The following is a 72,089-nucleotide window of genomic DNA, read 5'->3' as shown; positions in this document are numbered from 1 at the left end:
GCTACCTGGCGGCTAAGGTCCCTGCAAAACACATCACTATCGGCAAGACGGGTTAAGATATCCTTTAACAAGGACGTTACTGACTGGCCATGCACGTTGTCGGGAGGTGGAGTGTTCCGACTACCGGGCATGGTTTGTGATTGCCCTAGCCCATTTTCCCGATATTCTTGATGAAAGTCGGGTGGGGGCCTCAATACATTTTTATTATTGTCGTACGACAAGTTAGGGTGTTGGTACCGAGGCCTCCATCCGCTGTCATTATTATTGTGGTGGTGTGAGTAGGAGTTCGGTTAGGGTTGTACCTTTGATTGCCTCCTATGTAACTCACATTTTCGGTGTCACCGGCGAAAGGGCTACCGGTTTGGCAATTAAGTCCGTCATGATCTCCACCGCAATGATTGCACATCAGGACCTGTGCAACTTTGTTGAGGCTCAACCGGGCTATCAAAGCGTAAAGTTTTTTATTCATTTCCGCCATGGAACTTTTTGGAGCCTCTTTCTCCACGGCGAACGTTTGATGTCGCGAGGGTCCGGCAAGCCGATCTTCTTGCCACTGTACGCTTTTCCTTGCGAGCTCGTGAATGAGCTCATATGATTCACTGGCCGACTTCCTAAACAGGTCCCCACCTACTGCGGAATCCACGGTAGCACGGTTAGTAGGCGTCAATCCGTGATAAAAGGTACTTACCAAATCGTGCTTGGGGATATCATGGTGCGGGCAGCTTCGAAGCAACTTTCGGAATCTCGCCCAAGCCGCATGAAGGGCTTCGTACTCGAGCTGCCAAAAGGTAGTGATGTCGTTCCTCAACTTAACCGTTTTGGAAGGCGAGAAGTAGTAAGAAAGGAACTCCTTCTCAAGCTCCTCCCATGATGTAATCGAACCCGCCTCCAACGAGTGCAACCACTCCAACGCTTGTCCTGTCAAAGAGAAAGGAAACAACTTTAGTCGGACGGCCTCAATCGGAACACCGTTTTGCCGAGAGGTCTCAGCACACATAAGAAATTTATCGAGATGTTCGTTAGGGTTTCATGGGGTTCTCCTCCGAACTGGCCAAGTTGTTGGATGAGTTGGATCATGCTAGTCTTGATTTCATATGTGTTGGCCGGAATGGTGGGGGCAACGATTCCGTTGCGGTTTTGAGGGCGATGCGGATCAAGAATCTCCATCATCGAGTGCATGTTATTGATTCCACCATTACGGTTGTTATTCACGGGTTGTACCGGCGGCCTTTGGTTGGCCTCGGGTTGGTTAGCTTCATTGTTGAGGTTTGCCATTTTCTCCCTCCGAATCCTACAAAGAGTACGTTCAATTTCAAGATCAATAGGAACGAGAGTATCACTCCGAGATCGGGTGTGCATAATGTAAATAAATGGAAAGAATTATAAACAAGAAAGAATATTGTTAGTAACAAGTATATATAAACAATTTATACAAAGATAATGCTTAGACTAACAATAAAATGTTTTTGTCTAATATTGCAAGAAATTATAAATCCCCGGCAATGGCGCTAAAAACTTGATGCGTGTGGCGCCTAGGTAGAGTTTATGAAATATATATTATGATAAGTTCGTTATGACTATGGATGTGATCTTCCTAAATGCTCTATCTCTACTAGACGCTACTACTTAGGGGCAAGTGTACCCCGTCGTATCAAGTAATAATTCGGTTAAGACCGGGTATCGAATCCACGGGATTTATAACTACAAGTATTAAACGACTCGGTTTTATACGTTATCTAAGCGGTGAATACTTTGAGTTGATTCGGGGAACAACTACAAACTACTCCTAACTACGGGTGAGACAAATTTACATAACAAAAACTCTACGAAGTGGTATGGATGGTGATAAGTTATAAATACGATAAACAATGACTCCCAATATATACGGTTAATGATTTACTCTTATAATGACGACTACGTGTAGTGTGACCGACCCGTGAAGTACTTAGACTACGTGGTTCCTAGTCAAGGCGTGTCTAATGCTTGGGATTAGAAATTAGGGCCCGTAAGTTCCGTGGCTTATCAATTCCTACGGTTTCCGAAGCGTCACTTCCGGTAAGGTAACACCTATATGAATCCCTAAAGATAGCCCGAATGGCGTCGGAAATCGCGTTCCCCTACACAATAATCAATTACGAATATCAAAACAAGCAATAAACATCAAAACATATATAGAAAAAGAGATTATGAATCATAAATTATAAATATGGAAAATGTAAATATGGAATACAACCAAGCCTAGTACATAGGAAGAGTACAAGCTAATTAGCAAGTGAAAAGGGAAGAATCCCACCTCGGAACTAGCTAACCGGACTCAAGGCCGTCTCTTAGGACTTGGAGGTGGAACTCTCGAGCTTGGTGAACGGAGATGGAATGGAACTTTGACAGAATGCCGGAATCAACGAACAAGCTCTCAAGGTGAGGGAGTTTTGCTATGAAAAATAAAATCTAAAACTATGTAGCAAGAGCTCAATACATAAAATTCTATATTCTTGCCTCTTTATTCCCCTCTTAAAATGAGTGCTAGTCACTCTTATTTATACACATCAAGCTAGGGGTAGAACTGTAAATTCACAAGATACAAGCATGGAGATGCATTATTTCTGCAGAATTCCCATGATACGCCCTGCGTATGGTAGAGGACGCCCCGCGTATTGACCCATTCCGTCAGAAATCTCCTGCATGTGGACCAAATTCAGATCTTGTTGTCTCAACCACGCCCTGCGTAGGCTGGGGTAGGCCCCGCGTGGTTGAGCTCTTGAGATTTAATGGCTTGAAATGAGTCTTTTACGTCTCGCGTGGCCTAGCGGACGCCTCGCGTATATGAGTCCCTGGAATTTTAGCTTGAAAAACCTCCCATATACGCCCCGCGTGTAGGTTGGGACGCCCCGTGTGACAGTGGGTAAATCCCACATGGTGCCTGCGGATTGAGCAATCATTTCTGACTTGGTGTTCCACGCCCCGCGTAGAAGGTGATACGCCCCGCGTATGTCGCTGGATTTTTGCTCCTTACTCGTACCTGAAATACAATTCTCGAGAGCCGAGTTAGCTTGACGTTTATTTTCTAAATTAATCAAAAATAAAGATAATTAACCGAAAGTACGGATTTTATTGTTATTTTGTTATTTTATTAAAACATTCTATTTTTGCAATTAAACTTATTTATTTCATCTAAAATTAAACCGTAAATCACGCTAAAAGATAGGGACGAAACGCCCCTATCAGGAGCCACGAATGTTTCTTCCAAGTCCATCAAAACTTTCTTCCCAACATGTTGCACATCATTACGTGAGAAATATAACGGCAAGTCATCTTCGTCAAGTGCATATATATGCACTTCACCACCTCTAGCTTCCATTATTTTGGACATTAATAAGCATATATCTTTATCAGATTCCAGTGGAATTAACCCAACATCCAAAGACTGACCTCTCTCTAAATACATCAACATTTGCACATCTTTATAACCCAATTCTAGTAGGAAATTTTCTCTTATATCTTTGACAGACAAGTAATCAATATCAATTCCTTTATCAATTTTAACATTTCCCCCCACATAATCTCTTCTTGGTACTAATTCCCATTTCCCACCATAATGTAAATTTAATTCACATAGGGTGGTCATGATGTACATGGAAGATCAACAATTAAAAATTAGAACAATGTAAAACAAAGCACCATGTTTTGTATCTTATAAAAATAAGAATAGTGATACAAACAAAAAGGAAAAGAAAAAAATGCACATATAGCAAGTTTGTTGAGAAGTGTTATTACTAATCACAGAGACTTGTAGCAATGAAAACTACAAATTACTAACACCTAAGAAACAAAAAGAGATTTATAATAAGTGTTTTTTACCTTGAAATTTTGAATTCAATTCTCTTTACTCACTAGTTCTTTAGAGGCCAATCGCAAATTAAACAACAAGGAGATTCTAAAATGGAAGGACCAAAGGAACCTTTAAAGTGTTGAAGTCATAGCAGCAATCAAGGGAAAGTGATGAAGGAAAAAACTAGAAGATGGAACTGAATGATTTAGGGAAGAGAGTATAATCGATTTTGCTTCTTTTTTCCTCACTGGTTCTCGATAATTGATTTTGGATTTGGGCAGTGGAAGGGAGATGAAGAGCCTCATAAACATTCAGAAATTAAACGATGCATAATCACAGTAATTAGAGTGTAATTAAGAAAGGATGAGTGTAATTCCAAATTTTCTGACATGGCATACCCATTTAACTGACATGGCATACAATTTTAACAGTGTTAAAGTTTTCCATCCAACAGGCCTAAAATTGCACCTTTATAAAAACCATGGACCTAAAATTTTGCTATTTCATATTTAAGGGGTAAATGTGATCCTCCCTAAAAACGTTAGGGGCAAATTTGCACCTTATCCCTAAAGATAATAACTAGTAAAATGTTGTTGTCTAATCCGATTCTCAAGTTACCGTTTAGTAAATAGTCCTCACGTCTAAAGCAACTTCACCCTTTTAATGTTATATTCAGCAATTGTTATTTTAAAATCTCTTGTTAATTGTTCAATTTCTTTTAAGGTCTCGTATATAAACTTTCATTTGGATTAAATAGATAATATCCGCTAACTTTAGAGGCGCAATTACACATTAAGACTACTTTATAGTTAAATGTCAATTTACTGATAAACTTATCAGTGAAGTAGCAATTTTGAAGGGATGTTTTCACAAGTTTAGTTTGTGTCCATATCGATGAACATACCATTTCTATCCCAATCTCTCCATCTAGAACTTGCTTGATTTCAAATCTTTCTTTAAGCCATACCATTTCTACAGATGTTCTGCAACAAGTATCAACACTTTAATTAAAGGTTCTCTTCTCCCTCATTTGATTTGATTTGATTTCCCTCCTCTTTCTTTCAATTTCAATTTCCTAAACCCTAACCTTATATCCACGATGCTAAGAAGAAGCTGCAGCTGCATACGCCTTCTCTCTGCGTTTTCATCTCATCTTCATCTTCATCAGGTAATGCCTTTTTTTGCTAATTCATTTTCTCTTCATCATACTCCTTATTCTACCTCTCCAACTGCAAACCCAATTAATGAAGGAAAATAGGCTAACGTATAGCAGCGGAAATATAAAAAATTTAACCTATTTCCATTAACCCCAAGATCCGTTAATCGTTATTTCATATAAAGAGGGATAAAAGAAATACCTTTCGGAAGTTCTATCTACCGTTGCAAACGAAGTACCCACAACTCTTACTTCGAGTTCCCGAGCACAAAACAAAACAATGGAAGATCAAGTTAGAATCAACCGTTTATAACAACCAAAGTAGATTGTCTCTAATTAATCAACACAAGATCAAGGATAAAGAGAAAGAGATGAAAATCAATTGAACGGAAGAAAGCGGTGGAAAATCTCATCCTCGAGCTAGGGGTCGAAATTCTCTCTCTTGATTGCTAGGGTTGGATTTCGAAAATCCCTATATGGGGTATTTATAATCTCTTGTATCTAATCCTAAGTTAGATAGAATTAGGTTATTGAAATAAGAATTTAATTCGGAATAGAATTCTTAATTATTATCCATTAATATATCTAAATATAAAGTTAATAATAATAACCTTATTGGATAATAATAGGAGTAATATAATCTAATTAAAACTCCTAATTTATTTATCCTTTAATTAATTTAATTCATAATCCTAATCTAATTAGGTTTGATAAAATCAAACTAATTATTTATGTATTAATATACATAAATCGCCCCCTCTATTACTGGGCCTTATTGGGCTCAGTTGGGCTTCCGTCAATTAATTAACATCTGTCTCTCTTTTGGGTTCCAAGTCTTATGTGTGACCCATTAGGTTCTTATTGCTTCTAGCCATATGCAACTTATTAAAATTAATTTTCAAAGAATTATATTTTAATCTTTGCATAACGGAATGATGTACAGAGTATGTGATTAGCAAGTCCGTAATCATTCCCCTAGAGCTATAAGAAGACAGGTTGATTCTGTCGTTGACCTTTCAGTATTAGTTACGGTATAATTCGATCCTTTATCAACTACGTCCTTGAACTGAATCTTATGACTATGGGTAATGTCAAGTCACATATAGCGAGACGTTCGTTTTACTTGTTCTTGGCCGAGTCAACTCCAATTAGATAGGTTAAGAGAAATCTGTATTTCAATCTTAAGCTATCACCTTACAAGGATTTAGAGTCAAGACTTCCACAAGCGATCCATGGACATATCTCCCATTTATCGGGAGTGATAAATGCTCAATCCAATATATAACGATCCCGCAATCACTTCCTGTGATACCCAACCTCTGCTGTTCACACCCTAGAGTCATCTCTGTTAAGGATCGTGTTACAACAGGATCAAAGCGTCACATTCCGTAATCCAGAATACTAATTAACATTCCTTTGAGTCTGAGGATTATTTATACCTATTAATACCAATGAGATGAACAGGTGACAAGGATGAATCTACCCATCATGTTATCTCAAGTCGGGTCCCCAATCCTAATGAACTACTTTTCATCGGATCCATGTAACTGTCCAGATATCTATATATATGAAGCTTGTGAGATCAGCATTCTGTCGGATAGAAGACATTGTTACATGCAAGTCTCAGCAGTGATATGTCAATCCTAAACATATTACTTGACTTGGGGTGGTTTTAAGTTTATTAGTTTATTATAAAGTTTTGTCTCACTTCATGCTTGTATGAACACTTTATAATCACTTTAAAACAAACTTACGGATTTCCTTTTATTAGACTTTATTTAGTGCTTAAAATGGATTGCCTTTATATAGTTATAAAACATATATCTCATTAAAACAAATGATATAAAGAACACTTCATTTACATTAAGTTTGTATCTTAGAACAATTGTCTATAGGACACTAAACCCCAACATACTCCCACTTGGACTAAAGCCAATTGTTTCTGTAACTTATCCCAGTAGAAGTTAGATGACGATCATGTACTTTCTGGGTTAAGGGCTTTGTCAACGGATCTGCAACGTTGTCCTCTGTAGGTACTCTTTCTATTCTCACATCTCCTCTTGCCACAATTTCTCTTATAATGTGGTATCGCTTAAGGTAATGCTTGGACGCATTATGAGACCGTGGTTCCTTTGCTTGCACAATGGCTCCATTGTTATCACAATACAGTGTAATGGGATTTACAATGTCAGGCACCACACCAAGTTCAGTAATGAACTTCCTAATCCAAACTGCTTCCTTTGCTGCTTCCGCAATAGCGATATACTCTGACTCAGTCATAGAGAAAGCTACGCTTCCTTGCTTGGAACTCTTCCAGCTGACCGTGCCCCCATTCAAGATAAACAGGTATCCTGATTGGGATTTAAAATCGTTCTCATCTGTGAGATGACTTGCGTCTGAAAATCCTTCTATTTTCATATCTCCTTCTCCGTACACTAGAAACATGTCTTTAGTTCTTCTCAAGTACTTAAGAATGTTTTTGACGGCAATCCAGTGCTCGTCTCTCGGATTTCCTTGGTAACGACTCGTTATAGATAACGCGAACGCTACGTCAGGTCTAGTGCATAGCATAGCATACATAATCGAACCGATTGCGCTGGCGTACGGGACTACAGCCATGCGCTTCTTATCATCATCGGTTTTAGGACATTGATGATTGTTTAACTTTACTCCATGTAGCATAGGTAAGTTACCTCATTTCGATTCAAGCATGCTAAACTGCTTTAGCACCTTTTCGATGTATGTAGCCTGTGAAAGACCGAGCAATCTTCTTGATCTATCTCTATAGATCTTTATACCAAGTATATAAGCTGCTTCACCAAGGTCTTTCATTGAGAAGTTACCAGATAACCATACTTTTACCGACTGTAGTAGTGCTATGTCATTTCCCATTAGTAATATATCGTCCACATATAATATTAGAAATGCTACAGAGCTCCCACTTGCTTTCTTGTAAATGCAAGCTTCTTCGCAATTTTGTTCAAAACCAAATTGTTTTATGGTTTCGTCAAAACGCTTGTTCCAGCTTCAAGATGCTTGCTTGAGTCCATAAATGGATCTCTGAAGTTTGCAAACCTTGTTTGCATCCTTTGATATGAAACCTTCAGGTTGCATCATATATACATCCTCAAGCAGGTTTCCGTTTAGGAAAGCTGTTTTCACATCCATTTGCCAAATCTCGTAATCGTAGTGAGCGGCAATAGCAAGCATTATTCTGATTGATTTGGACATAGCCACAGGAGAGAAAGTTTCGTCATAATCAATTCCTTGCTTCTGACGATATCCTTTCGCTACTAACCTAGCTTTGTAGGTGCTAACCTTTCCATCCATGTCTGTCTTCTTTTTGAAGATCCATCTGCACCCAATGGGTTTTATCCCTTCGGGTGGCTCAACCAAAGTCCACACTTGGTTGGTGTACATGGAATCCATTTCAGAATCCATGGCCTCGAGCCACGCTTTAGAATCTGGACTAGTAAGAGCCTCTTCGTAGTTTTCAGGTTCGTCGTCTAACACGGGAACCTCATCATCATCTCCCACTAGAAAACCACATCTAATAGGGAGTTCACGAACTCTTTGTGATCTATGAAGGGGTGGCACTTGAGTATCATCTAATGGGACTACATCGGGTTCCTCAATCGCTTCTGTTGTTTCAGTTGGTGTTTCTTGTTCATGAACTTCATCAAGTTCAATCATGCTTCCCTTTTCTGTGTCTTCGAGAAACTCTTTTTCTAAGAAGGTTGCGTACTTGGATACTATCACTTTCTGATCATCTGGATGATAGAAGTAATATCCCATAGTTTCCTTAGGGTATCCAATGAAGAAACTTTTATCAGATTTAGAATCTAGTTTGTCAGACGCAATGCGTTTGACAAATGCTGAACAACCCTATACTCTCATGAATGAGAATACGGGTTTCCTACCAACGAACAATTCATATGGTGTGGAACTAGCGGATTTAGTTGGTACTCGATTTAGGGTGAAGAGGGCGGTTTCCAGGGCATAGCCCCAGAATGTCTTTGGAAGTAATGCTATGCTCATCATGGATCGTACCATATCTAGTAGGGTACGGTTCCTCCTCTCGGATACACCATTGTGTTGTGGTGTATAGGGAGGTGTCCATTGTGAGCAAATCCCACATTCAGTTAGATAATTCAGAAAATTATCTGAAAGATATTCGCCACCTCGATCGGATCGAAGTGTCTTTATTTTCTTTTCTAGTTGATTTTCCACTTCATTCTTGAAGCATTTGAATTTCTCAAAAGCTTCGGATTTGTGCTTCATCAAGTAGATATAACCATATCGGTAGGGATGCAACTGGGGCGGGGATTCCCCGCCCCGTTTTTTCGCAGGGACGGGGATGGGGACCAATATGGTCCCCGTAGGCGGGTACGGGGCGGGGACGGGAAATGGTATCCCCGCCCCGCGGGGATCCCCGTACCCGCCCCAGTAATACCCCGACGGGGATTCCCCGTTTAAACCCCGTTTAGATATGAAATTCAAAAATATATACTTGTGAATGAGGAGGATCAAACCTCTGACCTTTTGATACACGTCCAAACATCTTAACCATCTGAACCAATTCTATTTCTTATAAACCATTCACTAATTAATTAAAACATATTAAAAAATTTAAATATTATAATTTTTTCAAAATCAATTATTTTATTTTGTAGACCTAAAAACACGATTCCTGTCTTGATTGTCTCATCTCCTTCTTTCTCTCCATTATCTTCTCTGTCCAGCCGCCAACCTCTTTCCAGAAAATATAGGGTTTATCTTCTTCAACCTCCACTCCACCTCGCAGCCGCCAACCTCCACTCCACCTCGCACACCGCACGGCGCCACCACCCCGACCTCGCACCACCACCCCGACCTCGCACACCGCACGGTGCCACCTCGACCATATAAAGCCATTAATTTTTGTATTTCAAAGTCATCTTTAGTTTACTTCAATTCAAGTGCTGTAATTTGATAAATTTTGATTTAGTAGCATTGGTTTGCAGGTTTACGGAGAAATTTGATAAATTTTGATTTAGTATCATTCTTGTAATTTCCACCAAATTTTGGAATAGAACTGCTAATTAAAGTTTCATTTCATACTCTATGGAATATATTTTCAATAAAGGTTCAAAGTGTTCCTTAGAATTTTAATTCAATTGACCTTGTACTAAATGGGTAAACGGGGATTCTCCGTACCCGCGGGGATCCCCGTGGGGCGGGGACGGGGACAGTTTTTGTCCCCATTTAGTTGGCGGGGACGGGGACGGGGAATCCCCGTTTAGGCGGGGACGGGGATGGGAAATCAAATCCCCGCCCCGTTTACATCCCTACATATCGGGTATGGTCGTCTATGAAGCTAATGAACTATCTGAATCCTCCTCTTGCTTGGACTGACATAGGACCGCATACATTTGAATGAATGAGTCCTAGAGTGTCTGATACACGTTCACCTTTATTGCTAAAGGGTGTCTTTGTCATTTTGCCTTTTAAACATGCTTCGCACGTTTCCAATGATTCAGGATCAATTGAATTTATAAGCCCATCTTGATGTAGCTTAAGCATGCGTCTTTTGTTTATATGGCCTAAACGACAATGCCATAAGTAAGTTGAATTATCTAGCTTATGTCTTTTGGTATCAATTGCGAAAACAGAAATTTTGTCATCTAACACATAAATCCCATTTTGTGATATTCCTGAAAAATAGAAAATCGAATCTCTATAAAAATCGCACCGTTTGTCTTTTATTGAAATATGAAAACCGTCGTCAACAAGACGGCTAATAGAAATAATGTTACGAGACATTTGCGGAACGTATAAACAGTTCCTTAATTCTATTACAAGCCCAGAGGGCAAATTTAAAACATAATCTCCAATTGCGATGGCGGCAACTCTTGCTCCATTTCCTACTCGCAAGTTTATGCTTCCTTTCTTCAATTCCTTAGTATGATTTAGTTCCTGCATATTTGTACAAATATGAGATCCGCATCCGGTATCAAGTACCCAAGATGAAGACTGTGAAATTGTATTTATTTCAATATAAAACATACCAGATGTTGAAGCACCGCCTTTTCCCTTCTTGAGGGTGGCTAGATACTCCTTACAGTTCCTTCTCCAATGCCCGTCTTTACCACAGAAGTGGCACTCTCCTTTGGGCTTCTTTACTTCCTTTCCCTTAGCTCCAGTGGGCATGGCCCTCTTACCTTTCTTGGGATATTTAGGATTGGGAAAATTCCCTTTCCTCTTCTTTGATCCCTCTATGACAAGAGCAGGTATTGCCTTGTCTTTCTTCATATTGGGCTCAACTGACTTGAGCATATTTGCAAGCTCTTCAAGAGAGGTTTGCAAGTCATTCATTTGGTAGTTCATGATGAACTGTGAATAACTCTCTGGGAGGGATTGAAGAATTAAGTCTATGCATAGTTCGTTATCCATCGTGAATCCAATACTTGAAAGTTTGGTAATGTAGCCAATCATCTTGACACAATGTGTCATGACAGATGTGCCCTCTTGCATCCTGCAACGATATAGCAACTTGGATATCTCGTAGCGTTCGCACCTAGTCTGTTTCCCAAACAGCTCTTTAAGGTGCATGATGATGGAATAAGCATCCATTTCCTCATGTTGCCTTTGTAATTCCGGTGTCATCGATGCAAGTATGATGCATCCGGCATGATCATCATCAGCCTTGTGCTTCTGGTAAGCATCAATTTCCTCAATGGGAGCATCATCAGCAGGGATAGGGGGTATCTTCGTATCAAGTACATACCCTATCTTATCGAACTTCAAAACAATTTTGAGGTTGCGAAACCAGTCGGTGAAGTTTGAACCATTCAATTTGTTATCGGTAAGAATGTTTTGCAGATTGGTTTTAGTCATGATTTTAAGAATGATTATATAAACCTGAGAGTGAGAAAGAGTAAACGTATGTTATTCATTTGCTTTAAAGTATATCAATCTAAAATTATAGGCCTTTTGTTTATTTTAGATTGCTCCCACTATTTTGCCAAATTAATAGCCCTCCATATTAATTCGAAGAATTTCACAAATCCTTTAGTGAGCTAGGATCCTAACTCTTGAGATTTCGCCTTGAGTTTACCCAAACAAGCTAGTCTCATTCGTTAGGTAGATTCATGTAATCAATCACATCTTAAATGTGGTTCCTAGGTTATTGGGTTACTAACCACATTAGTAACTAATATGCTATTCATATTAATCCCAACCGTATTGCCCATTAGTTTATGAAAACATGAGTTTACCCATCCAATTATCATAATCTAATTTAAGTATTACCCCATATTCATGAAAAGTGATTTTCGATAATTCAGGTGTTACCGTAAGACCCCGAGCTTGAGTTTACCCAACAACCCAAAGCCCTCAGTACTGCCGGCTGAATTATAATATTAGGGAGGGACAACCGATTTTAATAACTTGCTTATTTACTTAACTTTTAATGAGGGATTTTATTTTAGGTCTCATAATCTAACTTAGTCTTGATTTGCTTTAGCATACATCAAACACATACATTGGCGTTATGGACATATCATCTAAATTATTCCGTCGAGCCAGAGACGGAATAAAAGGCCAAACCTAGGGAAATACTAACTATTACATATTTCTCTTTAGGTCCTCCGTCTTCTCCATGGCGCCTTGAAATTACAAATTAATTTCTATACTACTAAAGAAAACTTCAATTAAATTGAAGGGAATTAGATGAGAGGAGAAATTACAATAGATAGTAGAAAGGCAGGACTCGCAGGCCCTATTTCAAAAATACCAAAAGACTAAAGAGGGTCCAAATATGTCCATAACTCCAAACATGCATAGACTCAATTAAATAAATTTAATTGGTTGATTACATAACTATTTTATGTAATATTTGGGTTAATCACATTAACGCATCATTTAACTTTCATCCAATTTTACTTCTAACAGTTTCGTGTCTTTTATGTTATCTTAACTACACAAAACTTTAATTATGCACGTCCCAATTATTTTGATTTTAATTCATTTAAAACTTTGATTTACAAATATGTAAAACAAACTTTTAAATAAATTTTCATTCGATAATCAAAACAGAAAACTATTAATTTCTGAAACATACATATATATATATTTTTTAAAAAATAGTTTAAACAATTTAAAACTAGGTGGAAATCGGGCCGGGCCCGAGGTCGGGCTGCTGCCGTTTGGCAGCAGCCCTAGGCGTCAGACATGTCGCTGCCTTGCGGCAGCGGCAGCTAGACGCCGCGCGCGGTTAATGTCGCGCGGTAGCAACAGTAGTCGGGTCGCGCCATACATATATATATATTAGGAACATGTGCACAATTTATTTTAATTAACATGTACACAGTTTATTTTTTTTTATATTAGGAACATGTACACAGTTTATTTTTTTTTTATATTTATAAAATATACATATATATATCAGTTTTAAAATGGTTTTAAAACGATTTTCAGAAAATAGAAAAAACTATCATAGATTTTCCGTTTTATCTTTTAGAATAAATAAAACTGATTTTATTCATCTAACCATAAAACTAATAGATTTTATTATAATGATTATCAACCAAAATTATTAGGAACATGTGCACAATTTATTTTAATTAACAATTAATTAAAACTTATTTATCTTTTAGAACTAATTAATCAAAACAGTTTTGTTAATTAACATAACTATAAATATTTATTCAATCTGATTGAAAAACTTCTAAATTTTCATATATGAAATAACGGATTTAACGATGGCTCTGATACCAATGTTGGAAAAATAGGCTAACGTATAGCAGCGGAAATATAGAAATTTTAACCTATTTCCATAAACCACAAGATCCATTAATCGTTATTTCATATAAAGAGGGATAAAAGAAATACCTTTCTGAAGTTCTATCTACCGTTGCAAACGAAGTGCCCACAACTCTTACTTCGAGTTTCCGAGCACAGAACAAAACAAATATAAGATCAAGTTAGAATCAACCGTTGAATAGCAACAAAAATAGATTGCCTCTAATTAATCAACACAAGATTAAGGATAAAGAGAGAAAGATGAAAATCAATTGAACGGAAGGAAACGGTGAAATCTCGTCCTCGGCTAAGGGGGGTCGAATTCTCTCTCCTGGAATTCAACAGTGGATTTCGAAAATCCCTAGTAGGGGGTATTTATAATCTCTTGTATCTAAACCCTAGTTAGATAGAATTAGGTTTCTTGAATAAGAATTCAATTCGGAATAGAATTCTTAAATATTATCTATTAATATATCTAAATGTAAAAGATAATAATCAATAACCTTATTAGATAATAATAGGAGTAATATAATCTAATTAAAACTCCTAACTTATTTATCCTTTAATTAATTTAATTCATAATCCTAATCTAATTAGGATTAATAAAATCAAACTAATTATTTATGTATTTACATACATAAATCACCCCCCTCTATTACTGGGCCTTATTGGGCTCAGTTGGGCTTCCGTCAATTAATTAACATATGTCTCTCTTTTGGGTTCCAAGTCTTATGTGTGACCCATTAAGTTCTTATTGCTTCTAGCCGTATGCAACTTATTAAAATTAATTTTCAAAGAATTATATTTTAATCTTTGCATAACGGAATGATGTATAGAGTATGTGATTAGCAAGTCCGTAATCATTCCCCCAGAGCTATAAGAAGACAGGTTGATTCTGTCGTTGACCTTTCAGTATTAGTTACGGTATAATTCGATCCTTTATCAACTACGTCCTTGAACTGAATCTTATGACTATGGGTAATGTCAAGTCACATATAGCGAGACGTTCGTTTTACTTGTTCTTGGCCGAGTCAACTCCAACTAGATAGGTTAAGAGAAATCTGTATTTCAATCTTAAGCTATCACCTTGCAATGATTTAGAGTCAAGACTTCCACAAGCGATCCATGGACATATCACTCATTTATCGTGAGTGATAAATGCTCAATCCAATATATAACGATCCCGCAATCACTTCTGTGATACCCAACCTCTGCTGTTCACACCCTAGAGTCATCTCTGTTAAGGATCGTGTTACAACAGGATCAAAGTGTCACATTCCGTAATCCAGAATACCAATTAACATTCCTTTGAGTCTGAGGATTATTTATACCTATTAATACCAATGAGATGAACAGGTGACAAGGATGAACCTACCCATCCTGTTATCTCAAGTCGGGTCCCCAATCCTAATGAACTACTTTTCATCGGATCCATGTAACTGTCCAGATATCTATATATATGAAGCTTGTGAGATCAGCTTTCTGTCGGACAGACGACATTGTTACATGCAAGTCTCAGCAGTGATATGTCAATCCTAAACATATTACTTGACTTGGGGTGGTTTTAAGTTTATTAGTTTATTATAAAGTTTTGTCTCACTTCATGCTTGTATGAACACTTTATAATCACTTTAAAACAAACTTACGGATTTCCTTTTATTAGACTTTATTTAGTGCTTAAAAGGGATTGCCTTTATATAGTTATAAAACATATATCTTATTAAAACAAATGATATAAAGAACACTTCATTTACATTAAGTTTGTATCCTAGAACAATTGTCTATAGGACACTAAACCCCAACACATACGATCCCACAGGTACAATCCTTAGTTTCTCGGGCAGCCTCCCTTGGCCGTACAAAAGTATGACGTCCTCCCCCAAGCGGCGTCGTAAAAATCAATTGCGGTGCCAGAATCAATATTTGATGGAATAGCTATGTTTCTTCACTTGGCAAAAGTATCTGTAACATGTTATTGCATTTTGCAGGAAGCCCTTGATGGTATGAATCCAGATTATCACAATTCTGCATATCCAACACTCTTTGATCTTCAGTTCAGCAATCGGATGAGCTGTAAGGAGTCGCTTTCCATCTCGAAGAACTCGAATCCTCGGCTCAATGCAAAAACCAAATGTAAATTAACTTTAACCGATAATTTGTCTTGCATAATCAATTTGACTCAAAATCAATTTTATGTGATTAATATAGTTCGCATTTTTTTGTTATGTTTTTTGGTATATGATTACGATGTGTCATTACGGGCTTAAGGGCCAAATTTAATACCTTATTATGGACAAATAAGTTAAAAATCCAAAATTGACTCTTTATTTATCGATTTGTTCATGCGTTTGGTTCGGTCAGGCACAAATAAGTGTTAATCGTATTATATTTGTATCAAGCTAAACCAGAGTAAGGAAAATAATTTCTAATTAGAGTATGTTCAACAAAAAAAAAATTAGCTAATATAAGAATGGATTAGCTAATATAAGAATGAGTTTGAACTATCCAGTCTAAGCTCATGAACATATTTACTTTATACTAACTTTAATTGTATATTTACTTTATGGCATAGTTTTAAAAGGCGATCGCCTCTGTCGCCTCAGGCGAGAGGCGACAGGGGCGGTCACCTTGCCGCCTTCCAAAATGGAAGGCGGCTTACCTTCAAGAGGCGAGTGCCTCTAGCTCTCAGGCGAGAGGCGGCCTGAGGCGAGAGGCGATCGCCTCTTGAAGGGGAGGCGATAAGTTAGACTTTTTTTTTTAAAAAAAAAAGAAAGAAAACCCTAATTTCTATTAAAAGGAAAACGCACGAGCCCATAAAAAAAAGAAACATACAGACACAACACAACCCCCAACTCCAACGGCTCTCTTCTTCTCCTCCTCACCGCCGATAGTTCTCCTCCACACTACCGAGTTTCTGCTTCTCAACTCACCGGCAACCGGTCATCAATCATCACAGGTATGTTTTTTCTCTTCTTTCCTCTTTATTTTATCTTCTTTTTCTGTTTTGCTGTTTAGGGTTAGGGTTTTTCTTATTCTTCTTCACTTTTGATTTCTTTTTATACTTTCTTTCTTCTTATACTTTCTTTCTTTCCATGTAATTGTGCCGTTATGTTGCCGAATTTCTGTGAAAATTTATAGTCTTGAGATATGGTTTGAATTTATGCTTGTAATTGATTGTCTTTTTTCTGTTTTGTGGAATTTATATGGTTTGAATTTATGCTTTTAATTGATTATATGTTTTCTGTTTTGTAGAATTTGATTGTAATAAATTACTTATGTATATCATTTTTGTTATTAAGATGGTTTCAATTGATTGAATTTTATAGGTGTTTGGAAATGAGTGCTAGTGTTACTGATTCTACTGTATCGAAAAAACCGAATGCAAGAGCGGATCCTTGTTGGAAGTATGTGACGATAAATAAGCCACCTTCTACAAATGATCTCAAGTGTAACTTTTGTGACTTTATCTCCAAAGCTGGAATATGCCGAGCTAAGTATCACATTGCTGGAGGAAATACTAGTGTTCAGGTGTGCAAAAAATGTCCACCTCATGTGAAAGAAGAAATTGTTAATTATATTGCATCTAAAAAGGCGGCACGTAAATTGGTGGAAGATGTAGATATCACCAATTTAGATAGTTTTGGGGATGATGAGACGGAGCTGGATGATCTTGGAGAGTCTGGTAGTCGGGGTGGAAAGAAAAGTCTTTCTAAATTTCATATCCCAAAGAAACCAAGGGTGATGGGTCTAATGGATGTATTTTTCAAGCAAGATGCTGAAAAGGTCGTGAAAGATAGAAAGTTGAGACAAACAACAATAAATGAAGCTTGCAAAAAAGAGTTGCGAGAAAAAACTTGTGCGGATATAGCTAGGTGGTTTTTTTATGCGGCAATTCCTTTTAATGTTGTTAATTATCCTAGCTTTGATGTGATGGTAGAGTCCATTGGACAGTATGGTGTTGGGTTGAAGCCGCCTACAATGTATGAAGTATGAGTTCCTCTTTTGGATAAAGAAGTTGTCAAAGTGAAAGATGAAATGAAATCATTTGAAGAAGAATGGGCAAAGTATGGATGTTCAATTATGGCTGATGGTTGGACAGACAAAAAGCAAAGAACTTTGATTAACTTTTTGGTTAATTCTCACAAAGGGACTGTTTTTATCGAATCAGTTGATGCTTCTGATTATTCCAAAACTGAAGAGAAGTTGTTTGAATTGTTTGATAAGATGGTTGAAAGAATTGGAGAGCAAAATGTTGTTCAGTTTATTACTGATAGTGCTGCATCAAATGTACTTGCAGGTAAACAATGCTAATTTATTACATTATTAAATTTTTGACTTTGACTTTTATTATTTTGCAATCTTTAATTGATTTTGGCTATCATACTTTTTTAACATATAGGCAAATTTTTGCAAGCAAAGAGGCCAAACTTGTATTGGATGCCATGTGCAGCTCACTGCATTGATCTGATATTGGAAGATATTGGGAAGTTGCCAATTGTCCAGAGAACTGTAAAGAGGGCAGTGAAGTTGAATTCCTACATTTATACTCGCCCAGGTGTAGTGAATTTGTTGAGAAAATTCACTAATGAAAGAGAGCTTGTGAGGCCTGGTATCACAAGATTTGCCACTGTTTATCTCACACTTTACCGCATGCATTCGGTGAAGAATCTTTTGAGAAGGATGTTTGTCTCCGATGATTGGACCAAAAGCAAATGGGCAAAAGAAATTGGAGGAAAGACAGTGGCTGATTATGTATTGTTAGCGTCATTTTGGGTAGACACTCTTTACATTTTAAAGATCTTTGGTCCTTTAGTCCGCGTGCTTCGATTGGTGGATGGCGAGAAAAGACCTGCTATGGGATATATCCATAAAGCTATGGATATGGCTAAAGCGACGATAGAGAAGACTTTCGATGGTGATAGAGATAAGTATGATAATATTTTTGAAATAATTGACAAGAGATGGAATAAACAACTCCGTCAACCTTTGCATGGAGCTGGTTATTTGTTAAATCCAGCATTTTTCGGTGTAGTGGATGAGAATGATGAGGTTAGAAAAGGATTTTATCAGACATTAGAGAGATTGGTTCCAAATGAGGAAGAGAAAGACCAAATCAATACACAGTTGACTAGATATCATAATAGTACACTGAATGATTTATTTGGAATGAAGATGGCGGTTAGGCAACGGACAACAGTAGATCTAGGTAAATAATAACTTTGGACATTTGAATTTTCCAACTTTAAGTTCATTGTTTGCATTTGCATTTTAATAAGCATTATAATTTTTTGTGTTTAGTTGATTGGTGGAAATCATTTGGAGGAAGTCTTCCACAATTACAAAAATTTGCCATCAAAGTGCTTAGTCTCACTTGTAGTGCATCGGGTTGTGAAAGAAATTCGAGTTTCTTTGAACATGTAAGTTAATAAAAATAATTGTAATAAGATTTTTTATGTTTTAATATTAGTTATGTTAGTCATTAATGTTGTTCTTAATTATTATTTTGTAGGTTCATAGCAAAAAAAGAAATCGACTAGCTCAAACATGTTTGAATGATTTAGTTTATGTGAAGTATAATCGATCTTTGAAGAATCGAAAAGGGGTTAAGGACACCATTAGTTTGAAGGATATTGATGATTGCAATGAGTGGTTGACGGGTAGAATGGAGGGAGAGAATAATAATGACAATGATGATCGTGTATTTGAGGATGATGACGAATTTCCATGGACTATGGTTAGTATAGTTAGTGGAGCGGAAGAAGATGTCTACAATACTAGGGCAAAAGGCAAAAGTGTTACCTCTACCGCAAGTGCTAATGTCACAAAGACATACGTTAGAGGAAACTCTTCCCGGTCAAAAGCCAATCCTCCTCAAGTTGTTAGAGATGAGGTCCATGATGAGGATGAGGATGTTGATGAGTATCGAGTTGAAGATGATGAAGAAGAAGAATATAAGGATGATGAAGTGGAAGAACTTGATGGGGATATAGATTTTGATGAGGAGTTGGATTTGGGGGATGAAGATGCTTGATATTATGCTATTTGGATTTAAGAATTAGAACTTTATTATTAGCTTTAAGTTAATTTGGTTTATAAGCTTAGAAATTAAACTATCCTTAAGTACTACTAGTTTTTATTGAGTTAATTTAATTTTATTTGATTTTCTATTTTTTTGTCGCCTCACGTGCGAAAGGCCGTCGCCTCGCCTCTCGCCTCGCCTCAAGGCGATTTTTTGCCCTTGTCGCCTTGACTCGCCTTTCGACTTTTAAAACTATGCTTTATGGTAACTTTAATTATATTTTCTGGATATTCATTTATTGATGAAAGTCTTTAATAATGTCAAAATCGCATTTTAGCTTGTGTATTCTGCAAATATATTTACAAGAAGATGAAGCATTACTCCTAATTGTTGAATCTGTGAAAAAAAACAAAAATTACATTGTTACCTGAGGGTAGAAAAATTCATTCGAATCAATTTAGATAGAAAAATTCACTAGCATAGTAATAAGACAACACATTGCTACGTATAATATGATATTTATTGAAATATATAAAAAAAATATTAAATAATATTTTAATTATTTAATTTGTAAAATGATTATATATTTTTGAATAGTTAATGATAATTATAACTAAAATGGTGGTGTAATGCTTTGTAGATTTTAAAGGTTTAAAATTCAAATCTTACCTTTACTAATTTTATAGGTAGTAGTTCAAATCTTAACTTAACGGATAAGATATATGTGCATATCCACAACGTTATGTGATTTAAAATGTATACTTGTTATGGTAATGAAACGACACGAGACGAGTAGTTCCAATAATAAATAGAGTACTTACTTGTTATCATTCCTAAATATAGATTGAAGGTCAAATTTTACTCTATATTGCTATTTTTTGGCTTAATATAAAACTTTACATCTTAACATACCATTTTTTTTGTCCGATAGTTCCAATTTATACTTGAACTTATCGCATATATAAATTTATCAAAATTGAATTTTCGATACTCTATATACTCTATTTACTAATTTGACATATTTTAAATTGACATAATATCATCCAGAGCCAAACTTAACTTCATCGAAATATTATATATCATTTCAGTAAATAAATATAATGGTGATCCATGTTCAAATATAAGTTCAGATTGTCAAAACGAAAAAAAATATATATTTATATGTATAATTATGTAACTTAAGGGTTTCTTATAAAAAAAATGTAATTTAAGGGTTAAAATGAACCCAGATATTGGTAGAGATGATAAAGTTTAGATATTAACTCAGAGTCTAAAATTGACAGTAAGTATTCGGATAAACTAGCACAAATTTCACAAATTGTTAAGTATTGAAAATGATTGTATTTGAAATAATTTGTCAAATATTGTCAAACTTTAAAATTGAAGTAAAATGATAATATCTACTAACTTTACAGACTTAATTGTATATTAAGACTAAGATCTGGGTTAAATGTTAATTTACTCTTCAACTTATCATCAAGTAGCAATTTTGAAAGGATGTTTTCGCAATTTTGTGTCCCTATCTATTAACTTACCATTTCTATCCCAAATTCTCTAACTAGGGCTTCCTTGATTTCACATCTTTCTTTCTGTCACTTTCAATTTCCTAAACCCTAACCTTAGATCCACGATGCTAAGAAGAAGCAGCAGCAGCATACGCCTTCTCTCTGCGTTTGCATCTCATCTTCATCTTCATCTTCATGAGGTAATGCCTTTTTCTGCTAATTCATTTTCTCTTCTTCATACTCCTTATTCCACATCTGCAACTAAAACCTTTCATCGTCTCATTTCTTCCTTCAATCATATGCTTCGTATGAATCCAGCCCCTTCGCTTATTCAATTCACCAAATTATTATCTGCATTAGTTAAAATGAAACATTTTCAGACTGTCCTTTCTTTCTCCAACCAGATGGAGTTTATGGGAATTTCAACTGATGCTTATACAACTAATATGTTAATTAATTGCTTCTGCCGTTTACACCATGTCGATTTTGGGTTCTCTGTTTTGGGGAAGATGTTCAAACTTGGTTTAGAGCCTGACATTGTAACCTTTAATACTTTGATTAATGGGCTATGTAAACAGGGAAACCTTGTTGAAGCAGTAAACTGTTTTGATAATATAGTTGCGTTAGGATATCAACCTAATGTACAGACTTACAATGTGATTGTCAATCCTCTATCTAAAATGGGAAAATTCAACGTGGTATTTGGTTTGCTTGACAAAATGGGTGAGAGAGGTTGTGAGGCTGATGTGGTGACATACAATTCTATAATTGATAGTCTTTGCAAGTATGGTCTCCTTAAGGAAGCATTTCACCTATTCTCAAAGATTAGAAGCGAAGGAATTTTACCTAATGTTGTTACCTACAATTCTTTAATTCAGTGTTTATGCTATTCGGATCAGTGGAGTAAAGCTTCTAAGTTGTTCAATGAAATGATGGATCTGAATATAGCACCAAGTATAATTACTTATAGTATCTTGGTTGATGAATTTGGTAAAGAAGGAAGGGTGGATAAGGCTCGATCTGTGGTTGGAACAATGATACAGAGGGGTATAACACCTGATATTATGACTTACAGTTCATTGATAGATGGGTATTGTCTGGATAGGCAAATGCATCAAGCTAGGAATCTTTTTAATGTGATGAACCGAAAGGGCTGTAATCCTGATGTTCAAACTTATAACATATTGATTCATTGGTATGGTAAATGGAGAATGATGGATGAGGCAGAACAACTTTATAATGAAATGCTTCTTAGAGGTTTAGTTCCTAATAATTATACTTATAATGCTCTTATACGTGGCTCGTGCCATACAAGAAGTCCTGGGGAAGCTATGAAGTTTTTTAACAACTTGTGTTTAGGCGGCTATATTCCAGACATAGTTGCTTACTCAAATTTACTACACGGTTTTTGTGGACAGAAGAATTTTGATGTTGCCATAGGCCTACTACATGAAATGAAAAGGTACAAGTTGAAGCGTAACATAGTTATATATGGTATTCTAATGGATGGAATGTGTAAAGCTGGAAGATTGAAAGATGCAAAGAAATTATTTTCCAGGCTTTCTGTTGAAGGGTTGCAACCCAATGTTACAATTTATAATATAATGATTGGTGGACTTTGCAAAGAAGGTCTATTAGATGAAGCATATAAGGTGTTCAGGAAAATGAAAGAAAATGGCTACTCACCGGATAGTGTCTCATATAATGTGATTATTCATGGATTTCTACGGCACAAGAATTTGACCAAGGGGGTAGAGCTCATAGGTGAAATGCGTCAACGAGGCTTTTCTGCAGATAACACCACAGTAGCATTGGTAGTGGATCTGTCATGTAAGAAAGATATCATTCTGGATAATTTGTAAATCCATCCTAAAGGATTGTTATCCTGCTGCTCCTATGGTGATTTAAAGGTGCAATTCGTTTCTTTTATTGCAACTTTTCTGCTGCTATGTTTTGATTGTATTGCTGTTATAATTCTTGTGTTGGTGTTTATTTTATGGATTAATTGGGTTTCTTATAAAATCAATTCATTTGCATTTATGCACATTCTTGCTGCTGTCTGAAATGATTAGTCATACGTATTTATAGTTGTACGAAATCAAAAAATTATTTGCCATGATTTGTGTTGAAGGGTTGCAACCTGATATTCATACATATACTATAATGATTGGTGGACTCTGCAAAGAAGGTCTACAAGATGCTAGAAAATGCTAGAGTATTGAGCCTCTTTGACCAAAGGAGGAACTGTGTTAATGCTAGAAAATGCTTCTATTGTTCAACTAGGAGGATACCCTCGCTTCGCTTCGGGATGAAAATAATTAAAAATATTAGCATATATATATATTACAGAGAAAATAAAATTGCAAGTTATTTAATTAGTAAAAAAGAAACTTGGGAAATATTGTAATAGAAAAATAAATATTTTCAATATATAATATAATAAAAAAGAATTCATTTCATACACTCGCTAAAACAGTTGAACAACTTCCTAACATATTTGTACATGATATTGAAATGATCTATAATTCAGTCAATCATCAATTCTTAATAAATTGAAATAGTCTATAACATCTACTTCATTTTATCTATAAGCCATAATGTTAAAAATCTTATACAATAATCAATAACATCAGAAAACATAAGTTTAGCATCATTCAAAAAATGAAATCACATAATCTAAAATGGAGTTAAAAAAAATCTCAGGGTAATTGGCACTGTTAATCTCTCACATTTGCAAATTAGGATTTGTGGGATCTTGGTCAACTTCTCAAGGCCCTCAGTAATACTAATTAGAAACTCAAATTTTATGAAAGCTATGTAAATTGAAAGCAAAAAGAGAAGAAAGAGGCTGCTCTGTTAAGAGAAATAAAACTACAAAGACAACATATTATAAAACATTCTTATAGTTTAGAAATATAATGTCATTCATCAAACTTAACAACAGACTATAATGCAAAATTTCAATAAAGCAATGTCATCTTAAAAAATGAAAACACATGTAATCAAAATTATCGGGTCAATTACACCCATGGTAATTAAACTGTCAGCACCTTTGAAGAGACATATTTCCAAAGCCTTTTCAATCTCTAGTATCATTGAATCTTGAAAGCAATCGTCTTCACAATCCGATCCCACATCAGTTCCGCAGATTACAGAACCTTTTAGTACTTAAGTCTTAGAAACTATTAATTGAATGCCACTATTCTAGCAACTATCTATATCGAGAATCAATCCAATTGATTTAGCGGAGAAACATTTCACCTGAGAAATTTAGGTATCACTTTCGGGCTTACCCAATCTCACATCCTTCAATGTTTCCTATAATCATCTATCTGGTTCCGTTCCTTTTAAACTCTTCAAAAAATAAAAAATCAATTCAAGCTCTTTTGTTGGGGACCTTCTGCTTTGTGGCTACATCAGCTCAACTCCACGCCCTTCCCTGCCACCACCAGCAGCAATTCAGCCATCTACATCCTCTCCCAGGCATCATCACCGAAAAGTTAGAACCAGGGATATTATCCTTATAGCAGCCGGAATCCTCATTGTAATAGTAGTGCTGCTCTGTGTGGCTCAATTTCGTTGTTCAAAATGAAGCCCCTTCGGATCTGTAAACGAATGGAAATCATGGCAGAAGATACCACACAAGCTGAAGCTCAAATGAAAATTAATTGCATTATATGATTTATTGAAAATAGAAGGAAAAAAGATCAAAAACATTAAATAGACAACACAAAAAAAGGTCAGAATAATCAAATGCTTATTGAAAATATAAGGAAAAAAGGTCAAAAACATTAAATAGACAAAACAAAAAAGGTCAGAATAATCAAATGCTTATAGTTAGCTACATAGAATTTAGGAAGAGAATACTAAAGATGAAAATAAATTATCGAATGAAATTAGAAAAATGGTGCAGTTTTCAATACGTGTTGATGATTAAAAATTTATAGAAATTAATAGTCAAGGGTGGAAGAGCTACTCAATGAGGTTTTGGCTACATCTTCAATAGTATTAGAAAAAAAATACTACTTCAATGACTAATATGATCATTTGTTTAAATATATATACTTGTTCAATTATGAGGTAGGAGAATCTCAGCATGCTATTCATAGCTAGTTATTCAAACAACATACTATTCATAGCCAGTTAGGTGTTAAACATGGGAGGCAGTGTAATAATATTTATCAAGTTATTGCATAATGTTGTTCAACATACCGGAGTGCCACCATGGAGAGAAATTGAAGCAGAGTATAACAGGTACTGAGGTTTGGGACAAAGTATTCCGTTTTTTCTGATCTTGTAAGTAATTGCATCATCATATGGACCTATCAATAGAAACTTGTAAACCAGTTATTGACATGATTTGAACATGAATATGCATCCGTAGAGAAATGAACTTCAAAGTTTAAACTATTCAAGTTTCATATAATAAATATATGAGATTGGCTGTTACCGCTGGATTGGCACCATCTATAAAAAAAATATCATTTCAATTAGCAGACAAACCACCAGGGCTTCAATTCCAACAACAATTGTATGATTATAACCTGACTGTGACTATAAGCACTGGTTGCCCTTCTAGGAATCCGCCAAAACAACTAAAGTACCAAAACAAACAGACCAATAACAAAAATATTTATAATTAAATTAACAATTAAAAATTAGAAAATATTTGGTTGCAACTATTTACGGACCTTGCGAAAATAAGCAAGTTGAGGGATTAGTTGTAACGTTTTGAAGTTCAGAGGTCAGTTGTAGTTTTGGACAACTTGGGGAGGCTGGGGATGTATATATATATTGGGAAGACATAGTTGAACAAATAAGCACAGAAAAACAGATTTCAAGAAGATACATGAGCATGGAATTCAATCGCAATTTTATAAGTTGCATATCTAATTGTGGTTGAAGATCATGAACTAAAATGTGGCACCTTCAATGTAATGAAGGTAAGATAAAAATATCAATAATGAACCAAAAATAAAAACATAAATTAAAACCTATGAGAAACATGATGTTGCAAGAAGCTACAAAAATCTAGAAAGTGCATAATCTCAGCCATGGGAACAAAATGTAGAACAAAATCTAGGTGGATCCTGTTCGAAACTAAAATCCTCACATATGTCGAAAAATTAAAAAGACTGAATATGGGAGGAAGAACAAAATTGCAACCAAAAGCAAATAAGCAAAGAACTGAGCAGAAAATGTACAAATGCAAAGCTAAATTGCCTCTTTAAAAGTCCATAAATCTAAAGAGGGAAATAGAACTGAAAAGCTACATACCTGCAAAAATTGTAAAACAATGAATGCGATTAAAGATCCAAGAACAGATAAAGTTTGGTTGCTGAAACGAAAAAAGGTATTAATTATTGGTTTGCAGGTTGGATAGTCCCAAAATTCTAAGCATATGGAACATCTAATTCAGTTCAAATTGAAAACCCTAGAATCTGGAACTGAAAAAAAAGTCCCAAAATTTAACCCATAAGACCAAAAAGAAATGCTCTTAAGAGTCAACATAAAGAATTTTACCTGTTAAGATCGTGAACTTCTGAACCACATCAACAAATTAGAATGTTTATCTATGCCAAGGCAAAGATGAAAGTATTCGAGATCTCTGCAGTTAAACAGTGTAAAGATAAGAGGATAGATGCATAGAGAGAGAAAAATATTCAAATAGATTTGTCTACTCATACATTGCTCTAGAAATGCTCTTAAAACAATCATGTAGAAGGAAAAAACAACATAAAGGAAAGATAAAAATTCTGAAGTTCTGCAGATTTGGTATAAGATAGAAACACAAACAGATCAGAAGTGATAAGTGTTAAATAAAATCTAAAATTTCAAGTAAATAGCGCAGATTTACCTCCACATCATCCGTCTGAAACCATCTTCCCTTGACTGAGCATCGTCTGGAGAACATTACAAAGAGCAAAAATCGAGAACAAAAGAGGCGGAGCGAAAACGAACAACCACCGTGTCTGAAAACCGTTCGAATCTGATGAATTAAGAACCAAGTAAAAATCAACAACTACAATTAGGGTTAGAAATGCAGAAACCTAGACACAAAGGGATAGAGAGAGGGAGAGCAGCGGATCTGGTGAGAAGAGAAGAAAAGATTGAAATTGATGAGTCTGTAAACCTACTATAATGCTAATGTCAAAGACCATAATGACCCTCTATGAACGACGTCGTTTTTTAGTGAGTGTGCTAAATACAGAAATACCCACAACATGTGTCCTTGAACTTTTGCAATTTGAAGGATAAATTTGGAAAAATTATCAATTTTGTTACTGTATTGAATCAATTGGAATTCACTGTTTCTCAAGTGATTCATCTTTATATAATAGTATAGATGTTGGATAGGCTACAAATTGAACATATTATACTGATTTTTCGGGAGAAATACATTTTCCTCTAGTTGGTCAGAATCAATATTTGATGGAATAGCTATGTTTCTTCTATAATAGGATTAGATTAGTTTTGCATGTTATTGTATTTTGCAGGAAGCCCTTGTTGATTTGAAATATGTTGCTGTCGAAAATAAGGATTGTGGATAACTCAGCAGATTAATTCACAGATTATCACAATTCTGCATATCCAATCCAACACTCTTTGATCTTCAGTTCAGCAATCGGATGAGCTGTAAGGAGTCGCTTTCCATCTCGATGAACTCGAATCCTCGGCTGAAAATATAAATCATAGACCTTAAATTATGAACCTCAAACACTAAAATATATGACGCCTCAATAAATTATTGGTCTGACGCATGAATGATAGTGTGTGTTCGGTGTATTCTAAAATTTTTCCATTTTATATTGTGTTTTTATTTTATTGTACTCATTTTGTTTGGAATTCATACCTTTAATAAGATTTATTTTCTATTTGATTTGTAAGTGTAATTCACATTTTTTTTTTTCGAGTTCACTTTGAAAAAAACTAGGTTATCAAGACAATTTATAGTCTTTCATTCATGCTATATATCTTATTAGATCTACCATCTTAATAGAAGGTAAAGACTTTTTACAATATCACCATTGGTTACCAAATTACAATTAAATCATATCATTAAAATTAATTTTCAACATGTCATTATTTTTCATACATAAATTCTAAACCTTAGTAAATATATCATAAACCTTTATAAATCCTAATCGTTAAAATATATTTAATATATAAATTTTATTAGTTTTAAATAATTTAATATATCACTTCACATAATTGTAAATAAATTCTTGAATTTCCATATAAATTTCCTTAATGGAATCACTCAAATCGGTGTTAATTTACTTTTAATTTATATAAAGCTAACTCTAGTCCACCACAAGAGAGAACTTCAAGGTCATAAAAGGGTCGGAACTCCAAAAACGATAGCGGGAATCGAACTCAAATAGGGTGTCGCAAGAGTTGTTTTCTTACCGTTGAGGGGTAAATTGTATCAATGGTCACCGAAGTTTAAGATCGGTTTCAAAAATGCTATTGAATTTCATTATGTTTCAATAAAATTATTGAACTTTTCTTTTATTTCAATAAAATCAGTATTGAATTACTCTAGCTCTACATCAGCCTTCTGATTTGAAATATGTTGCTGTCGAAAATGAGGATTGTGGATAACTCAGCATATTAATTCCCAGATTGTGAAAGTCTTCAATAATGTCAAAATCGCATTTAGCTTGTGTATTCTTTGATTCCGTTGAACTGCAATCGCCATCGATATATTTACATGAAGATGAAGCATTACTCCTAATTGTTGAATCTATGAAAAAAACAACAAAAATTACATTGTTACCCGAGGATAGAAAAATTCATTCGGAACAATTTAGATAGAAAAATTCACCAGCATAGTAATAAGACAACACATTGAAAAGAACTTTGCTACGTATAATATGAAAACGATATGGTAACTATGTGCGTGCCAGCTAAAAAAATGTATTTTATTTACTGTCACGAGAAAGTTTCAAACAGTTAAATTAAGTAAATAATGAATATTTTTTTGTCATCAGACTTTCATGTCAGACGTAAAACTCAATTATTTTTAGTGTAGTTGTCATATCATTATTCAGGTGATTTTCTATGTCTGAAATGATCGATTACTTTATTGAAACAAAAAAAAAATAACTTTTAAAGCTAATTTTAAATTTCACTGACCACTGACCATGGTGCAATTAACTCTACGGTTGAGTCACCCTCATAAATAGTGTTATACGTAGTTGAAGATAAAAGGTTAAGGGTTAGCGATTCGAACAAAAAATTATGTAAAAATTATATTTTTATTCACATTTAACCTTATACATATATCACAATATTAATAAAAGTTATATTAATGATAATCTTCATGATATTTTGAAATATCAAATTAATAAATTTAATATAACCTTATTAAAATTATAAAAAAAATATACTTTTTAAACTAAATAGTTATTATTTTTATTAATATTACTAATATGTAATATAATACTCACTCCGTTTCATATTACGTGTCTTTCTAGAGATTTTATTTATTTAATAATACATGTCATTTTAATATGATCAATACACATTAAGTCATTTTCTTTCTGCTATGAAACGTGGGTTTATAGAAAGTAATTAGAATAATGGATTTATTATAAGATAAATAAATAGTGGAATCAATAAATAATAGGCATCAAAGTTTTTTTAGGCAACTCTCAAGAAAGACATGTAATATGAAAATATATAATAAAATATGTACTTTATCATTCAATTGAAATTATACAATTTATTGGATTTTTAAGTTTTATTTACATGTATTTAAAGTTTAAATGCTAATTAAAATTTATTAATATTGAAAAAATAAAATAATTTTTTTAAGATATTTATTGAAATATATAAAAAAAACTTAAAACTTAAAACTTAAATAATATTTTAATTATTTAATTTATAAAATTATTATATATTTTTGAATGGTTAATAATAATTATAACTAAAATGGTGATATAGGGCGTTTGTAGATTTTAAAGGTTTAAAGTTCAAATCTTACCTTTCCTTTTATAATAAAAAAAAAAAAAAAAAAATCTTACCTTTACTAATTAGTAGTTCAAATCTTAACTTAACAAGTAAAAATTGATATTATGGATAAATTAGTACTTAACAAATTGTTAGGTATTGAAAACTATTGTATTTGAAATACTTTGTCAAATATTGTGAAACTATAAAATTGAATTGATATATAAATTTTGATTTGGAGTAAAATAATAATAGGTACTAACTTTACAGACTTAATTGTATATTAAGACTACTTTATGGGTTAAATGTTAATTTACTCTTAAACTTATCATCAAATGAGCAATTTTTATGGGGGTTCAGAGATGGGATGTGTAAAGCTGGAAGGTTCAGAGATATTTTCTATGCTTTTTGTTGGAGGGCTGCAGCCTGTTGTTCAAACATATAATATAATATAATGATTGATGGACTTTGCAAAGAAGGGCTACTAGATGAAGCATATAATTTGTTCAGTAAAATGAAAGAAAATCGATGTTCAGCCGATAGTATCTCTTACAACGTGATTATTCATGGATTTCTACGACACAAAGGGAATAAAGTAGCTTTGATAGTGGATCTGTCATGCAAGAATGATATCATTCTGAAAAATTTGTAACTCCATACTAAAGGATCATTTTTCTCCTGCTCCTATAGTGAATCAAAGGTGCAATTCGTTTCTCTTATTTCAAGTTTTCTTCTGCTCCTATGATGAATATGTCTTTGATTGTTTTCTTTTAATTCTTATGTTGTTGTGTCTTATTTTGATGTCATATAATTGTAAATCAATAATTCCCTGAGGAACTGGAACACTATGTCAAGCATAAAAGAGAGAGTAAATCCTTTAATACGTGAACCGGAACCATCTGCTCTGTTTTATGTTTTCCATCTAATGCAACATGTTCTTCCTTGATAGACATTCTTTGACACAGACCTAATGTGCTCGGTTTTACTCAACATCTAGCTTTCTAATAATTGGGTTCCAGTGGGTAAAAATGTAAAGCTTTCTATATCGTCTAGGGATGTTCTGATTATATGGGTAATAATATCTATTTTTTCAGATTGTGAACTTTGATAATTATGCAAAAGAGTTGGAGTTGGTAGAAGTAATTATAATATCTATGCAGATAACTTCTGATGAAGAAGCTTTTGTCTTACTAGGTAATTGAACAGGAGATTCAAGGTAAACATTGGGGGAGGCACATTCGGAATTTGCATTTTGCTTTCTTGATGATGCGGTTCAACTTGTTGGAAATCTCATCAGAAGATTCTCTGCTAGGGTTTTCATATGAGTGATCAGATTTGTTTCTGTAAACTATTTAGTCCGTATACTATAATGTTGGCTTGTTATTCGTTTCTTTGTGGATATCAGGTTATACACTAGTATATAAAAACACTTAGTGAGTTTGGTACATTTTAGAGACATGATGAATTAATTTGCTAATGTTGATTTTTTATTTCTGACACTTGTGTTTGTATCTGATTTTTCACCTAGTTTGAGTTTCGGAATTAAAAAGTGGTATGAATCAAAGTTGGAGTACAATTTTCATGATTTTAAGAAGACTATTCAATGCACCCTCAATAGAAACAGCAGTCCAAGAAGTATTTCACATTGGCTTAAAACGGACAGCACTGGTCCCTGTCTGAACTTGCTGTGAAAAGAAAATGCAATTGGCTTCAGGCTGTCTAAACTGATTAGTTATACCGTATGTACACATTGTTGTTGTGTCTTATTTTGACAATACATTTGAAATTCTGTTCTCTGAATCACAGGTTCAACCGAAATCTCTGATATTGAAGCATAAAAGAGGACAGTGAATCCTCCAATACATGAAGCGTTTTCTCTGTTTTTGGTTTGGCATCCTCTTAATACAACATACTCTTCTTCCTTGAGTATATAAGTTGGTTTAGGTTAGATTGAGTATTATAAATACTTCGTTACGTAAACCTAATTTGTAATCCGATTTTCGCCTTCTAATAAATACTATTCTCCTTCTGTCCGTGGACTAACCAACACAACGTTGGTGAACCACGTAAATCTGTATTTCGATTTGTTTGTTTATTTATCTTTTGTTAATTCCGCACAACATACTCTTTTTCCTTGAGTATATGTAGACTATAAGATTCTTTTATGCAGAGCACACATTTCTTGAGGTTTGATATGATTCATTTATACTTGAACCTGTATTTGTTATGCTTTTATTTATTTAGTTTGATAGCATGTATGTATGTATTGCTAATTTTTTTTATAGTACCAGCTATTTCTCTTAATAGGAGAGTCAGTTAAACAGCAAACATTTGTTCTAATTCTAATGGTTTGGAATCGAAAAGTCCACTTGTTTTAGTTTGGAATGTCACTAGAAAACTCGTAACACTGACTAGTTGTCATAATTGATTGCAGCTTTTTGTCAGTAGAAAACCCGTAAACCGAGTATCCACCTATAACCGAGTATTTCATTTCAAAATGATGAAGATTTGTGTAGAATTAGATTCAGTAATGGTAGCATCACAAACTGTATGAAATGATCTATCCCTTTCAATATTACAAACCAAAATTGGAGTATGATCATTCAATTTAGTGAACCTCAAACAAAATTAAGGATAGATAGGACTCCAAGCATGTCTGTTTTCTTTGAAAAAAAATAATAATAAATAGATAAATTTTATAGTTTAATTAGATCTAATATGTTGCACGGTCTACATAATACTTCTCTAACAATTGATGAGCTCAACCTTTTCTTGTATTGAGTAATCGTGATGGGAATCTCAACTCGAGAAACTTCACTGTTTGAAGTCATGTATTGGAAAAACTTCAAATCTCCTTTTTATTTTTATTTTTTAATTTCCAATGTTTTCTTCTCTTAAACACATGACAAGTAATGTATAATTTAAGAATAGCCAATAAATAAAATCAATTACAAGAAAAAAGAAAAAAGAATATTAGGATGACAATGTCTTGAACAACTCTCTTTGATCATGCTGTTCCTTTCCTGCTTCAAATGAAATCACCATTTCAGTATTCTCAACTTTCTCAACTTTTCCATTTCCATTTCACATTTCAAAACATAGCAATTTCCCTAATCATCACAATTTCTGTTTACTCATAAACCTGCATTTCACTCTCTCTCTTTTTGTCCCCATTTCCATTTCACATTTCAAAACCTTCTATTTCAACCATGCTAAAAAGGAGCAGCAGCTGCAGCACCATACGCCTTCTCTCTTTCTTTTCATCTCATCAGGTAATGCCTTTTTCTCTTCTTCATACTCCTTATTCCACCCCTCCAACTGCAAACCCAATTAAAACCTTTCATGATGCCATGGCTTCCTTCAATCATATGCTTCTTATGAATCCACCTCCTATTATTCAATTTAACAAATTGTTATCTGCATTAGTTAAAATGAAACATTTCCAGACTGTCCTTTCTTTCTCTAACCATATGGAGTTTGTGGGAATTTCTCATGATGCTTATACTGCTTCTATTGTCATTAATTGCTTCTGCCATTTACACCGAGTCGATTTTGGGTTCTCTGTATTGGGGAAAATGTTTAAACTTGGATTGTAGCCTGACATTGTAACCTTTAATACTCTTATTAATGGGCTTTGTAAACAGGGAAACCTTGTTGAAGCAGTAAACTGTTTTGATAATATAGTTGCATTAGGATATCAACCTGATGTACATACTTATAATGTGATTGTCAATCCTCTATCTAAAATGGGAAAATTCAACGTGCTATTTGGTTTGCTTGAGAAAATGGTTGAGAGCTAATGTGGTGACATACAATTCTATAATCGATAGTCTTTGCAAGTATGGTCCCCTTAAGGAAGCATTTCACTTATTTTCAAAGATTAGAAGCGAAGGAATTTTACGTAATGTTGTTACCTACAATTCTTTAATTCAATGTTTATACTATTCGGATCAGTGGGGGAAAGCTTCTATGTTGTTCAATGAAATGTTGGATCAGAACATAACACCAACTATAATTACCTTCAGCATCTTAGTTGATGAATTTGGTAAAGAAAGAATGGTGGATAGGGCTCGATCTGTGGTTGGAATGGCCATTCAAATGGGTATGGAGCCTAATGTTATTACTTACAACTCATTGATAGATGGATGTTGTTTAGATAGGCAAATGCATCAAGTTAGGAAAATTTTGAATGTGATGATGAGAAAGGGTTGCGATCTTAATGTTCGAACTTATAGCATATTGATCCATTGGTATTGTAAATGGAGAATGATGGATGATGCAGAACAACTTTTTGATGAAATGCTTTGTAGAGGTTTAACTCCTAACAACTATACTTATAATGCTCTTATACTTGGCTTATGCCATACAAGAAGGCATGGGGAAGCTATGAAGTTTTTCAAAAACTTATATGCTCGTGGTTATCTTCCCGATATAGTAGGATACTCAACTTTGTTACACAGCTTTTGTGAACTTAAATTTTTTGATGTTGTCGTAGACCTACTACATGAAATGAAAAGGTACAAGTTGAAGCGTAACATAGTTGTATATGGTATTCTAATGGATGGGATGTGCAAAGCTGGGAGGTTGAAAGATGCAAAGAAATTATTTTCCATGCTTTGTATTGAAGGGTTGCAACCTGGTGTTTATACATATACTATAATAATTGATGGACTTTGTAGAGAAGGTCTATTAGATGAAGCATATAATATGTTTAGGAAAATGGAAGAAAATGGATGTTCACAAGATAGTTGTTCTTATAATGTTATTATTCATGGATTTCTACGGCACAAGAATTTCTCCATGGGAATAGAGCTCATAATTGAAATGCATGAACAAGGCTTTTCTGCGAATAACACCACAGTAGCTTTGGTAGTAGATCTGTCATACAAGAAAGTTATCAATATGGAAAATTTGTAAATCTATCCTAAAGATTGTTTCTGTTGCGTCTAGAGTGAATCAAAGGTAAAGTTCATTTCTCTTATTTCAACTTTTCTGGTGCTATCGGTTGATTGCTTTTCTAGTCCACCATGAGAGAAAACTTCAAAGTTATAAAAGGGTCGGAACTCTAAAAATGATAGCGGGAATCAAACTCAAATAGAGTGCTGCAATAGTTGTTTGCTTACCGTTGAGAGGTAAATTATATCAATGGTCACGAAAGTTTAAGATCCGTTTTTTAAAAAGTTATTGTATTTCATTGTGTTTTAATAAAATATATTGAACTTTTCTTTTATTTTAATAAAGTAATTCCACTAAAGTGTACACCAAGTAAAAATGATCGGTCAAGCCAGTCAATATGCCAAATCATCAATTTTTAATTCATATTTTTAATGAAAATGAGACACACTCATCTTCTTCAACCTTATATCTTCATCCTTGTTTTCTCTCTCCTCCATTTTTATCAAATATCATTTTTATCTCTAACTTTCATCTCTGTCATTTTCACTTTCTCCCTCTAACTCTCCTCTCTCTCTCTCTAACACATTCAAATGAACTTGAGTTTCGGACTCAGTGTTTGATTTACCATATAATATCTTCATGTTGTAGATCGTGACGCATACGTGGCTGTCACGTGTCGTTCCGATCACAAATTTAACTTCACTAATGATGATGTGTCAAACACGTTATCAGTCTAATGTGTTATTATCAATAAAATGGTCGCTGTGATCTATTTGAAATAATACTTAAAGTTGGGTGATTTTATTAAAACAAATTGAAGTTTAGTGAACATTTTGAAATAATCATATAAATTAAGTGACCAATGATGCATTTAACCCTGGTTCACTCTTTCTCACTCAGCATCTCCATTTCTCAAATCACACTCTTCAATTTCCTAACCCTAAACTTAAACCCACGATGCTAAGGACCAGCGGCAGCAGCAGCAGACGCCTTCTCTCTGCGTTTTCATCTCATCTGGTAATGACTTTTTCTGCTAATTCATTTTCTCTTCTTCATACTCCTTATTCCACCTCTGCAATAAAAACCTTTCATCATCTCATTTCTTCCTTCAATCACATGCTTCGTTTGAATTCACCTCCTTCTGTTATTCAATTTAACAAATTATTATCTGCACTAGTTAAATTGAACCATTTCCAGACTGTCCTTTCTTTGTCTAAGCAGATGGAATCTGCGGGTATTAGACCTGATGTCTATACTACTTCTATTGTCATTAATTTCTTTTGCCATTTAGACCGAGTCGATTTTGGGTTCTCTGTTTTGGGGAAAATGTTCAAACTTGGTTTAGAGCCTAGCATAGTAACCTTTACTACTCTGATTAATGGGTTATGTAAACAGGGAAACCTTGTTGAAGCAGTAAACTGTTTTGACAAGATGGTTGCCTTAGGATGTCAATCTGATGTACAGACTTATAATGTGATTGTCAATTGTCTATCTAAAATGGGCAAATTCAATGTGGCATTTAGTTTGCTTGACAAAATGGTTGAGAGGGGTTGTCAGCCTAATGTGGTCACATACAGTTGTGTAATTGATAGCCTTTGCAAGTATGGTCTCCTTAAGGAAGCATTTCACCTGTTCTCAAGGATTACAAGTAAAGGAATTTTACCCGACGTTGTTACCTACAGTTCTTTAATTCAATGTTTATGCTATTCGGATCAGTGGGGGAAAGCTTCTATGTTGTTCAATGAAATGTTGGATCAAAACATAGCACCTATAATTACCTTCAACATTTTGGTTGATGAATTTGGTAAAGAAGGAATGGTGGATAAGGCTCTATCTGTGGTTGGAACAATCATTCACAGTGGTATGGAACCCAATGTTATTACTTACAACTCATTGATAGATGGATGTTGTCTGGATATGCAAATGAATCAAGCTAGGAATGTTTTTAATGTGATGATCATAAAGGGTTGTAATCCTAATGTTCAAACATATAACATATTGATTCATTGGTATTGTAAATGGAGAATGATAGATGAGGCAGAACAACTTTTTGATGAAATGCTTTGTAGAGGTTTAACTCCTACCAACTATACTTATAATGCTCTTATACGTGGCTTATGCTATACAAGAAGTCCTGGGGAAGCTATGAAGTTTTTCAAAGACTTGTGTGCTCGTGATTATCTTCCAGATATAGTAGGATACTCAACTTTGTTACACGGCTTTTGTGAACTTCAAAATTTTGATGTTGTCGTAGACCTACTACATGAAATGAAAAGGTACAAGTTGAAGCGTAACATAGTTGTATATGGTATTCTAATGGATGGGATGTGCAAAGCTGGGAGGTTGAAAGATGCAAAGAAATTATTTTCCATGCTTTCTGTTGAAGGGTTGCAACCCGATGTTACAATTTATAATATAATGATTGGTGGACTTTGCAAAGAAGGTCTATTAGATGAAGCATATCAAGTGCTCATGAAAATGAAAGAAAATGGGTACTCACCAAATAGTATCTCTTACAACGTGATTATTCATGGATTTCTATGGCATAAGAATTTGTCGAAGGGGATAGAGCTCATAAGTGAAAGAACAAGGCTTTTCTGCAGATAACACCACAGTAGCTTTGGTAGTGGATCTGTCATGTAAGAAAGATATCATTATGGAAAATTTGTAAGTCTATCCTAAAGATTGTTTTTCTGTTGGTCCTAGAGTGAATCAAAGGTTGAGTTCATTTCTCTTATTTCAACTTTTCTGGTGCTATCGGTTGATTGCTTTTCTGGTGCTCCTATGATGTTGAATATGCCTTTGATTGATTGTTTCCTTTTAACTATTGTGTTCTTGTTTCTTTTAATGGATTATTGATGATTAGTCATACGAATTGATGTTGTGTTATTTTGATGGCATATAGTTGTACAAAATGAAACAAATCTAGAAATCTCTCACAAGCTCTGATATTGAAGCATAAAAGAGGATAGTGAATCCTGTAATACATGAAGCAGAAGCATTTGGTCTGTTTTTGGTTTGGCATGTAATACAACATACTCTTCTTCCTTGAGTATATGTATGTAGACTACAAGATTCTTTTATGCAACCAAAAAAGTAAAGATTTGGTATGCTATGCACAGCTTAAATCTCTTGAGGTTTATTGTACATTAATTGATGTGGTTTGATATGATTCTTTTATGCATTTATTTTGAACATGTACTCATGGTTTTATTTATTGAAATGAACAACAGTTTCAAGTTCCTATTCCTTACTCAAAGTAATTCTAACTTTTAAGGGCTGGAAATCAAAATGCAGACTTGTTTTAGATTGGAATATCACTAGGAAAACTGGTAACTCAATCATAGACTTGGCGCAACGGTAAACGTTGTTGTCGTATGACCAAGAGGTCACGGGTTCGAGTCTTAGGAGCGGCCTCTTGCCAAATAAATTGGCAAGGGAAGGCTTGCCCCCAGTACACCCTTGTGGTGGGATCCTTCCCCGGACCCTCGCTCAGCGGGGACACGTAGTGCACCGGGCCGCCTTTTTTTTTTTTTTGTAGGACTCTTGTTATTATCTATTAATTTACTAATTATTTTGTAATATTCTTTCATGACACTTATTTCTTTTTATTAAACAAAATTAGAAATTAAGATGATTCAAGAATGTGGGGAAGACATAGGAAAGACATAAAAATTAAGATGATTCAATGAATTCTGTTGGCAGTCATAGTTTGCAGACAGTTTGTGTAATGATGGTTTATACAGGAGCAACAGTTTTGAGTTCCTATTAGGTAATTCCAGAGATTAGGGTTCTCTCTTAATGAGCCTCAATTAAACAGTAAATGTAGGTTCTAAGGGCAAGAAATCGAAATGCGGGCTTGTTTTAGATTAGAATGCCACGAGAAAACCCGTAACTCAATCACATACTTTGGATGGTAACACTAATTAGTTATCATAACTGCTGTAACCTATGAGGTTTTATATTAGTTTTTTTCTTTTCTTTTTTGTTTGTCGGGTCCATTGTACCTTATCCACTGAAGTTATGTACAGTGCAGATGGCGAAAGGTCATGTTATCTTCTTTTCAGATCACTTGTTTTTCACAGAAACATGTTATTATGTTTTTGTATGTATGCTGTAAATGAGATGTATACTTTTACATTGCAGATGATGTTGAACATATCCCAGAAAGCTGAATATTTTTTAGGATCCATTATTCCCATATCAACTCAAAACTATGTAGTTTTTATATATTATCTCAAAACTATCCTAGTTTTTAAAATAAATTCAAGGGTAAAGTTTAAATAAAACCTCATGTGGTTTCACTAATTTTCAGATAAAGGACTGGTTTACTTTTTGTCAAAACGGGGATTGAGGTTTTTAACTTTAACAAAATAAGGACTTTTTCAATTCATACTATTAAAATCATCTTTGACGACTTTAAAAATGACATATTTTAAGAACTACTAATATTCTATGCAACTTTAATTCTTCAACTTTTCTTCAACTTTTTTATTTTGAGATTGTTTAGATGATGTTTGGTAAATAGAGAAAAAGTTAATGTTTAGAGAGAGAAAGTTCCAAAAAAGATGATTTTAGAAAATTGAAAATGTAGTTCCATAGAAAATATGACATTGAACAACTTTAATTCTTGAAAATTTTCATTTTTAGGTCGTTATAGATGGTTTTAATAGCATTAATCCAAGTTTGAAACCAAAAGTAAACTAGAGTCCTTTATCTGAAAATTAGTAAAACCACAGGGGTTTTATTTGAACTTTACCCTAAATTCAATGACACTCAAACAAGAAAGCTTGCTCAAATAAATAATAAAATTAAATCTACATGCTATATAAATTATAATTCTTAGGGGAGTTTGGTTTAAATTTCAGAATCGGAATGAGAATGTTACGGAATCAGAATCGAAATCATAATTTTATAATTATGCTTGGTTTAATCCGGAATCGCGAATTTAATAATAATAAAACAATTTAACTTAAAAAAAATGTTAAAGAGAATTGCATAGAAAAAATAACTGCAACTTAAAAAAATTCAATTAAAATAATCAATTATTTGCAACTATTTTCAAAGCATAGTTAAACAATCAGTTATTGGAAATGTATTTCTTATAAAAAAAAATTCAATTATGTGCAAACAGTTTAATAAATAGGAGTGGAATCGTGGGTGACATTTTTTTTAATAATTAATATTTTAATTATTAATAGATCAGGCGCAGAATCAGTTATAATTGATGGGTCAGGAGGTCGGAATCATGATTCCCATTCGTTTGGAATAAAATTTGTATACCATACATTTTTTTATTCAAACAAACACTAGGAATGGAGAAGAACCATTCCCATTCCCGAGTAAAAAAATCAGTTAACCAAACACTTCCTTAGTGATTTTATACCTAAAAGAACTGACAACTTTCTTTGGACCTCAATTTAACAGTTAAAAATTGAATTTAAAAAAAAAAAAAACTGAAATATGCAGCAAAGGAATTAGGGCTTAATTTCTCACATGATAACACAATTTATAGAGAATCCGCTTGCTGTTAAACACAATTACTGCTTTTATTACATTTATATCATATATATTCATCTAAAACATACAGATTACATATCATGAGTATGACTACAATCTTTTCTGAGCTTAAGAAAGAGTTTCAAGACAATTTCTCTGCATTTTCATACTAGTAATTGCACCAGCCGCTGACCTGAGCTTTTAGCGACAAGGATGAAAACTTCTCTCCTTGCGGAGAAGGCAAGATGATAATGTGAATTTAACATTGAAGGCGCTTGAAACATGTTTCTCCATCAAAAGTTGCAAATCCCTTTCAACTATTGCAATTGAATTCATTACGGCAACTGGGAGACGAACCGAAGTAACCTACCTCAACTTGAATGAAAAAGGAGAGGATAGGTACAGCAAAATCCACTGCTCCAACACTGCACAAAAAAAAAGAAATGTTCTGACTAGCAATTATTTTACGGGGCTACAAATACACACAAAGACATGTGCGAATTTACTGTCACAGTCTGTTTCAGTTAAGTTTATAATATCAGAACATCTGAGGCAGTAGGCTAATAGTAAGAAAGCATCACAAAGCATAAATGAGTATCTAGAAACAGAAGCCAAAGATGTACGTAACGGAATTAGAAAGCTTACAACAGACAGCAATGGTCCCTGTCGGAACTTGCTATGAAATGAAAATGCAATTGGCTTTGTGCTGTCTCCTGGTCCTCTAATAAACCCACTGATAAATACCGTAGCAACTCAAAATTATATACTGGCCAAAGATGAAAAAAGAAAAAGAACCAACGTCCCAAAAAACGGGAACTAAAGGAATACAATAGCTGAAGATGAAATTAAAATGATATTTGATGAATTAACTGACATTAGGGATGCAGAAATTAGGGGTGTTCTTCTAGCATCATATACAGCAATGAGACCCTTGTAAGCATCATACCCTCCTTTGTAAGATATAGCTAATCTTTCACCCGAACCATCCCAGGCTACCTTCTCAATCCCTTGACTGCAGAGGAAAACATGTGAAAATAACAGTTTTCGGAGCATCACTTCGTCCGAATCACTTATGACTAGAACATTAAGAGGTAAATTTATCATACTAAATTAGTAAAAAAAAATTAAAAAAAAATTATTTATTTTATACATAGTTCAAGGAACCTTGAGAACCTTTTATTTATATGTGAAAATAATTCTACCAAATCCTATATTCAACTAAGGTGAACCAAATCCTTTTATTTTAGGTAGGTACTCAAAATGTTGTTGTGAAGTCCTGAAGAAAAATTGTGAGGTAAATTGAGAACATTGTAAAAATTCAATACATTTGGTCATGAATGCAAAGTTGAAAGGATTAAGGGTCAAATTTGTCCATAAAGTTGCTGGGAAGATGAATTTTACCCTTGTCGTACAAAATACCCAATTTTGGCTCCATGGTAGAAACTTTAACTCAATTTTACCCTTTTCTAAGTAAATGCCCAAACAAATTAGCGAGATGACTCTTTTAGGTCAAAACTGAGCTAGAATTTCTACCACGGGGAAAAATGAGTTATTTTGCACGTGAAAGGAAAAATTGTGCTTCGCCAATGACCATAGAGTCAAATTTGACCTTATCCCAAGTAGCAAATATAGATTGAAAGAAATCAAAAGTCACTAAAACAATGTTGAGTGGTTGACAATGGACTGTGTCATCATAAACCAAAAGTTTTGGAGAACCACAATTGAAAAAGTAGATAGAAAAGAATTCTAAGTCATGTTTCTATGATTGAGGGTTGAGCCGCAGAGCATAAAAAATCCAAGACAATATGGCAATATCCACCACTTAAGTACCTCAAAGCACAATGTCAGGAACCACCCGATACCTACTTCTTGTGTAAATACCATCAAAACTATTATAATGGAAAAACTAGATAGTGCCATATAAGTAGTCTTATCTATACCTGCCTGTCAATGATATGATCTCGGGCAAATCAACTGGCAATAGGTGGGCGTCTGCAGGAATTAGGAAACTTCAGTCATTTATAAGCATTTAAAAATATAGAATTCATGGACATATAAAAAACCAATCATATCAAGGGTTTCAAATTGAAACCAATAGTGACAACATATAGACATACTAGTGACAAAATTTCCTCTCCTTTCAGATTTCAACTAATCTATTCTCCTGAAGATATTTCAGCAAAAAAAATGAAAACGAAAATCTGCTTTTAGGAAGACCTTGGTTGCATAAGAATTTTCTTTATGAGATTCTCCAAATAAAAAATATAAACCTCACTTTTTCGGGTCTTCAAAGTCAGGATATATCATAAGAACTGCATTTAGATTACTATCTTAATTTATATGCACAGCTTCTCTGCCTGGAAAACTTTTGGCTTTTTAAAAGCTTTAACAGATCAAGAAAGCAATTTAACCATTTGAATGCAATGCCATGATTTGTTGCGTGAATCTTACATGTAGACGGTGCTCCATCGCTTTTACTTTTATCAACATAAATTTTCTTATGGTGAAAGCATAACTTCGGAGTTCTATTATATTTCTCAAACTATTGGATTGACAATGATTATTTGCATACTAACCACTACTAAAATATACTCAACTCCCAACGTTTAAAAAAGAAAAAAAAAACCTGCATATTCTCAACAAAAATGTTAACCATGGATTAACTAAGTAAAATTTCAGAGGATTTTGGATGGTCTTTTATCAATCTTTTAGATGTAAGTTGTAACTTAAAATAAGACATTTTTCTTGTATGGGAAGAACAGACAAATCACATGGAATAACTTGAACATCAAGCTTGCATACCTAAAGATGGAGGCTTTGATGCAAAATGAACAGATGCCAGTGTTGGAGATCCAGAAAAGGCAATTAGTATCATACGTCCATCAGGATCCCATGTTGCTCCCTGATAAGAAAAGATCAATTACTGATGTAACTAAATTTTTTAAACAACATTTAAAACATCAAAGGTAAATTAATTAAACACATTTTGGAGCAAGTCTTGATAAGGGAGAGAATATCTCAAATTTTCATTCACAATAAAGCTCAAACTTTTCATTCCTCCTGAAACACTAGAAGGGAGTAAAAAGAGTTTAATACAACATTCATAACAGTTAAATTGGAAAAAGAATTTATAAGTCCAAGGAAGCTAGATCAAATTCCTTAATTACAACATTCATAAAAGTTAAATAAAATAAGAAACTAGGAAGCAGATTTGTACTAAAGAACTCAATACCTCCATGATCTTTAATCAAAAGAGTTATAACCATAAATTCAGAAAGCATCTATGTTTGTTGCAAGTAACTTAGTATATTTACCGTGATAAAACCATTTGTTGAAGACCATGGTTCAGATGTCCATGTGTTTGTCTCCCAAAGATAAAATGTTCCATCACTTAAAAAAAAGCATGCTTGTCAGTCTGTCTTAACAATTAGGACTAATGCTTTATCTAGAATCAAACAAATAAGTAATGGCCATACAATTTTGCTGAGAAAAAGTAATCTCCTGTAGGTGACCATCTGAGCATTGATATGCCCCCCAAACCCCGACGAATAGGTGTTCCAACTCCTATAAATTATAAAATCAAGATAGATCAGTGCAAGAAATAGAGAACTAGAATTCTATATATAATATACATAAAAAAATCCATTCATTTAGGCAAAGAGAACAAACTAAAAACCTAGTATATACACACATATATATAATTTCTGGTCCAAGCTTGCTTATGCAACTAGTCAGCTCTCGTATATATAACAGAATAAGAAAAATAACAGAATCTAGCTCATCAACCAACAACTCTGAAGCACGGACACGCCATAGACCCAACGTATCGTGTGTCGGATACGTATCCGATACGGAAACGCCTGGGACGCGGTGTCGGGGCCGTTTCCGTAATATCGGAAAGTTGGACACGCGTATCAGTGAAGGATACGCGTGTCCCAGAAAAAAAAAAAAAAAAAAAAAAAAAAAAAACAAGCGACTGGAGATTGGATTATGGATTCTTGCATTCCTCTTCCTACTCAAATTTCTAAGTGTTTTCCAAACTTTTAATCTCTTTCTCTGTTTTGCTTGGAGATTGGATTATGGATTCAGAAAGCAAAGGAAGTTCGAATTCTAGGTTTTTAGTGTTAAGGAGGAAAGCTTTTATTATGTTTAGTTAAGAGTTTTATAATTTCGTTTATATGTATTTATTTAGTTATATTACAAAAAGTCATATATAAAAATATATTTTTAATATTTATAAATGTGCCCCAATATTTTTAATATTTACACGTGTCCCCCACGTATCCGTGTCCTGTGTTTTATAGAAATGACGTTTCCCGTATCCGTGTCGGATACCGTATCCGTATCCGTGTCCGGGCAACATAGACCAACAATAATATTTTATCTTGTATAAATTTCCAGGTATCAAAATCCCATTGCCATGTGGCAAAAAGGTCCAGAATACAAGCTGTTGTACTGAACCAAATGATTTTACAAAGCATATTACAAAATAACAGTGGAACTTCCCATTCAGTGCAGGAACTCTTTGTTCAACAGCAAGATAGTTTTCCATAAAGCTTTCTAATAAAGATTCATACAAGAGCAGGAAAAAGGTTTTATATGGTATCATAGCATTGTAATGGTTATATATTTTTTCTTCTTAAATGTTTGCTCTAAATGATATGGAAAACTCTTCCAGTTTCATAGTAAACAACATTGATATACAAACACTCTCACAATAATTAACTGTAGAATTCAGCCTAAATAACCATTTAATGATATTTAAGAATGTTCAAGACATGGACCATGCAATAACAAACAAAAAACTGTCTATTAAACCCATCATAAATTTAAAATATAATATCAATGTGATGTCAACTAATGGGAAAAAAATAGTGGTATAGAGTCATGTTTTCTAATGCATTATCTAATTCACTTGTTCGCACAAAAGGTTATATGAAGATTTGAAAATGGTACAAAATACAAAGTTCAAAGGAAACTTTAGAATAGTTTCAAATATCACAGAATGTAATAAGCAAAGAACCATGATTTATATAACTATGATAAAAATGATATGGGAAGAGCTTCAGATAGACTGTCATTAGAGAGTAGCTTTGTGTGTGTGAGAAAGAGAGAGAGACAAACCAGGCAAGAGATAGATTCTTTCTCTCAATCTATAAATGCAAATCATTACTAATATGACAAAAGAACACTCCTAGACAATTATCCATTAAGAAGTAACCAGTATTTTACACATTGCCCATTGTTCAAAACCCTGATTCTAGACAGCCACTCACAGACAGGCTACTTTCTTATCCACTTTATCTTCTTTAGAGAGACAATAAGATTTAACGCCAAACCGCTTCTTACATTCTATGTACCTTACATCTTCTATTAATTTTCCATCTAGCTTGTTCTTTCACAAATCCATACCAACAATCTACATTAAGCCAAACACCTAAAAAAATAATAATACAGTCCGGATTCTAGTCTTGTGCATTCCTCATAATATCGACAATATTTTAAGATAAAATGACAAACCTTTGCTAAAAGTGGATAAAATATCCTTAAGAAATAATCAAACATTTGAATGATCCCATAGAAAGCCATACAAGTGGCACGAGGTCAAGAAGGTAAAATACGGCCCCTATAATTACCAGAAACATGTCATGTAATGTTCATATACAAACGTACATTATAAATCCATATCTATGGCACAAATAAAGCACACGCGAAGGCAAGTCTAAGGATAATGACACTTTTTTTCAACTTGAAAAGTTAAAGTAGGTGATTTTTAACGACACTTGAAGATTTGACATGGGCTACTTACCTTGTGCAGCATCCCATATGGTGAATGAAGAGCTTTCATATGAACCGGATGCCAAGTATGTGAAGCCACGTCAAGGAAATATAATACAACACCCAAAATAAACCCAAGAAGAGATCCCCACATCAATGCTTATGGAAAAATATAGAGTACTGAAGATTAGCTGAGCAGCTATAAAGATCTGAAGATTATAAAAGAAACCTCTCCCATTACATTTTCTATGCAAGGCAGCCACTTAAATGTGACAAAAGATAGGTAAATATGAGAACTCATATGACATGATAGCTTAGATGGATTAAAACTATTCCAACTCATGAAAGAAATGTTAGAAACAATCAAATTTCACATATGCATTAAGGATATCTTCCATCAGGACTCCAAGAAAGTGCACTTATTTGTTCTTCATTGTCACTTTGGAGAAAATCCACTAGAGTCCATCGAGCTCCAGAGCCTCTAGAAAGAGTTCCCAAGGATAAAGCAGCACCAGATCTCACAGATGCAGCATTTCCAGGATACGAAGCTGCCCAGATGCAGATCCCACCCCTGAATTCAGTTCCATTCCACCCACCATGAGAGATAGAAAGAGATTGCATGAGCTTCGGAGTTACAATATATTCCCAAAATTATGAAATAAATTATTAAAATAAAAGTAACATTTTCGATACTTACTTGCAAGCTACAGAAAGTGACTTTCCGCCATTTGGCCTAAACTCTAGAACTTTAACATCTCTTTGGGATTCACAAGTTAATATACATGCATCCTTTGCTTCAGTTGAAAAAGGTCAAATGTAATGGTTTGAAAAACAAAGTGATGCTAAATTACTGGAATCACATATTTAGGTATCAAGGGACAAACCTGAATCTTCATAATCACGAACTGTGACCTGATCTGGGCCAGAAATAAATGCAATAATATGTTTATGTTGGTGCCAGCTTACCCCTTTAAAATCAACTTCTGGCAGCAAGTTTACCTACAAGATTCCATATGTAGGAAAAGCAGAAGGACAAAACATCAATCGCATGGTTCCTCTCAATTATATGCTGCTAAGATAGAATGTTATCTCCATAAAAATTAGTAAAACAAAATTATCCTCCAGAACAGTTCAAGAATTGTAATTAGTCATGTCCAGGAAGTGCAAGAATCGAGATCACAACTCTATAATAATTTTTGTCCCATCCACAGTTAAAAATATATATGCATTGATGCCCACATGCATGAAATGTAGCAATATAATATAATTTAATTCCTCCATAGTGAAAACTGCCTTCAAGACAGAAACCTAACAGTAAAGCAAGTAATCTCTACCTAAACTCATCACTTTTAACTGAATATTACACAACTTTTTTGCAATTTCACAAAAACATATTTCATTTGAACACCAATCCTTCATTTTGTTTCTTTTTTGCACGCAATACTAAGTAGTGTGAAAACTTCTTTTCAAACAGAAAAGACAAGGACTGAAAATACACTAATAGATGATCCAATGGTATGATTACGATGGAATTGTTATGAGGATAAAACTAAGCTCATCTCAACTAACCCTTATTTCAGTTAATACCAATCAAGTTAGGACAAATAATATTAATTACTTGAAATGGAAGCAGCATATAGGGCTCATTGCAAACATTACTTATTCAAGTAAAACAATTAGTCTCACTAAGGCATTAGAGTGCAGTCATCTTCTAACTTGTTCGGTTATTGAAAAATTTGGTGGGAAAAGGGAAGGGCTTACCATTTCCCTTGTGGAAGACAAAATAATAAAATTATTGTCTCATCATTGTGAAAAAAATATTAATTGGAAAACCAAAACTAAATTTCTATCCCCTTCCCTTCCCATTTATTATTTAATTTCTTAACAAATTGAATAAATATTTCATCTTCCACCCTCCTCATTAACCTTATATCTTCACTAAAATCAATTACAAGAATAAATAATAAAGAAGTTAGAAGGTATAGCTCACATGATTAGGATGGAAAATGCGACTGATATAATCACTAGCAAAGCTCTGCAATGTTTTCAACAACCCATAACTCTCAGTACCCTCTCCATGAGGCCTTCCTTGATCATGCGTTTCCTGCTTTTCACCGGTAGGAGATAATAGATCCGCTTGAAATGAAATGGGGCTGAACACCATTCCCTAATTATCACAAATTCCCCATATCAACAATAAAAACAACAACCAGCATGTCTTACATTGATCAATGGTAAACAAAGTAAAGAAAAGAGAAGAGAAGAAAAAACCAGAATTTTGCCATAAGTGTCGTGAGCTCGATCGTCCGAGAGACTCTCAGCTGTAACTGCAGAGTTCAGTGAAGTGTAAGAGAACAGTTTTCAGGATAAACGAGAAGCACAAAACCGTGGAATTGTTCAAGGATATAGAATTCATACTTAGATCTCGATTGATTTCACAGATAGTGACTGAATCAGGCGGAGGAAACGAAGGCATATTGAAGAGAAAGGAGAAGATGAATTATGCGGTGGAGTTGGGGGTTTAGGGTTTTGTTCCTTCGCCCAAATCTAGTTCCCGCTATTCCCTTTTTTGAGTATTTGTAAACGTGGCAGTTCGGTCTTTTAGATTTTTTTTTTTTAATATTGTGTTCTAAAAATATGAGATAAGTAGGGGTGGCAACGGGGCGGGACGGGGACGGTTTTGCATTCCCCATTCCGCCCTCAATATTTTCGGGAGCGGTTTTGGGGAATCCCCAAAATAATATTTGGGGATTTTTTGGCACCCACACTCGCCCGCACGGTTCTCCACGGATTTTGGGGAATCCCCAATCCCCCAAATAAAATTTAAAAAATTCCCCAAATTTAAAATTCACTACGTGTTACTGGTATAAAATATCAGTTTAGAACAACAATAAAACGAAATCATAAAATATAACTTTAGATTAACAATAAAATAAAATCAAAGTACTGATATAATAAAAAAACTTAGCATTCAGTATCAGTACTAATATAATAAAGAAACTCAGCATTCAGTACTGATATATCTAAATACATGTGATATACCAAGAATAGCAATAATCCAAAATTGATATACCAAGAGCACCAATAAAATTAAATTAAATTGTTGTATGTAGTATTAGTTAACTTATCACAATGCTGATTATTTTTTAATCACATTTAAATACTAATTATCTTAGATATATATAATATTTTATTTTATTGTACGGGGATTTTGCGGGGATTTTACGGACAGTTTTTCGGGGACGGTTTGCGGATCCATGCGGTTCGGGGATAGTAATATCCACCCCCGCCCAATTTTAATGTTCGGGGCTAAAATTTCCCCCGCCCCCAGCCCAGCACCCAAAATTTTTGGTTTTTCCCCGACTTTATCGGTTCGGATCCCCACGGTTTTCGGTTTATCCCCGCTCCATTGTCACCCCTAGAGATAAGCATGGTTGTCAAAACCGGACTGATCAAACAACCGGAAAAGACAAAGGGTTAAGGGTTTGAGGTTTAATCGGAATCCAATCAGGGTTCAATCGATATTCAAAAATCATGTGCAAATTATATTTTTATTCATATTTAATCTTATAACACGGTTTCAAAAAAAAAATCTTATAATATAGTATAATATTAACTATATTCATAAAAATTATACTAATATAATAACATTTATTTAGTATTAAAACATGGTATCAAATTAATAAATTTAACATAATAAATAAATATAAAAACTAAAGAAAATATATATATTTAAAATTAATAGTGATTATTTTTTATTAATAACTAACGTGTAAATATGCTAATAGGAGATGTATTTTATAATTCAATTTAAATTTATATTTATTAGATTTTTAAAATTTATTTGCATATATTTAAAATCTAAATGCTAATTAAACGGTATTAATATTGAGAAAATATAATAATTTTTTAATGATATTTATCTAAATAGAAAAAAATAATACTAAATTATATTTTAATTATTTAAGTTATAACATTATTATCTATTTTTAAATAATTAATAATAAACATAAGTGAAATGGTAGTGTACTGGTGAGTATTAGGGTTTATCTTAAATAGTTAATAATAGACATAAGTGAAATGGTAGTGTAGTGGTGAGTATTAGAGTTTATAGACTAAAGGTTCAAGGTTCAAATCATATTTTTGTCAAAATTTATATATATATTTTTTTAAGTAAACATGTCTAAAAGCAAACCAGAGGGTCTGAACGGTTTTCAAGGATTTAACAACCAGACCACCTACGAAAAAAAATTGTGAAAATAGGTAAAAACATGAAATATAGAAAACTGAAAAAAAAAAACGTTTTTTTTCGTTTTTTTGCGAGTTTTCCATTTTTCTCGTTTTCATATTTTTTTGTTTTTCACGTCTTTTTTAATGTTTTTCGTCTTTTTACCTTTTTCACTATTTTTTATCGTTTTTACGATTTTTTGGTTTTTCCATTTTTCATGTGTGTTACGTTTTTCCCGTTATATGCATTTTTAGTGCTTTTCATGTGTTTGTAGTTTATGTGTTTTCATGTTTTTTCCTTTTAATGTTTTCAAAGTTTATGCTTTTTCCGATTTTTTTTCTTGTTTTTCAAGTTTTTAGCATTTTCCACATTTTTACGTCTTTTTCTGCTTTTCTTGTTCTTTTTTATTTTTCTCGTTTTTCATATTTTTCACTCTTTTCTTTTTCTATGTTTTTCATATTTTTTCGTGTTTTCTTGTTTTTTATGTTAAAAAATCTCGTTTTCACCTTTTATGTTTTTCCATTTTGCATGTTTTTTTAAAATAAAATTTACATTTTTCCTGTTTTCACATTTTTTTTCATTTTCACTTTTTCCATGCATTTCTCTAGTTTCCACGTTTTTTTTATGCTTTTCACATTTTCTTGCTTTTTTCACTTTTTTACTTTTTTCATTTTTACTGTTTTCTCTCATTTTTCTTTTTCTTATTTGTTATATGGGTTATAGTTGGGTCGAACATATGAGAAAAAAAAGCGAATGAAAGAGTTGGAACTGAAGAAAATGGTTTGGAAATAGTAAAACATTTTACTCAATTTCTTATATTTTTCCTATTGACTAACATAATATTCTCCTAAGAAAACAAACACCATAAAATCAAGAAAAAAAATTACTACATAATTTTTTCGGCAAACAAATGGGGTCTTAGTCATAAGCAAATAAATTTGTCAATCCAGTTTGATTTTATAGGTTAATTAATATAGTATTATATGTTGAGTGTAAATAATAATAATAATAATAATAATAAGTTCACGTTGGCATTGATACTCCAAGGTTAGCCGCACGTTCTCGTTAATCAGCCGCTGCCGCCGGCGATGCGCCGCCATGACACCCTCCCTTGAAGACTTTGCTATTGCTCACTTGTTCTCACGAGCCAGGTTTGAGAAAGTCGCGGAAGCCCTACAATTCACCGTAGAGGATCAGAACCTCCCGCCTCCTAAATCCAATCCAGGTACATCTAGAACTTTTGCCTCTATGGTTAATGAGTTACGGGCTTCACCTATGATTCCGGAATCGGATCGAACTTTGATCTCCGAAGAGGGAGGTTTTAAAGCTGTCAAAGTTTAACAAACAGTTTATACTGAAAGACTCCTTCTATGTAAGCACTCTGTCATTGGCCGTGTGACCCTGTCGAAGGGCGAAACTGCTTGGAAACACCAGGACCTGAAACGCAAGCTGAATCTTATCTGGGGAATAACAGTTGAATGGCGTCTAATCTCTCTCGGGAAGGGATTTTACAACATAATTATGCCATCTGCAGAGGATTTACACACAGTTTGGGGCAAGGCGCAATCTTTCTCAGGCCTGGTATCATGAGATTCACGTCTTGGTCGCCTGGATTTAACCCGGATTCGCACAGGTCGACATCTGCTCAGGTCTGGGTCCGTTTCTATAACCTTCCCTAGGAGTTTTGGGACAAACGGATTATGGCCAGCATTGCCCCGTGTTGTAAGAGTCCCTCTGCGGTTCGACAGAAACACTGTGGAAGGTGAATTTGGTCATTTTGCAAGAGTACTGATAGATGTTGATCTTTCTAAGACCTTACAGCACAAGGTTCGGGTTGACACAGATACTCAGATGCACTGGGTTCTCTTGGAGTATGAAAGACTGCTGGATCTTTGTTCTATCTGCAATTCGATGGGTCACTCCACAGCCAACTGCAAAAGAAATCCCAAACGGGAAATCGTAAAACCAAGCCACCAGAGAACGGGGAAGCACCAAGCCCAGGCACATGGGTCGAAGCCTCAGCATTCGGCTGAACAGCAACCTGAAACAGGCAGTAAAGGGAAATCCACGTGGTGGGCTGACTGTAGTGCGTCGGGGGGCGATTCTGAGACTGACTACGATGCCCCTCAGCCTTTAGCGCTTCAACTATTCAAGAGCACTGAGGCGAAAAGGTCAGATGAAGAAACTCTCAAGGACTCATGGAACTTTATGAATTTTGTTAATCCGGTTCCATTCTTGCCCAGATGATAAGGATCGCTCTTGTATCACAGTCAGAAGGAAGAAGAAAAGCAAGAGCAAAGCTACTCTTCAACCTACAGAGGCCCATTCTCAGCGGCATAGCCGCCTGCCTTTGATACCCCAATGATTGTGCTCTTCTGGAATTGCAGGGGCCTCGGGAACCCCCGCACACAAAGAGCATTGAAGCTATTATGCCAGACACATAGTCCTGACTTATTGGGCATTGTTGAACCCATGGTTCCTTTCTCCACTATACCTGAGCGCTTCTGGTCCTCGCTTGGCCTACAGTTTATTACTTAGAATGAAACTGTTAACTTGTGGATCTTTTACCGTTCTAATGCTTCTGCAGGGATTACTTCTCTTCACTCTCATGCGCAGCATGTGACTTTACAGGTGGCTTCTAACTCCTCAGTGCATTTGATTACTTTTGTCTATGGTAAAAACTCTACACTTCAGAGACGGGATTTATGGTCTGATCTCTGCCAAATTCGAACTACAAACAGTTCACCTTGGCTTTGCTTGGGTGATTTTAACGCCATCACAGGGGCACACGAGAAGATTGGTGCCTCTCCTGCAGTGGGATCCTGCCACGACTTCCGAACCTTCATTAGCTCTTGCGATCTGCTAGATATTCAAACCGCAGGGTTCCAGTACACGTGGACGAATTGCCGTCGGGGCAATGCTCATGTTGACTGCCATCTTGATCGGGCCCTAGTAAGTGAGGACTTCCTAGACGGCTGGGATTCAGTTATCTGCTCGACTCTCACCCGTTACCATTCTGATCATCGGCCATTGCTACTCCACTGTAAATCTGGGGCTCCATGAATCGCGCACTTCTGTTTTCATGCAATGTGGTTAACGCATAATACACTCCGACAGGTTATTGCAAATCAGTGGGCTGCCTCGTCAATCTCCTTGCCTCCGGCTCAGGTTCTTTGTCACAAGCTCAGGCTTCTCCGCCCTATTCTACGGGAATGGAACAGAACGGTCTTTGGGAATGTAATCAATAACATTCAAGCCGCGGAAAGGCGTTTATCGGTTATTCAAAGCGGAATTAGTAAGGATGCATTAACAGAGGATCTACATCTTCAGGAAAAAGAAGCGTCGGAGGATCTTGACCTACAGTTACTTCGGCAGCAACAAATCTACCGGGAGAAGAGCAGAGTCCGCTGGCTGGCTGCGGGAGATAGAAACACTACTTTCTTCCACCGGGCAGCACAAATCCGGAAGTCACACTCCGGTATCACCTCCCTAATTGTTTCCGGTGATCAACCAACTTCTGAGCCTGACAGTATCGCCAATCATGTAATCAGCTACTATTCGAATCTCTTCAAGAACGACGTGGGTCCGGCTGATCTATCTGCAATTAGTTCTACCATCCCCCGTCTGGTTTCTGCTACAGACAATGACCTCCTGGTATCCAAGCCCTCCCCCGAGGACATCCGTCATACTGTCTTTAGCATGGATGCGGACAGCGCACCAGGGACTGATGGTTTCGATGGCCTGTTCTATCAAAAATTTTGGGACATCGTCGGCAATGACGTATGCAACATGGTTTAGTCTTTTTTTGAGACGGGTTGTATCTTCCCAGGGCTTAATTCTAACCTTAGCGCTTCTTCCTAAAACTGCGGAAGCTAATAGAATTGAAAATTTCAGGCCAATTGTGATGGGCAACTTCAGCTTTAAGATTATTTCTAAAATCCTAGCAGACCGTCTGGCTGGCATAGCCTCCCGCATTGTATCAGATAGCCAGTTTGGGTTTATTAAAGGCCGGAGCGTGCACCACTGTATTGTTGCTACCTCAGAAGGGGTAAATATGCTTGACAAACGTAGTTTTGGCGGTAAGATGGCTTTAAAGATTGATATCAGAAAGGCATTTGATACACTTGACTGGAATTTCTTGCTTGTGGTGCTATAAGCCTTTGGCTTCCCACTTTCCTTCAGGGATTGGATACTTAATATTTTGGCTTCTGCGAGAATCTCGATCATGATCGACGAGACTGCTAAAGGGTACTTCAGTTGTTCTAGAGGTGTTCGTCAAGGCGATCCTCTATCCCCTATTCTCTTCGGTATTGCAGAGGATTTCTTATCTCGTTGGTTCTCTAAGCTGGAAGTTGAGGGTCAGTATACAGCCATGCGATATTCGGGTGGTTCTGTGTTTCCTACTCACTTGTTATATGCTGAAGACATCCTCGTGTTTGGGAATGCAACCATGAGAAATATCAAGGTACTAAAAGAGGTTCTCCGCTTCTACGACAGCATTTCCGGCCAAGTTGTCAGCTGGGAGAAATCAACGATTTATTTTGGCCGTGGGGTCATCGGAACACGGGCTAACAGGCTTGCAAGTTACCTCGGGATCAGACAGGCCTCTCTACCATTCACTTATCTCGGGGTCCCTCTCTTCAGGGGCGCACCAAAGGCACGATACCTAAAACCAATCGCGGATAAATTCATGATGCATTTCAGCAAGTGGAAAGGTACAAGACTCTCATTCGCTGGCCGTTTAACTCTTGTTAAATCCTCGCTAACTGGATTGCTGGTGCACTCTTTTTTGGTTTATAAGTGGCCGGCAGGCCTTCTAAAAACACTTAACCGCGCTATGAAGAATTTTCTTTGGACGGGGTGCATTGACCGTAGGAAAATGGTTACGGTGTCGTGGAGCATCTGTTGTAAACGCCTTGATGCTGGAGGTCTGGGAATAAAAAATTTTGCCCACTTTAACACAGCTTTACTCGGCAAATTTTGCTGGGACCTCATCCAAGGGGCCGACTTTGTGATTAATTTGCTGTGGTCCAGATTTCAATCCGCCTCCGGCCTTCCTAAACCTTGCATTGCACCATCTTCTATTTGGTCATCGTGCATGCTGATCTACAACACTATAAGATCTCTCTCCAGGTGGTGGATTGGGAGCAAAGAGACGAGGCCAAACTTCTGGACTAACCCCTGGATACGTCCCTCGATTGCTGATCAGTTAGGCTTGTCGGCGGGGGCTCAGCGTCGTAATTATGAATGTGTTTCGGGTTTCCTCTAGGGCAATGTTTGGGGAAATTTACAGCAGTTACCTTACCCGTTGCAGGAGCGAGTAATGTCAATCAGTCGCGGCCTAGATAAAAAGACGTATGCGTCTGGGAGCCGGACCCAAAAGGCGTCTTCTCGGTTCAGACGGCTTACAAACTACTATCTAATAGCATGGACGGGGCCAATTGGAACCTAAAGATTTGGGGAGCACATATCCTGTCGTCCCGCTCTTTCACTTGTTGGCGGGTAATACACGGGAAAATTGCAACGCATGATGCACTTAAAGCCCAGGGTTTACAACTTGCCTCGCGTTGTGCACTTTGCACTGGCGACAGCGAAACACTGAGCCACCTGTTCATAAACTGTCCAATTTCCAGGTCACTGTGGACTAGCATTGGAGAAAGGTTCAATGTGCCAATGGCATTTACTCCTGACTTCTATTCTTTTTTTGCAGGCCTTTGCGAGATTCGTTTTGGCACACAAGTTGCTTACTTGTGGTACTCGGTAATTGTCGGATGCACTTGGCTCATCTGGAAAGCCAGGAATGAAGCCATCTTTGATTCGCAGCTCCCTTCAATCCAAACACTGCATCACTCAATCAATACTCTCGTCAATGATTCGAATGGCATAGGGCGAGCTACTGTAATAGCAGGCATGACCGTGACATACTCAGTAATCTTCACTTGTCGCCCCGTCCGCCACCGGAGCCTAATATAAGAATTGTCAAATGGATCAGACCACCCGTGGGGTGGATAAAAGCCAATACGGATGGCTCGGCTATAAGGGGGACTGGTGCAGCAGGAGCGGGCGGCATCTTCAGAAATCACCGTGGGTTCGCGCATGGGAGCTTTGCCTTTGCAATCCCTACTGCGAATGATTTTTTGGCAGAGATTAGAGCAGTAATTTTTGCCGTGGACATTGTTTGGGAAAAGGGATGGACCAACCTTTGGATCGAATCTGACTCACTGGTCGTGGTAACGCTGCTCAAAACCTGCTCAGATTCTGTCCCATGGTCAGTTCGGCAACAATGGCTCAACTGTCTTCGACAATCCTCACAAATGGAACTCATAGTCACCCACATCTTTCGTGAAGGAAACAGGGCTGTGGACGCCCTTGCACGCTTCGGTGTCGGCGCCATCGACATCAATTGGTGGAACATGGCCCCAGACTTCTGTCAGCCAATGGTTTTTGATGATTTATGTAATATCTGTCACTTGCGTTTGTCTTAACTTTTTTCTCCCTTCTCCCCCCTATTGTACTTTTTTCATTTTTTATCTAATATATTCGGGTTTTACTGAGCCTGCGGCTAGGGTGCCAACATAGTTGGGAAGTTATTCTCAGTCCTAGTATCGTCCCAGCTTTCATAAAAAATAATAATAATAATGTGATAGTTTTGTCTCGTGGCAAGTTTTGCTCTGTCTTGTTCACGATAACAAGTTTTTTGCCCTTGATTTACATGGCATCTTCTAGTAATATAGAGAGTTTGTACGCTGATCTGAGTTTTGAAGATGAGGAAAATGGAGGAATCGCCTTCGAGGATGAGGATTTGAATACAGAATAATTGGATCTATGTTTGTGTTTGGTAGATATATTCCTTACTTATAAACCTATGGACTTCCAGGCCATGAGAGATGTGACAACTTCCTTGTGAAAACTGAGTAAAGGAGTCTACATTCGCTCAATTAACTTGAATATGTTTCTCTTCGAGTTCTTTGATGTTAGAAGAGTTCAGGAAAACGACCTTTTAACGTTTGACAATAAGATTTTGATCGTGCATCGAATAAATCAAAATGAACTTCCTACAGAAGTCCCACTGATCCATATACTAACATATGGGTCCAAATTTTCAACATGTCACATGGTTTTTTGTCAGAAAGAGTATTAATCATTATCGAGAATTATGTTACAAAGTTTGTTTCATCTGACCCAAACAACTTTCAAGGTATCTGGCTTGAATTCATGTGCAACCGGTGGTGGAGAAAAATCACTTGCTACAAAAGGAAACTGGCTTGACAAGAGGGGAGATGAATGTGGAGGAAATCATAGTGTTGAGAAAATGGTAGTTGATACGGTTAAGAGCGACAAACGAAGATGGGCCCAAAACAACTTACCTGGCCAATGGAAATGAAGGGGTTGCAGATGTAGTCATGACTAAGATAAAACATTGAAGGAAGAAAGTTATTGTTAATAAAGAGGAATCAATAAATGCAACTAACACAAAACAATTAGGCCAAAAAAAGGCTTCAGGCGTGCTCTGTTAGACAGACCCGTCCATCATCATGAGCATTCTAGCATGGAACTATCGTGGCTTAGGCAATCTGCATGAAGTAAGCGTGTTAGGATCTTGTTCGTCAATATAAATCGAAAATCACTTTATCTTAGAAACTCGTATTGGGATAAGTACGTTGGATGCTATTAAGAGGAAGTTGGGCTTTGTTGATTGTTTGAGTGTGAGGCCTGGGCTTATTATGGTTGTCGTTTGACACAGTTAGTATAATTGATTCTCAAATGAATTTCATTAAAGTTGAATTAAGCTTTGCTCTGAGATGGAATGTCACTTAATGGGGTTTTATGGGCATCCTGAGCGTGCGAGAAGAGTTAACTCTTAGTAGATCATTTGCAATCTATCTAAGGGTTCTAATCTTGTATGGGTCTGTAGAGGGGATTTTAGCGACTCCCCCCCCCCCCCTCGATGAGAAGCTCGGTAGAATTCCCCATCCTCAGGCTTTTATTAGGGGTTTCTAAGAGGCGGTGCGGTGTCAGACAGTGGGAATTTTTTAGGTGTTTTGGAAGCAAAGGGCTAAATCCTATTAGTTCAAAGTAGACGATGCCAATACACGATTTTTTCATTCTTATGTCACATGGAGGAAGAAACACAACAAAATTGAAAATCTCAAGGATGGAAACGGGAACTAACATGATTGGGAAGGGGCTTGGTGATGTTATGATTAGTTATTTTCATGATCTTTTTCAGTTATCTAATACATTCTATATGGATGTTTTAGACAATATTGAATTTGTTATTTTAGCAAGTCAGAATGATGATCTATTGATTCCGATTTTCGAAGAGGTGGTTAAAGCTGCAATTTTCAGTATGCTTCGATCCATACTTGATTTAGTTCAAGTTAGAAATTTTCACTTCATATTCATCCCTACCATCAATCTTCTACTTGGTTTTTTTTGACTTAAATTGTGAGTCTTGTACATGCTTCTGTTACCATGCTTGTTTATCTTAGTTTAATCATGAACTAAATTCCCTTAAGTATTAGCAATAACATATCAATTCAATGAGAGTCTCCTTCTACCATTCATCCAGTTCATTGTTTCTTCTTCATCTTTCTTTCTCTACTCCATTGCTTTTTTTCTTTGCTTCTTGAAGATTTTATCTTTGCTTCTTTTCTTCTTTTGTTTGTTCATCTTTTTCTCTTCTTAAACATTTTTTCAATTTAAATAACTTCTAGCTCTCAGTCCCTCCTGTTGGAGTGTCTGTCGTCTTCTCACTTGAGAAATTTTTAACCTAATTATATTTTCTGCGATACTTACCTTGCAAGCTAGTGTTTCTGTTGGTCCATTGTAATGTGAGAATTAGTTCCTAGGGGGGGTTAATGGAACTATTGAGAGTTTAAAAAAAATTAGCCAAGTTAAAATACTTCTCACAGTTCAATAACACAGCACAGAGGGTAAATCTTAAAGATCAGAAGCAACTTTAGTTGACTGGACACTAAGATTGTTTATGCCCTTTGTTCAGGAAATATCGCCTCAAAGGGGCTTCGGAACTTAGTGCTTCTTAGAGACAGCTCTGACTAGTTTAGATTTAATACTTCCGAAAAACAAGAAAGCAAGCAATAATAAGGAGTAAGAGTTAGAAAGTGATACTCGACAGTTTTATCCTGGTTCGGCTTTCTGCCTACATCCAGTCCCCGGAATTCCTCTTTCGAGCTTTAATCCACTACTGAGCTCTTTATGGTAGAGCGCAAACCCTTACAATAGCTATTGAGATATTACAGAGTACCTTCCTCTATAATCCTACACTCAGCTCTCTAACTCTTTGTTTGCTAAATACCAAACAAGCAATAGAGCTTCCGAACTAATCTAAATAATTGATAATTTGTTCTGAATAAGAACACAATGACAAATCTTAGAAAATGATTACATAGAAGAATGAAACGTTTGAGTAAATGCTTTTGCGTTGCTTTGCTTTGCTTGGGAACTTCAGGAAATGATTCACTCAGAATTTCAACGTTGAAGATCAAGTTCCAAAGTTGCAAATGAGGGGGCTTTTATAGTGGACACTTGAAGGTTGGGGTCATTTTGAATTTCAAAATAACCGTTGGAGGGAAACGCTTTTCTTTCGCTTTCACTCTTTAGAGGCCAGTGTCAACAGCCAATGGTCTTCTATCTTTTACCGTTGATTTGTCTGTTGTGCTGTGCTTCAGAGCTTGGTCGGAAGAAGACTAATTGTCTAACCAAATTAGGCAAAGTTCTGAGTTTGACCAGGGGACAAGCTGTCTGGTGCTTCTGAAACTTCCCTTTTATGGTTAGGCTTTGTTAGTTGCGCAGAGTCAACTCTTGATCTTGTCCAGCATGGCTTGATCTGTCTTCCGAGTTTGTCTCAGCTTTGAGACAGCTAAGCTTGCTTCTGGATCCTTCTGCCTGTTGGGCTGGAAGCTTGATCCACTAGCTTTTGGCTTATGGGCTTTGACTGAAGGCTTGAGGCTTTTTCTTATTTCTTTGAAATTATTATTAATTCATCAACACACTTCAACAAACACATTAGTATAAATAAATCAACATTTAAATTTAATGTGTTATTAATTATGGAGATATTGATTTCATTTAATATTTTTGTCATAATCAAAATTAATGTGGAAATTGTGCTTCAACAGTTTCGATCTGATTTTTAATGGACAAAGGAAATGGATTAATGGAGGCCTATTCCTGATTATGTTTAGAAGACGAGGAGGAACAAGGGGTGATTTTGGGAGAAGAACATGTTGTTAATCTTACGAATCAAGGTTTCTACTTTGCTGTTGGTCAGTTTCTAACAGCCAAATCTGTACACCTTAAAAGTATGAAGAATATGTTAACATCAATATGGAAGCATGTGAATCAGACTTGGAGGAGAGATTTCTTTTCCAGTTTTTTCACGAGCGAGATATACTGCCAGTGCTGAATGACGGTCCTTGGACATTCAATCAAAACGTGCTAATAGTGAGACACCTGGATGTAATGGAGCAAGCAACCCAAGTTGAATTGCATGGCTTAATCATATAGGTTCGGATATCTTATTTTCTAGTTGGCTTTCAAACAGAGGCTACGTGTAAAATTCTAGGCAACCAATCAGATCTGAATAACTTTACTAGTGTTTAGAGAAATTATCAGCGAATAAAAGTTACTATCGATGTCCGAAACACAATCAAAATGGGCCAGAAGTTAAAACGTAGTAGTGGAGAGTGGTTGTGGATCAATTTTCGCTATGAGAGAATACCATCCTTATGTTTTAATTGTGGAATTATCGGACACTCAGACAAATTCTGCCAATTGCTATTTGACAATCCTGATGATCATATTGAGAGACATTTTGGTAGCCATCTACGTGCCTAGCCAAGAAGAATGACGGTCCAAATTGGAAGAGGATGGCTGAGGAATCCATTGGAGGCAGTTGATGAGGATAATTTAGACAGTTCAAACATTGATGAAGTTCCTGCAGGGGATAAGTCTAAATCCAGAGCGTTTAGGAGCAAAGATATACAAACAAGTGGTGCCCCCTCCCAAATTGATAGTTCAAACAGTAAGGAGAGTCAGAATCCCTCTATTGAAGACGGAAAATGGCCACACATGGAGAATGTCAATATGGAAGTAGAATCTGATATCCTATAAAAAAAAATAGATATGGGGCGGCTCCTAGAGCCAATGTCTGTCTGAGGTTATAAGTCTCATAAGCTGGAACTGACGTGGGTTGGACAAACCAAGGACAGTTAGTGTTCTAAAGGATCTGGTGCAGGTCCACATGCCCATGTTAGTGTTTCTTATGGAGACAATGATTAACTCAGAACGCATCTTAGAAATATGTAAACAACTTGGGTTTGAGGTCATTTTGTCTTATGTTAGTATCTTAAAAGAGCTAGACAATTGCTCAGACTCTTATGTAAAATATTCAGCCAATTCGGCTGCTCATCTCTTAGATAAGGCGGTCAATTCTTTGTCTGTTCGTGGTGTGTGGGCATGTCCACCACCCTATCTAAATGTTGTTCTTTCTTCCGATTCTAATAATTAAGAAATGTTTTACTTCAAAAAAAATCCCTTAACTAGGATATAGGTGAATTTAGTTGATTAGTATTTGCGAGCAAATTAAGTTAGATATTGTATTTTGTCTAAGGTTTAACAGGAGGATTAGTTAAATATGTTTAATTGATATGAGACCTAACAGAGACCGGGTAGATAGCTAATTGAAAGGCGTTCTTCTAATTTATTAACACTTAACTAGACATATATTTTAACTGAATAGCAATTTATTAACACTTAACTAGACATATATTCTAACCGAAAAGTGCGGTCCTGTGACTTAGGTTACAATTTAGCCTTAGCCTTCAAAGAACTTAAGACTTCACAGTTTATTTTGGAGGTGTCATCTAACTAAGGAAGTCAAGATAAATTGTGAACAGACGTCATAAAATCATGGTTAGGTTTATAGCTTTGTTAAGAAGATTACCATCTCTTGTTGAACAACGTTAAAAACACAATATTTTCTCGCCTATGAATTCATAATAATTAGCTAAGAATTTGAAATCCTAATTACCATTCATCATTTGCAATTTCAAACATAAACTAAAGCACATGCTTTGATTTTACTTGCTTGTTTTGCTTAGATAATAAAGAACTTTATTAAAATTGGTACTCAAATTACTAATCCTCGTAGGATTAACTCATACTTACGTAATTTATTTACTTGTTGTGATAATGTGCACTCGTTTTTATTATTGTTAAGTATCACAAGCATCACCAAACAATGGATAAAACATCATCTGATCCTCAACTTGATGGGGTTTTTGATGCGGTTTTTATAAGGAGGGCCGAATCTCCCTAGAACCCCACACATATCACATGGGTCCTAGGGAGGATTGAATCCTCCTATAAAATCCCCAACTTGACAAGCAGAGTTACGCAAGTTAAAAAAAATGTTGCGTAAAATTTAACCATTGGTATTTCTTTCGTCAAACTGGTACAAAATTACACGTGTCACTAATATTAACATGTATTAACCTTTTTGCTAAGTTGAAGGACCAAACTAGTACATAAAATTTAATTTTGACCTATTTGACTTTACTTATCAAGATAAAGATCCAAATTGATCCTTTATTGCCAAACAATAAGAACATTAGGGTTCAATGTTAATAGTTACAAAAGTTCTATACCTTCATCCAACAAGATAAAGCATTAAGGAAAAAACAGAGTAAAGTCACAAAGTTTAAAGACCAATAATGCAAATTGCCAAGAACAAACAACATTGCCAAACACGATAACATTATTATATTTATATTATTATATTTATACAGAGACAACCTAATTGATACGACACATTTAACATGGTTATCATTTTTATTATATTTATATTATATATAATCACGTGAAATACATAGATCATATAATACGATTATAACAAGATAACTTGTTTTGACACCCCTAACATTATTAAACGAATTCTTCAATCATATTTTCTTTAATTCGGCCTAGGTATGTTAAGAGCCAACACAAAATGCCTTTTCTCATATACTAACTTCAGCCTGAATGACAATAAATTTAAAGATGTAAACGAGCCGAGCTCATTCGACTTGATAAAAGCTCGACCGTGTTCAGCTCGATTTATAAACGAGTCGAGCTTGAACATGATGAACCCCACTTCGAAAGCTCACGAACAGGTTCGTTTATAGGTTCATGAACAAACTCGATTATAATATTCATTATCAGACTCGTCAGCAAGCTTGGTTCGATTATTATTTTTAATAATAGTATTTTCATAAATGGTGAAATGTAAAACTACGTAGTTTTGTGTGAAACTATAGTTTTGTATTTAAGAAATTTCAAGTAAACATAAATTAATAAACATAATTAATGAGTTGTTCCCGAGCAAAGTTCATGAACAGAATTAACGAGTTGCTCGCAAGTAAAAGCTCGTGAACAAATAAACGAGCAGCTGATACAAAATATTGAGTCGAGCTCGAGTTTCTTACAAGCTGAGATAAGTAGACCAAAGCTCGGCTCAATTATAGCGCTAAATAAATCCTTCCAATAATAAGGAATAAGCAATAAAAAAACAAAAAAACAACAACAAAACAACCTCACTCACTCAGCTGTCCATATAGGGCGGCCCGGTGCACTACACGTCCCCGCTAAGCGAGGGTCCGGGGAGGGGTCCCACCACAAGGGTGTACTGGGGGCAAGCGTTCCCCTACCAATTTTTTTTTTTGGCAAGAGACCGCTCCTAAGACTCGAACCCGTGATCTCTCGGTCACACGACAACAATGTTTACCGTTACGCCAAGGCTCACCCTCTCAGCTGTCCATATAATGACAAGAAAAAAAAAAAACAGAGCTCAGTTCAATGACTGAATTGGATCTTGCTCAAGCAGCAGCTATTGTGTACTCAAATTGGCAGCTTATATGTTTTTGCATACCTGGGAAAGGTTATAAATGCACAGCTATGAAGTTTCATGGGAACTTTTGTAAATTACTGGCCTAATTTATCGGTTTTTAAAATAATTCTGTGCAACCCTGGAGCAACCAACAAAAGAATATGATATAACAACAAAATGATCACCACTGAAGCATCAAAAAGTACAAGCGTCTGCTGATAGCTGGTAGAAATTAGCTGATTTTTCTTCCAAAATAAGTATATGCCGTTGTTTTTCAATCCTAACCAAACACTCTAGTATCTAGAGTTTGGAGTAAAACGACAAAAAGGAGTTACAAAAAGGAAAACTAAACGAACACTAAATCTATACCTAATGTACCATGAACAAGAAAACAATTCATCCTCGGGTAATCTAAACATGGAGAAGTACTTTTTTCCAAAATGTTACAAGTATGGAAATGAAGAAGATGAATAAAAATTACAAGCAGGATAATAATGGACCAAATAAGAATTGAAAACCTGCTCCAAATGGAGTTCCCAAAATCCCTGTGCTCTTTTTATATTGCCCTGTCTACCTAAAAGCTTGAGCATATCATATATCCCGCACTCACCCTTTAAGCCAACGCATTAGACATTCAGACTTATTATCTCAGACCTTTTGAAGAAATTAAGCCAAGGATTTCAAGTAAGGAGCACGAAATCAGCCAACTCTAATTTACCTCATTTTGAAACTCTGCTCTCACAAAAGTCGCCTTCATATATATAAAAACCAATCTAGATTATATCCGGTACTTTTCACACTGTAATCTGTAAAATCACTCATTTGGAGCTTCAATATCTTCACGGGTATGTTTATCAAGAATTTCTAATGATCATATAACCATAACACTGAAGTACATTAGACTTGAGGCCTACTGAGTATTTATAACATAGTAAGCAAAACTCTCATACGGCATTTCTAACAAGATACAAGGATCATCATTAAATTATGACAAAAGGATGCAGAAATGAATCTCTTGGACTTGATAATTGTGTAACATTCAAGTTCAAAGGAGAATTTTTCGACAAATACAACTTCAGGATTCTTGAGTTTCAGATGAAATAAGAAACAAAATTGAAAATATATTCAGACTTGCTAAAAGAGACATGGGATCTAAAGAGGAACATAAGGGTCAGCAATGAACCTGCAAGTCAAGTTGAAGCAAAGTTCAGACATTCTTTAACTTCTTCATCTTTGAAGGTGGCCATCTGCCCTTCTTTCTCAATCTCCTTTTACGAACTAGCCTCTTTCTACGAAGCCTAATCTTCTTGGCCATTTTCATCCTCATTTTCTGCTCCATTCTCTCCTGAAGCTTCGACTCTAACGGTAATTTGTCTACAGGCACAACCTCCTCCTTACTTTCAGCAGGGGGCTCACTTCTCTCCACTGGAGAAGCCCCATCAATGTCTGAAGAGGCACTCACAAGAACTGTTTTGCTGCGCAGAGTAGCATTCTGAAATCTAACTCCATTGAATTGAAGATCAATGGGTTTGAATTGCAACCTAGAAACTGAAAAAGGATAACAAAAATCCAAACAAGGGTTCAATACAAAATTCAAAAAAAAAAAAAAAAAAAAAAGAAACAAAGAAAGATATAAAATTGTTAGACACAACCCAAAGAAACAAAGGTCTAACTTCTAAGAACAAAAGAAAACGCCATAGAAACAGTACAAAATGTTGAAACATTGTAAAAAGCGATGAGCTACTAGGTGTTTGATGCAATGCCCAGTTGAATACGAAGTGGAAGGAGACACCTCAAGTAAAATGCCATATGGAACAACAATAAAGGGCGCCCGGTGCACTAGGCATCCCTGCTAGGCGCGAGGGTCCGGGGAGGGATCCACCACAACGGTGTATTGGCGGCAAGCCTTCCCCAGCCATCTTTTTGGCAAGAGGCGGCTCCTAAGACTCGAACAGGCTCGAACAGGCTCCTAAGACTCGAACGAGGTCACACGACAACTACGTGTTGCGCCAAGGCTCACCCTCCATTTGGAACAACAATAACCGAACAAATTTATACAAATTTCAGCGATTAAAATTGCAAAAGAAAGAAAGATATAACATTGTTAGACAAATAACTTCTAAGAACAAAACAAAAACGCCATAGAAACAGCACGAAAAGGTTGAAAGTTTGGAAAAGCGTATGAGCTACTAGGTGTTTGATGAAATGTCCAGTTGAGCACAAAGTGGAAGGAGACAGTGTGAAGTAAAATTGGGTATAAAACAACAAAAATCGAACAAATTAAAACAAGATCCCATCAAATGAAGCGATTGAAATAGCGAAAGAAAGCATGTTAGATGTAGAAATTGAAAGGGAGTAAAAGAAGTATACCGGGAGTAGCAGAAGCAGCGAAAAGCAAGGTAGAAGATGGGGAAGGGGAGAGAGAAGTGAGAGAATTGGAGAAGAGTAGGAGAGACATTGTTGGGTTTAGGTGATAGGATCTCGTTGGGTAGATTTAGCCTCTCATTTTGGTTTCTATGGCTTTGGATAAGGAGAAAGGCTTGTCCTGTCCGCTTTCAATTTCATAGGCACAACAAACTAAGAAGAAAGCTAATAGTAATAATAACAGACTAATTTTCGCATAAAATAAGTTATTAATCTGATTTTGACTTAAAATTTAAAAATAAAGGATAAATCAAAATAAAACAAGCTATTAATTACTCGAGCAGTTTTCACCTGGTCAGTGACTGACCAAGTGAATTTGGTCGGTCACTGTTAGATCTAAACTTGTTAAAATCATATGCTGGAGATTAAAGCAATCGTATGACTTAGATTTACACATCTTCGATCTAACGGTGACTGACCAAATTCGTCTGATCAGTTACTGACCATGTGAAAATCACTGTTAATCACTATTATTTTTCAAGGGATAAGGTGAAAAATACCCCTAACATTTATCGTCAATAACAATTTTACTCCTAACGTCTAAAATGATGCAAATTACCTTTAACATTGACCGCCAAGAGAAATTTTACCTTTAATTTCAGACATTATTATAAAATACATATATTTTGTTCATTGTACCAATTTGCATATCAGTTGGTTCTAACAAAATATTTCTTATTTTCTGTGATTTAATAATAGAATTGAAGATTGATATTTATAAATTTGGTGAAATATTTGAATTTTTTTTTGTCCAACTCGTACAAAAGACGGTATATTTTTTATTTTTTAAAATTTCACATCTAAGTATATATTTGTGATCTGTTATTAATGAGTGGTAAAAATGGCGCACAGATGATGCGTAGATGACAAGATTCATAGTCGGAAAGACAGTTTGATGAATCATTTTTCAAATTAACTCAATTTGTCAATATTAACGGTAAAATTACTTTTAGTTGTCAATGTTAGGAGTAAAATTGTATCATTTTAGACATTAGAACTAAAATTACTCCTGACTGTAAAGGTTAGGGGTATTTTTACATTTACTTTTTCGAGTAATATATCTATAACTTCAAATTTTGTATGACTTTTTTAATTTTTATAATTCCTTTTATGTTCTATGCTGTTTTGGAAGTTGTTAATTGTTTTTATATTGTGTTCAAATATGCTCTTTCTCCAATACTGTTTGGTATTGCAGAGGACTTTTTTAGTCGGTGGCTGGTCAATTTGGTGGGTGAATGCAAATTTCAACCTATGGTTTATCACAACTCTACTCATTTTCCTTCTCACCTCCTATATGCAGATGATATGTTAATCTTTGGCAGGGCTACTCTTAAAAATATGAAATGTGTCAAGGATCTTTTCAATTTTTATGCAGCCATATCGGGTCAGACGGTTAACTGGGATAAATCTGCAATTTATTTTGGGAACAGTATTAGAACTCAGCGCAGGAATCGGCTCATTGATATTCTGGGTATTAGGATTGCTCGGCTGCCGTTTAATTATCTTGGGGTACCAATTTTTCAGGGGGCGCCAAAGGCTCGTTATTTGCAGCCGCTTATGGATCGCTTCCTTTCTAAATTTAGTCTCTGGAAGGGGCGGTCGCTCTCTTTTGCAGGTAGGCTAACTCTGATAAAATCAGCATTAACGGGTGCCCTAATACATTCATTTATGATTTACAAGTGGCCATCCTCTCTCTCCACTAAGATTGCTAAAGCTCTCAGAAACTTCCTTTGGACTAGGGACAAGGATTAGAGAAAGCTTCTTACGGTCAAATGGAAGAAGTGTTGTCAATTGTATGAATTTGGGGGGCTTGGAATCAAGGATATTGGACTGTTCAACAATTCTCTTCTTGGTAAGTTCAGTTGGGATTTGATTAAAAAAAATGGTTATATTCCCACTTTGCTTCGAAGTCGGTTCCTTTATCAATCTGGTATGCCCAAGCGATATATTTCGAATTCATCGGTTTGGACCTCTGTTCGACCAATTTTTTATCAGATCAGTTTGGATGTTACCTGGTGGTTTGGAGACAACTCTGAACTGAATTTCTGGACGGACTCTTGGATTGTGCCGACGGTTGCAACTCAGCTCAGCATCCCGACAAATATTCAGCACAAGCTTTATGACCCGCTTCACTCTTTTCGAGATGATGAATCTTGGACTAATTTGCATCGGCTCCCTGATCTTGTTCAATTGAACATTCAGAGGGTCTCTGGCAGTCGGGACGGAACCGACACCTGTGTATGGAAGCCGGCTATGTCAGGTGTGTTTACTGCCAAAGATTTTTATAGCTCCTTCTGCAACAGCACTGCGGTTGAGTGGAACAAATTCCTGTGGAATGCCTTTGTGTCGCCTAGGCGGTCTGTCACCTGCTGGTTAGTGATTCATAGGAAAATTTCGGTTCAAACCAATTTACAGGTATGTGGTTTTTCACTGGCTTCGAGATGTGAATTGTGTAAATGCCATATTGAATCAATTGATCACCTTTTTGTAACGTGTCATGTGTCGAATAGCCTTTGGAATGTTGTATTTTCTGCTTTTGGCATACACCGTAGTAGTGGGTAAATTTCACTTATGGTGTACAACTTTTGCCCTATTTCACACTTTGGTGTACAACCTTCAATTTGTCTCACTAATATGTACGAACTTAGGGGTGACCTCTCACTGTGGTGTACAACCGGTTAAAATGACCGGTCAACGTCCGGTCAACTCGCCAGCTCAACATTTTTCAACTTTAATTAAAAACTCCCTATATACAATTACCAAAATACCCTTTATCCCAAAAAAAAATAAAATAAAAATACATCATATTCTTAGTTCAACTCTCTCTCTCTTTCCATGGCTCCTTTCTCTCTCTAACTCTTCTCCCTCTCTAATTCCTTTCTTTCTCTAATTCAGTAGCTATTTTTTTCTCTCTAAAACTAGTTACAACCTCTCTCTCTCCAACTTTCCCTTTCTCTCTCTAAAATTCAAACTGATGGCTCTCTTCACACTCATAATCAGACAGTTCCATTTTTAGTTGGGTTTGAGAAATTAATCTTATAAAATTCAAATAAAATAGTGCAACATCCACCTCTCCTTTTCAATTGGAATGATCGAAGCAGTTACATGGCAAATTGTATGGATTCTGGGAACTCATTTTCTACCTGCTTCACTCTAACTCCACTAATTTTCACGACTAGAAAATTGAACCACATCACTGAACGAAAACGATGAATTTCTCTAAATTGTCGTAGCCATTGAACCAAAACTTCTGCGTTGAATCAGATATGTTCTTCCATGAAAATCTCTTTGTAATCCCTTGAGGTCACATCGACAGTTGGTGTTCACCATTTCGATAGAGACGATGCTCGAAACATGTAATTACCGAAAGCGGCAGGTGAAGCGATGGAGAAGAGAAAGCGAGAGGAAATGGGGGAGGAGGAGATAAAACTTCACTTTTGTGATTATACTTATTATCTCATCTCCAGTCATTTTTGTTTTTCCATTGGATCTATAACTTTACTATTTTTGAGCTTCATTAGATGTGGTGAACGAAAAAATGGAAGAGAGAAAGAATACAATGAGAGAGAAAGAATATGATGAGAGAGTGTATATCTTTTTTAATTAGAAAAAAAATTAGGGGTATTTTAATAATTACATTATGTGTGGGCCCTTTTTATTAATGAATAGGATGGAAATTGCTGAGCTGGCGAGTTGACCAGGCGTTGACCGGTCATTTTAACCGATTGTACACCATAGTGAGAGGTCATCCCTAAGTTCGTACATATTAATGAGACAAATTGAAGGTTGTACACCAAAGTGTGAAATATGGCAAAGGTTGTACACCATAGGTGAAATTTACCCCCGTAGTAGTCTATTGACCTTTGGGAATCTTTTCCGGGAGATTAGAGCTATTCGTTTACATATTTCTATGAGAAAGGGGTGGAATTTGGCTTCTATAACTGCTGTTTGGTACATTTGGTACATCAGAAATATGGCTATTTTTGAAAATGATCTCCCTTCAATCCAATTCCTTCAGAATCGGATTCACTTTTACATTCAGGAACCAAAATGGATTGTCAATTCGCCGATCCGTGCTCGGCCTCCACCGGACCCTATCATTGTTCGCTGGTGTCCGCCGTCGTCGGGTTGGATAAAGGTTAACACCGACGGTGCGCCTGGTATCGCGGGAGCTGGGATTTTCAGAAATTCCCGAGGTTTTGTTATTGGTTGCTATGCTATTAACCTCGCTAGTTCTTATGCGCACATTGTCGAGTTGTCTGCCATTATTTTCGCAGTAGAATCTGCCTGGGAGCGGGGGTGGCACAATCTTTGGATTGAATCGGATTCTGCATATGCGGTTGAGATGCTAAACAGTAAGTCTACCATGGCTCCCTGGAAAATTAGACAAGACTGGCTTCAGTGTTTATCTAGATTCTCGAATATGAATTGCAGAATTACTCATATTTATCGAGAGGGCAATCAGGCTGCGGATCAACTCGCCCGTTTTGGCAAATCAGCTTCTGCTATTACATGGTGGCATTCGGCTCCTCATGTTTGTCAATCGTCTGTTTTTGACGATCTTTGTAATGTTGCACATGTTCGTTTTCCTTAATTTTCTGTTTTGAACTTTCTTTTTTTCTTCTTTTTCTCCCTTTGTAATTTTCTTTTTTTATTAATAATATTTCGGGTTGATTTGGTGTGCTAGGGGTGCCAACCTAGTTGGGATGTCTAACCACTTTATCGCGTCCCAATCTTTCATGCAAAAAAAACATGCTCTTTTGGATTTATTTTTTTAATTATTTTAAAAAAATTATTCATATTTTAAAAAAAAAAATTGTTAGTTTAAATTTGCATGCCATTTTAAGCTGTATATTTATGATTTTTTTTATATGTATTAGCGATATTTAATATTGCCAATCTGAACTTTGTCACGTGTGGATTTGAGTGTAGATGTGCCAGGGAAATTAATTCTCAATTAATTAAGATGATTACGTAATAAATACACGAATAACTAGACTTTTAAATGAAACAAGTGACGAGGGACACAAGGACTAATAAAATCTACTTTTTGGATTCTTAGTGCCGCTATAGAAGCTTTACTAAAACGATGATAGCTACCAAAAATAAAATACGAAATTGACACAAATTT

At 35.6% G+C, this 72,089-nt stretch overlaps 4 protein-coding genes and 1 long non-coding RNA gene across 7 annotated transcripts; 3 read left to right on the top strand and 2 right to left on the bottom strand.

The window, feature by feature from the left end:
• The first annotated feature begins 21,273 nt into the window (after positions 1-21,273).
• LOC136205184 (pentatricopeptide repeat-containing protein At1g63330-like) lies at positions 21,274-23,342 on the top strand. Of its 2 annotated transcripts, XM_065995681.1 has the most exons (2): positions 21,277-21,490; positions 22,169-23,342. In XM_065995681.1, exons 1-2 carry the CDS (start codon positions 21,416-21,418, stop codon positions 23,150-23,152), a joined length of 1,059 nt encoding a protein of 352 aa, XP_065851753.1. In that variant the 5' UTR covers positions 21,277-21,415; the 3' UTR covers positions 23,153-23,342. The 2 variants fall into 2 exon arrangements, with proteins under 2 accessions (XP_065851752.1, XP_065851753.1); XM_065995680.1 differs by having other exon boundaries at positions 21,274-23,342.
• A 7,293-nt stretch (positions 23,343-30,635) lies between these two features.
• Positions 30,636-31,722, top strand: LOC136205185 (uncharacterized). Its single transcript, XR_010675853.1, has 2 exons — positions 30,636-30,945; positions 31,440-31,722. It is a non-coding gene; the product is annotated as an uncharacterized lncRNA (long non-coding RNA).
• Positions 31,723-36,053: 4,331 nt separating this feature from the next.
• LOC136205405 (pentatricopeptide repeat-containing protein At1g12300, mitochondrial-like) lies at positions 36,054-38,335 on the top strand. The gene has a single exon (XM_065995978.1). The coding sequence runs from the start codon at positions 36,099-36,101 to the stop codon at positions 37,746-37,748; it is 1,650 nt and encodes a 549-aa protein (XP_065852050.1). The 5' UTR covers positions 36,054-36,098; the 3' UTR covers positions 37,749-38,335.
• Positions 38,336-40,605: 2,270 nt separating this feature from the next.
• Positions 40,606-48,995, bottom strand: LOC136206477 (aladin). Of its 2 annotated transcripts, XM_065997539.1 has the most exons (14): positions 48,837-48,995; positions 48,690-48,745; positions 48,409-48,585; positions 47,303-47,417; positions 47,116-47,212; positions 46,810-46,989; positions 46,450-46,508; positions 44,117-44,204; positions 43,955-44,030; positions 43,443-43,542; positions 42,581-42,632; positions 41,515-41,652; positions 41,286-41,373; positions 40,606-41,065 (listed from the first exon to the last, which is right to left on the bottom strand). In XM_065997539.1, the coding sequence occupies exons 1-14, from the start codon at positions 48,892-48,894 to the stop codon at positions 41,012-41,014; spliced, it is 1,338 nt and encodes a 445-aa protein (XP_065853611.1). In that variant the 5' UTR covers positions 48,895-48,995; the 3' UTR covers positions 40,606-41,011. The 2 variants fall into 2 exon arrangements, 1 of the variants encoding a protein (XP_065853611.1); XR_010676286.1 differs by lacking the exon at positions 40,606-41,065 and having other exon boundaries at positions 42,585-42,632.
• Positions 48,996-65,533: 16,538 nt separating this feature from the next.
• On the bottom strand, positions 65,534-67,103 carry LOC136207111 (large ribosomal subunit protein cL37). The gene is made up of 2 exons (XM_065998391.1): positions 66,905-67,103; positions 65,534-66,082 (listed from the first exon to the last, which is right to left on the bottom strand). The coding sequence occupies exons 1-2, from the start codon at positions 66,990-66,992 to the stop codon at positions 65,742-65,744; spliced, it is 429 nt and encodes a 142-aa protein (XP_065854463.1). The 5' UTR covers positions 66,993-67,103; the 3' UTR covers positions 65,534-65,741.
• Between the last annotated feature and the right edge of the window lie 4,986 nt (positions 67,104-72,089).

The sequence above is a fragment of the Euphorbia lathyris genome, chromosome 9, assembly GCF_963576675.1.
Source record: "Euphorbia lathyris chromosome 9, ddEupLath1.1, whole genome shotgun sequence".
Lineage (NCBI taxonomy): Eukaryota > Viridiplantae > Streptophyta > Magnoliopsida > Malpighiales > Euphorbiaceae > Euphorbia > Euphorbia lathyris.
The sequence above is the reverse complement of the archived record's forward strand: the minus strand, read 5'-3'. Positions and strand labels throughout refer to the sequence as shown.

What these genes read in the sequence shown, in the direction of transcription:
- LOC136206477 (XM_065997539.1), bottom strand. Translation starts at nt 48,894, where the DNA reads ATGCCTTCGTTTCCTCCGCCTGATTCAGTCACTATCTGTGAAATCAAT. An exon ending in TCGTGATTATGAAGATTCAG is followed by an intron (nt 47,213 to 47,302) that starts GTTTGTCCCTTG and finishes TTTCAACTGAAG; the next exon opens with CAAAGGATGCATGTATATTA. An exon ending in TCACTTTCTGTAGCTTGCAA is followed by an intron (nt 46,990 to 47,115) that starts GTAAGTATCGAA and finishes AACTGAATTCAG; the next exon opens with GGGTGGGATCTGCATCTGGG.
- LOC136205184 (XM_065995680.1), top strand. Translation starts at nt 21,416, where the DNA reads ATGCTAAGAAGAAGCAGCAGCAGCATACGCCTTCTCTCTGCGTTTGCA.
- LOC136205405 (XM_065995978.1), top strand. Translation starts at nt 36,099, where the DNA reads ATGCTAAGGACCAGCGGCAGCAGCAGCAGACGCCTTCTCTCTGCGTTT.
- LOC136207111 (XM_065998391.1), bottom strand. Translation starts at nt 66,992, where the DNA reads ATGTCTCTCCTACTCTTCTCCAATTCTCTCACTTCTCTCTCCCCTTCC. An exon ending in CGCTGCTTCTGCTACTCCCG is followed by an intron (nt 66,083 to 66,904) that starts GTATACTTCTTT and finishes ATCCTTTTTCAG; the next exon opens with TTTCTAGGTTGCAATTCAAA.